Genomic DNA, 71310 nt, shown 5'->3' with positions numbered 1-71310 from the left:
CTCATAGCGAGCAGCTGTTTTGTGTCAAGCTCAGTACTTGGCTGTAGGAATACTGTGACTGGCATGTTTCTGTCCCTGTAGTCCTGGATGAGATAGAAATGAGGTTGATCCATAAAAACACACCAATAATAAAATGTTGGTTGTTTCTTGTTTTTTTTTTTTTTTTTTTGAAACAGGGTCTCACCATGCCGGCTAGGCTGATCTCAAACTTTAGATCCTCCTGCTTCAGGCTTTTGAGTGCTGAGATCACAAACACTCAGGCTTCCACAGGGCAGGGAGAAGGAGGTAAGCTTTGCAGAGGTGGCAGGAGGCTTGGCTTGCCCGGACAACTGCGAGAGACGAAGTGAGACAGGATCGTGGTGAATGCAGAAGACACAGGGACAGAGCTGAGCCTAGGCTGTCCATCTTCGTGAGCTTAAACTTCATTTTATTTCGCTCAGTGTGTGTTCACACGCATACATGCACAAGCATTCATATCTATGTTCATGAGTGTAGGCACCAGTATGTATGTGTGCTTATGGTATGCAGAGGTCAACGTCGGGCGTCTCTTTAAATTGGTTCTCCACCTTATATTTTGAAACAGAGTCTCTCACTGAACCCAGAGTAAGACAAGCCAGCCGGAAAGCCCCAAGGGCCTTTCATTTGTCTTCCCCGTGCTGGGATTATACACTCATAACTGCCTGGCTTTCTATGTGGGTACCGGGGTTCAGAACTCAGGCTTTCACAACACGGCACGTTAATGAATGACCCATCTCCTCAGCCCCTATTATGGCTTTTGGTGGCTGTAGCCCAGGTGGGCCTCACATGCACCTCTTGTCAAGGGCTGACATTACCTACCATGCCCAGCCTTGGATTTTAACTTCAGGGATTTGACCCATCTCACCGGTGCCCTGGGATGGAGGCTGGGGCTTCAGGGAATTGCGTGGTGAGTGCGTGGAGGTGGCTCAGGTATGGAATCTGGGAGGTCTGAAGGGGTCTGTGGTCTTCACTGTGGGAAGTGGTGATGGACGTGGATTGCCAAATGGAGTGGAAACAGGGAGAAGGGAGGAGCTGTGGTGCCAGTGGCAGATTCTCTGTGACCTGGGAGGGTATTCGGGTATGTCAGTGGGCGTTTAGCTAAAATAACAGAACCCTCAGAAGGTATTTTGAAGAGAAGGAACTGATCACAAGGAACCAGTCATAAAGATGCTAGACGATTGGAGGATCTTGAAGGCCCAGCTGTAGTAACCTAGGGATAAATATCTTCAGGAAATCACTGTTACTTCTACAGTTGGAGGAAAAAATGAAGGCATGATGCTATCAGGACCCTGACAATGTGGGAAGCCACTGGCACAGTTGGAGCTGGCCTGGCCGTGATGTCCTTGGAGCTGCTAAAAAGCCACAGGAACCCGACTACTACCAGTGTCGCCTACCCTAGCCACTTCCAGAAGTTTAAGGTAAGGGGGAAACTGCTCCCGCATTTCATGCAGTTTCCGACCACTGGCAGCAGCGTGCCCAGCTAGCTGGTGAAGGCCTCTGGGAAATGCAGTTTGCAGGATTTTAGGCCCTGTCAACACAGCAGTGCAGTCAGGAAAGGACTCTTAGTGCAGAGAGGCCCAGGGCCAGCACAGGAGAAGTAAGACTGTTTTTAAGCAGGACAAAGGAATCCTTAATTTTATTTCTTTCTAAAATGTACACAAGCCCATCAGAAAAAGAAAAAAAAAAAGGAAGCACGAACAACGGAATATAAGTCTCACCCCAATCCCCCTGCTTCCCCATAATCATTGATAACATCTAGAGTCTGCCTCCCCTCTCCCTCTCCCCTACCTGATATTCTGTCTGTAATCCAGTACACTAAATGCATGCAATAAACCATTTGACAGGCATTTCTTTTGCTCTATCCAGTGTTGAGTGGTATGCACTACCACATTTTCCAACTGCAAATACTTTAAAAAAAAAAAAGAATTATTGCCTAAAAATAAACTTCAATTCAAGAAAACCATTCATGCAGAATACAATCAGAACGTAACCTCCTATTGGACTAGGATTTAGTATTTACTCAGGTAGAAGCAGAAACCGAGTTGTTCTAAACACACAGGAAAGCCAGGTCTTGACTTGTTCTGTTCATTTTCCCGGTGGAGAGAAGTTCTTAGAACTCCCAGGTGGAGAGAAGCATTGTGCAGGTGGGGAGGAACTCTGCCTTTGGCCTGCCTTAGGCCCACCCCAGCCTTGCATTAGACCTGTCCCTGATGCCAGTCTGTCTGGCCTCTCCTCAGTCACATTTCTGCAGAGTATATGAGGCAGAGACTCAAGTGAGGGGGTTCAAGAGTAGATGTTTAGCTGGGCATGGTGGCATATACCTTTAATCTCAGCACTTGGGAGGCAGAGGCAGATAGATTTCTGAGAGTTCAAGGCTAGCCTGGTCTACATAATGAGTTCCAAGCCAGTCAGGGCTACACAGTGAGACCGTGTCTCTAAACAAACAAACAAATAAATAAAATTAATTAAAATAAAAAATAGATACAGTTTGTATATATTTATTCGAGACTGGGTCTCACCACGAAGTCCTGGCTGGCCTGGAACTCGCTCTGTAGACCAGGCTTACAGAAATCCACATGCTTTCTCCCAAGCGCTGGGATTAAAAGCATGCATCACTACACCCACTCTTTAAACTAGACACTGTTTTTTAGGATTACAGGGTGACCATATTTCTCAGTATCTGTTAGGATGATCTTGAAGGCTGCTTGCTGAGAATAGTGACACACATTGACTTAAAGAATGAGGAAGACAGGGCGGTGGTGGCGCACGCCTTTAATCCCAGCACTCTGGAGGCAGAGTCAGGCAGATCTCTGCGAGTTCGAGGCCAGCCTGGTCTACAGAGCGAGATCCAGGATAGGCACCAAAACTACACAGAGAAACCCTGTCTCAAAAAACCAGAAGAAGAAAGAAGAAGAAGAAGAAGCAGAAGAAGAAGAAGAAGAAGAAGAAGAAGAAGAAGAAGAAGAAGAAGAAGAAGAAGAAGAAGAAGAAGAAGAAGAAGAAGAAGAAACACATTATCTCCCATAACCAGAAGTCCCAAGGCAGAACAGGCTCTAAGAACTGAGGGATGAGCATCTCTGTGATGTCACTGAGTTCTCCCTGTTCCTCAACACTCTGCCTTGCTCTGTGTGGGCTCCATCCTGAGATGAGGCTCCTCTGATGGGACCCGGCTGGCTGCTGGAGGGTTGTGTCCGCTTTTCCCGGATCGCAGAAAAGAACAGATGACCCCCTCCCATGTACATTGTCTTCTCCAGGAGGCTGGTTCTTGCTACCACAAGAAAGCTTTACGATTTGCTTAGTGTCACTGTGTCTATGTAATGACTTACGATATAACATCATTTTTTGAAACTTTTAAAAAGCTGCCCGTCCCCAGCTGAGGTGGAGCTTTAGCATGGGCCATTTCTTTCAAAGCTCTCTGCTGCGTCCTCAGGGCGCTGAGCCGCTGGATTTGGCTGGTGGTGTCACTCGCTCGCCACAGACCAGTAGTGTTCCCTCACTAGGGTGATGGTGTTCTGATTGGATGGGGATGGTGGCTCAAAGCATCATTCCAGACCAGCAGAAGCAGCTTCTGGGAAATGGTCAGAAAGACACGCTGGGAGTCCATTGGCTGAAGCTCCAGGGATGGGGACTGGCAGGGATACCATTGAAGCAAGTTTGCCAAGGACTCTGAGGGACGCTCAAGTTTGAGACTCTGCCGTAGACCATGAAATGCTTTCTCTGTACAAGGGAAAGGAAACAGGACAAGCAAGGAAAGGGTCTGGTAGTAAAGCTAAGGGCTGCTGGCCTGTCACACTGCTCCCAATGCCGGGCCAGGGGAAAGAAGGGCAAAGTCAGCCACCTGAGTCCCAGAGGTCCCTGGGTGTGCAGCAGAGACCTTCCAACAGCCCTGCTAACTCCCAGCCACGCAAGGGAGCACACAGGAAGGAAACAGGCATGTCTTATGGCCATCTCTCACTGCTCCCCACCCCAGGGCTCTTCGGACTGGTTTATACAGGAGTTCCAGGGCTGGGGGATGTGCGGGACTTCTTTAGCCCTTACACAGTGTCAACAGGATCCTGGGAGAGACAATGGTCACTGCATGAAAGTAAAGAAAATCTGGGCGAAATTAGGACTTTAGCTGTTAAAAATATGCCAGTACCATTCATAAGTCACCACAACTCTACCAAGCAACGCAAGATGTTAACTGTGGGGGAACAGCTTGTGAGGTGTTTGGAGACTCCGCATAAGTCTTCACAGCTTTCCTGTACATCTAAGATTATTTTAGGATACGCGTATTTTTGAAAATATACAGCATGGTGTAAAATTCTAATGAATAGAAGCACTTTTGGAAAACCTTTCGTGAAATTAGGCAAAAAGGTTCTTTAAAGTGCTCCATCTTAAAATTTGACACAGCTGTATTTTTGTGACTAATGCAAAAAGCTTTTTAGACACTTAAAGCCTAAACAAGAGAACACTGGAAAATAGTAATTTTTTAATGTCACATTTCTCAGAACTAGACCCTGACAGAATAGCCAGAGAACAAATGAGATGGACTGAATGAAATGTGCCTGTGTGCTGAGAAGTAATTATGGATTGACACAAGGTCACTTTTCTAGACCTGGTAAAGACCAGGAGGGCTTGGGTCCACAGGGAAAAACGATGTAATCAAACACTCCCTTCTTTGAACCCAATTTATACCCATGAGCTTACAACCGTAAATTCACTTTGGTCTTGTTTCACTAGCCGCATTGAAATGAACTCACTTCCTGTGTCCTGTGAACACACACGCCGTGCGTGGACTGAAACAGAGCTCATGACTAGGGATTGTTCTCAACAGGCCAACACATCACTGAAATTTACAGTTTGCATCCTGGAACCCTGGGCTATAATTAGGATGGAGCAAGAAGCAGGTCCTAATTTGCGGTTTGAAAAGTGACTGTCCTCGAAACAGTGTATGGTATAGTTTGCTTATGTCGCATTGGCAGAAAGTATTAGTTAAGGAAGCAAAAACTTAAAATGTCATCTCATGCAAAAGCATCCCAACTAAGAACAACAGAAAAAAACCGTGCTCAGGAATAAGGCATTGCTACGCCCTGCACGTGGAAGGCCCTACATGGTCACGTTTTCAGTGGAAACTTCAGTGAATTATTTACCCGCTCTTTTGTTTGTATTCACAATGGGGACTCACAACAGAAGTCAAGTCTTAATGTTATAAATATGAACTGAAGTAGTGGCTGTAAAACCTATGACACCATATCAAATGTTAGGAGAGTATCTTAGTCATTAGATACCATTTGTGCAAAAGTCACTCAGTATAAAGTCATTCAATTTGATGATAAACCTTAGTGACATATCACACACACACACACACACACACACACACACACACACACACACACACAATTCAGGCACCTCCTAGAATGGAAGGAAACTCAGACACGGCGGGACTTTGATAGGAGATGATAGATTACCCGAAGATTAAAAAAGAATTTGAGGGACTATGGCTACAGCTCAGCAGTTAAGAGTGGACCAAAAGGACCTACCCAGCACCCACACAGGGGCCCACAACAGTCTGTAACTCCAGTTCCAGGATCTCCAACTCCCTCTTCTGACCTCTGCGGGCAACCGAAACACACAGGTCGCGCAGAAATACAGGCAGGCCAAACCCTGCTGCTACACAAACAATAGAACAAGGAACTGGAGGTGAGCATGGTGGCCTGTACCTGTGATTCCAGCACTCGAGAGGCAGACAGATCTCTATTTGCAAACAGTGTGGTCTTCTAATGAGTTCCAGACCAGCCAGGACTGTAAAGTGAGACCCTTCCTTGGGGAAAAAAAAAATCGATAGAGCCCTTCCGTATTAGTGGTGGGAATGCAAATGCAGAATGGTAAGCTGTTGCAGAAAACAGTTTGGTGGCTCTTCGAAACGTGACTCCAACATTTCACTTCTAGGTACATACCCTCACCGCCCAAATTGAAAATGGATACTCAAGCCGGGCGATGGTGGCGCACGCCTTTAATCCCAGCACTCGGGAGGCAGAGCCAGGCGGATCTCTGTGAGTTCGAGGCCAGCCTGGACTACCAAGTGAGTCCCAGGAAAGGCGCAAAGCTACACAGAGAAACCCTGTCTCGAAAAACCAAAAAAAAAAAAAAAAAAGAAAATGGATACTCAAATTCTTAGGCACGTGTGTTCACAACAGTACTACTAACCGTGGTTCAAAGATGGGAAGAACCTAATACCCATTGTACTGGCTTGTCTTGTATCAACTTAACACCCACACTAGAGTTATCCGAAAAAGGGGAACCTCAATCGAGAAAATGTCTCCATAAGATCAGGCTGTAGGGCATTTTCTTAATTAGTAATTGATGGGGGAGGGCCTAACTCATGGTGGGTGGTGCCATCTCTGGGCTGGTGGTCCTGGGTTCTATAAGAAAGCAGGCTGAGCAAGCCAGGGGAAGCAAGCCAGTAAGCAGCACCCCTCCATGGCCTCTGCATCAGCTCCTGTGTCCAGGTTCCTGCCCTGCTTGAGTTCCTGTTCCAACTTCTTCCAGTGATGAACAGCAATGTGGAAGTGTAAGCCAAATAAATCCTTTCCTCCCCAACATGCTTTTTGGTCATGGTGTTTTGTCGCAGCAATAGACACCCATCAACTGATAAGTAGACAGATTATGGTATATCTACAATGGATTATTAGTCAGCTGTAAAAAAGGAAGCACTGATACGTGATACAATGTGGGTGAGCCTGAAAAACAACCTTATGTGGAATGAAAGAAGCCAGTTGGAAGAAGTCTCAGACAGTATGACCCACCTACAGGAAATGTCTGGTGTAAGTAAATCCATGGGAACAGAATTAGATCAGTGGTTTCCAGGGACTGGGGAAAGGTGGGGACAGAAAACTACTGCTCAAAGGGGTTTAGAATTTTCTTTTGAGGCAGTGAAAATGTTTTTGCACTAGAGAGAGGTGGTGATTGTAACACACTATGGATGTGCTAAATGCCACTCAAGTTTTCACTTTGAAGTAGTGTGATGGCTAGTTTTGCTAACTTGACAAACTCTAAAATCACCTGGGAAGAGAATCTCAGTGAGGAATCACCTATATTTCATTTATTTATCATTTTACATAACTGGGTGTTTTGCCTGCATTTATATCTATGTACTACATATGTGACTGGTTATCTTATGGATCAGAAAAAGGGTGTTGGATTCCTGGGAATTGGAGTTACAGATGGTTGTGAGTCACCATGTGGGTCCTGGGAACGGAATCCTGGTCCTCTGGAAGAGAAGCAAGTGTTCTTAATCGCTGTTCCATCTCTCTAGTCCCTTGGTGATGAATCATATAGGCAGGTTGGCCTGTGAGGAGTCTGTGTGTGTGTGTGGGGGGGTATTATAATGATTAAATTAACTGAGTGGAAAAGACCTGCTCACTCTGGGTGGCACCATTCCCTGTGCAGGGGATCCTGCGTGTGTAAGAGCGGAGATGGTGAAGCACACGTGTATCTACTCATTGCTACATCTACCTGTGGATGTAACGTGACCCGCTGCTTTACATCCCTGACACCTCGACTTCCCTGCAGTGATGGACTGTGACTTCTGAGCTAAAACAAGCCTTTTCTCCTCTGTGTTGATTTTGTCAGGGTATTTTATCACAACAGAATAAAAAAAAAAGAAAGTTGGTTTTATGTTTTTTGAAAAGTTGTTTTGATGCTTGCTGTGCTTTGGCTCTTAAATATCTGCTGTAGGCTCGTGTGTGAGGATTTGATTGGCAGCCCACGGCACCACTGGGAAACAGTAGAACCTCGAGGAGAGTGGTCTAGAAGAAAGAAGTTAGGTGACTGAAGGTGTGCTCTGTATCCTATCCCAGAAACCTGGCCTCCATTGCTCTTCCTGGCTCTCCCTGATGTGATAGGCCTTGCCACAGTCCCTAAAGACTGGGGAGTGACACCTCAAAAACTCTGAACCCCAATACACCTTTGTTCCTTTTTAATGATTGCTTCAGGTACTTTGTCCTATCTGTGGAAAGCTGAGTAACATAACAATGATTTTTTAAAACGATACAAGTTAACGGACAAATGTCTGAAAGAAATGTACTTAAAAGGTAACCTGGGTATAGCCTGACTGAGGTTCAGCCTCAGAGCCTGTTTGGCTCCTGCTTGTCTGTGCCCTCTACGTAATCACGAACTTTGATATCTACCAGCTACGGTATCTCAGACTCCCTTCCTATACTCAGGGCTGAAGGCCCTGAGTTGATGGGCCGGTCTGCGGTTGGTGAGTAAACGCCCTTGTCGAGCAGGGATGGTGCTCCAGGGCTGACTCCCTACCTTAACAGCCCACGTTTTGGAACCAAAGTAAAATCTAGAACAGCTTCAGGCTTGAATCTGTGTGGGCCATTGTTCTAGTTGTGACTACACTAGAAAACACTGGGCTCTGAAATTATGGGAATATTATTTGAACACTAAGTTAAATGAGTTAGCCCTGGGATTTAAAATTATAGGCAAACACGGTCACCCCAGGATGTGGATGTATAATTTTCTGTGTCTTATTAACCAACCCCTCCACAAAGACTGTAGGTTTTCAGGCCTTTGTAAATCCCCTTCTATCAGCCCCAGGCATATGGGTACTGTGGGATAATCCTTTTGGACACTGGGAAGATGTGTTGTTCTCGTTGTTCATAAAGAGCTGACTGGTCAATAGCTGGGCAGGAAGAGGTTAGGCAGGAGAGCCCAACCGAGAGAATGCTGGGAAGAAGGAGGGCAGAGTCGCCAGCAAAGCGTAGAGGAAGCAGGAGATGAATATGACATGCTGGAAAAAGGTACTGTCACATGGTAGAGTGTAGATTAAAAAAATAGGTTAATTTAAGTTGTAAGAGTTAGTTAGTAATAAGGCTAAGCTATTGGCCGAGCATTTATAATTAATAAAAATTTCCCGCCATGCGGTGGTGGCGCATGCCTTTAATCCCAGCACTTGTGAGGCAGAGGCAGGCAGATCTTTGTGAGTTTGAGGCCAGCCTGGTCTACAGAGCGAGATTCAGGAAAGGCACAAAGCTACACAGAGAAACCCTGTCTCGAAAAACAAAACAAAACAAAACAAAACAAAACAAAACAAAATTTCCATGTCAGTTATTGGGGAGATGGCAGACCTGACGAAACAGTCTGCCTACATATGGGTTGGACCTAAAAGGAACCACAGGCTAGAAGAATTTTGGCCAGCTTCCAAGAACTGTCTGTTACTCTGACCCTTCTTCAGTGCTGTCTACTCTGAGGTCTACTATGGTCTCCAAGCTGCAAAAGCCCCAGGGCACTCCCTACCCCACCTGGCTACCCCAGGGTGTCCCTGCAGAAGAGCACAGGAGGTCTCAGAGTGGCTCATAGAGACGGGGGTTCAGACAACAGCAGAAAGATGGCCCTACCTCCTCTTTGGAATTCGTTTCCATCCTGCTCCCAATGGAGATACATAACCCTCTAGCTTTTGCTTTATTTGCCACAACTGGGACGGGATAGGGCCAGCTGGTGAGACAAATGTCCTGCAGAAGTTCTCACTGTCCCCCTCCAGTGGCCGCTGAGGTCTGGTTCCTCATAATCGGTCCCAGTGAATGCCCTGAGAGGCTTCCCAGGTCCCTCTTGCAAAAGGACCTGTCCTGGTGTCTTCCTGTTTAAAATCCCAAGTGGAGGTTGCAGGGCCCAGGTTCAGGGTCTCAAGAAACTATTTTCCAACCGTCTATCACGTGCTGGCATCATCGTTGCAAGGACAGGGGCTCCCTTCACCCTAGGGCTGCTGTGGACTTTTTGTTGACAACTTCTTGAGCTCAGGGCAATTTGAACCTTCTCCCTAAGGATGGACACCTGCTCCTGGGCAGACATATCCAAGAGGCCAACGGAGCACTGACAGGGTCCCTGTTCCCCACAGGGCTAGCTAGCTTTCATCAAAGCTGCCCGGACCCTCCACCGTGGACTGCACTCCCCAGGGGCTGCTTGCCCTCACCTGCCTCAGGCTTCGTCCCTCCCGTGAGCACCCTTTCTTCTTCTGCTTCTCTTTCTAGGCATGAACTGCACGGACCCCACTTCTCTCCTGGGAAGAGGAGAGGAGAGGGGTGATTGGGAAGAGAAAAAAACAAAACAAAACAGAAAGGCTGTAGAGACTTTATGTCCAAAATAAATGATGCCCAAAAGACCGGCGCAGTTTCTCCTTCAACTTAAATGAAAATCTAAATGTACAAAGATGTGAAATTCAGAAAATGGAAATGGCTTTGCATGCTGGCTTCAGTCCCTCCCTTTCTCCTGATCTCTAGTGTTTGGAAGGAAAGGGCGTCAGATATCTATCTATACAGCCACCAGCTTATTGGTAGATATTTAAAGTCTTTTAGGTAGGGTCTTGCACTCCCTCGGGAGTCTAGTTGGTTTTGGCAAAAGTCAGAGAGACCTAGAACACAGAGTTTCTTTGGGGGAGCATGTAAGTGATTTGAGGTAGACTTTCAGAGCCTTTTAGTAAGAAGCTTGGGTAGTAAGTGGGGCATGAACATCTCCTGCAGGGCAAAATGCAAAAATTTGCAGGGTTTGGCAACGCCCCTCCCTTCCCGTAATGCCTCTCCCTTCCCCTCAGCTGTGTACACCAGCCTAGCCCACAGGGGGGTCAAGGGGAACATTTGTTAATGTATCAGTTTCAGTTAAAACTGGATTCATCTCACTCTCTCAGGGGTTGGAACTGCCAGACCCGAGTCAAACAGAAGAGGAAAAGGGAGGACGGAAAGTCACCAGGTAAAGCTAGCTAGCGCGAGGTCAACGATTAAGAAATATATAGTCACCAGAGAGGTGCCTCTCCCAGAAAAGTGCCTGTAAACTACGCGGCTAAGTTCATGTGTATCTCAGATGTGGGATCCAGGTTTTCAAGTTTGTTAGGGGATTTTATGCAAAACAATATGCAAATCGAGAGCCCTGGTCTTGGGTCACGCACAGGTTAGCGTAAAGCTCGCCCGGATGCTCCGCAGCACCAGTCCAGGAGGAAGGGCCCGGAGGAGGGCTGTGCCGGGGGCGGGACCATGACGTCGAGGTCAAGGCGGGGCCTCCTCCCGTTCCTCCCCCGGCTGCAGTCGCCGTGGCGGTGGCTTTGCATCTCCAAAAGGGGCCCTCTGACTTCTCACTGGGCCAGTCCGGCGCTGGGTGGCGGAGTCCCACACTGCTCCCGCCGGTCTCAGAGCGGGACTCCCTTCTCTCCAGAGTTGCGAGCAACTTTCCCCGCCCCTGGCGCTAAAGTGGCTCGGAGACCGTGGCCGCCGCCGCAGGTGGGTGAGCCCCGGGCCCGGCTCTCCGCATCTCGGCTGTGCGCTCGCGCAGGTCAAGCCCTCGGCGCGTGCACCGTGGGGGTCCCCGGCGTCGGCTCTGCAGGCGAGATGCCTCTGGGACACATCATGAGGCTGGATCTGGAGAAGATCGCCTTGGAGTACATCGTGCCCTGTCTGCACGAGGTCGGCTTCTGCTACCTGGACAACTTCCTAGGCGAGGTGGTGGGCGACTGCGTGCTGGAGCGGGTCAAGCAGCTGCACTACAACGGGGCCCTACGTGACGGCCAGCTGGCGGGGCCGCGCGCCGGCGTCTCCAAGCGGCACCTGCGGGGCGACCAGATCACGTGGATCGGGGGCAATGAGGAGGGCTGCGAGGCCATCAACTTCCTCCTGTCCCTCATCGACAGGCTGGTCCTGTACTGCGGGAGCCGGCTGGGCAAATACTATGTCAAGGAGAGGTCCAAGGTAGGATGCGTGCGGGCGCCCAGCCTCAGCTACCGTTGCCGGGGATGGGAAACCTTCACTCCGAGTGTTGTGCCTCCTTCGCTGGGCTGCAGCGAACTTTGGTTTTTTAACCGAGAAGTCAGCTTGCCTTATCTGCTCCCTTGCGTCCCCTCCACCTCCCGGCCCATTTCCTTAGGCAAAAAAAGTCCATGTTAAGGGGCTCAGGTGTGGCATGATGATGAGCTTCTGCTGACTCGGAGAGAAATGCCCTGGTTTTGGTGATGAACGCAGGACAACTGGCTTGTGGAGGGAAAAGATATTCCCAACACTGCGGCACACATGTCCATGATCCCAAGCACCTGCGTTAAAGCCACACTGACCTTCACTGTAGCGGGGCACTCTTAACCCTACTAGAGGCAAGTGTAATTTTTGCCTTGTGCTAGTTGGCTTGTAGAGTCCGGTAGGGTGGGAAGGAAGAGTTTGATATGTGAAAAGGTAAGACTCCACTTCTGCGTGCAGCCTTTGACCCCTGGCGCCCAGGATTCCCTTAGACCCATCAACCCAAACTGAAAATTCTCACCTGGTGCCGAGCCCGACGTCGGTTGCGTTTCGTTTCCTATACACTCATGGCAAAGTCTACTCAAACTACCTGATAAGGTCCGGGGAGAGAGTTGGTGAAGTACCTCTCGGTAGAAACCTCGTTTCTGTTCACAGAGCCGGAAATGGTGCAGTGGGTGGTGATGATTTACCTTGGAAACGTTTCCAGGTATAGATTGGCAGGCCGGCCAGTGGGAGGTGGAGAAGCTGAGACGGTGCATAGACATTGCTTTGGATTAGTCTTGGCTGACTTGGCCTCTTCTCGCTTTAATGATAGTCAAACCCTCTTCCAGGAGCGATTCAGAGTGATTTGCCCTTATGTTACTGTCTGATCAAGGGACTCTCAGAAACATTAAAACTTCTTAAGTGCAGCCAGACAGAGCCTACCAGCAGCTGAGGGACCCTGAGCATTCACGAATGTGCCACTCTTTGATAATAAATGTACGGTTTCTCAGTGTAGGCGTGGTCTGGGGATAAACTCTTGTCGTCTTCTTTGTCCCTAAAGCTGGAAAGAGCATGCTTATAAAAAAGCAAGTGGTCAACTAGAAATGTCTGGAAGTGAGGGGCTGAGATGGATGAGTAGCGTGGGGAGCTGCAGACTGCTATCCAGTCAGGAGGGTGTGCGCTGACTGCCTGACAAGGGTCCTCATGGACACTTGGACCCAAAGTGAAGCTTAGAAGAAAGTGCCCGATTCTACATTTTCGTTTGATTTGGGATTGGTTCAGGTAGCTGCACTCTGCTGGAGCATGATGGTAGAGTATTTTTTTTTTTCTTCCATCAGTTCAGTGGAAAGAACTCCAATCAAATCAGGTTGTCTGTGTTTTGATCAGAGTTCTTTCTGCATTAAATAACCTTTTGGAGAGCCCTGGGGTTAGCCTCAGTACTGGGAGGTACCTGGAGCTTCAGCCTGAAAGGGCAGGTGGTTCCTTATCAGTTCTGTAAAGTTTCTGACAAGCTTGGCTGTTAAAGAATTTTCCCTCAGTGGTTCAGGGATAAGTTCCCCCCTCTGAGGGAGACTGAAATTAATTGATAAGCCATGTCACTAGCAGAGTTTTAAAATTTATATTCTGATTTAGCTTTGACTTAATGGATGACAGGGGAATCCCAAGCTAGTGTTTAATTCAAAGGGAATGAAACAAACGCCCAGTCACCCAGGGTAAGGAAGCAGGCTCTGTGGTGTTTTCAATCCTAGGTTCTCTTCTGGGCGGACTAACTAACTTTTCAGTTAACTGTGTCAGAAGGTGCCTATGCACTGAAAAGAGAAATCTGTCCTTACCCAGATTCCGGTTCTCTCGGTCTTCCTGGCACAAAGCTCTCCTTCATATTCTGTAGAGAGTCCACCTCTAGATTGGGCTATTCCCTGGCTATTTAGAACACACATAGACACAAAACAAAACAAAAACCCCCCAAAACACAGAAAAACACCAAACAAACAAACACCAAGCTTCAAACTGTAGGTTTTTTCAAACTGTGACACTCTGGTTGACTTCTGTAAAGACAGCAGTCCTCCGGCCCTTACTCTGAGCTGGCTAGTGATGCATTGTCAGACACATCCTGTCTATAGGGGCTCCCTCCGCGCGTTTCCTTTCACTTGGCTGGTTTTCTGCCTTACGTGACTTTCCTCCCTGGGTGTCCTCATTCTGTGCTGCTTCCCACAGTACTGATATAGATAGACCTAGTTTCCTGCTTAGACTTGCAGGGGAAATTTTTTATTTTCATAAGAGAGAATTGGTACAGATTTTAAACTTATTTATAACTTTTGATTGAGGGAATTTCAAACATATACAAATGTAGATAGGCTAATATGAACTCCCGCCAGGCGGTTTTAGCAACTGCCAGTTTGTACATTTAGTTTAGACTTTTTTATTGTTTTAAAATACACTTTAAATTTCTATGCATTGTGCTTATGAATGCATACATCCTCATTACCTTTTTTTTAAAAACTGATTTGTAAAGGCCATTGAGTAATGTGAGTGGAATTGCGAGTATTTACTGGCCCTAAAATTGAAACTGTGGTAGAACTGTTAGATGGTACCTTTCCCTGTCCCCCGCCCCCCAAAAAGTTGTTATTGGTTAGAATTTGTCTGCTTCTCCTTTGTTGTAGCCAAGTGGGTTTTGGGGTCCCCCGGGGAAAGCAGTCCCCGAGGAGTGCGGCATGGCGCCCCCTAGCCTCAAGTGTGGTCATTGCTTTCCAGCTAGTTATCTGTTACCCCCTTCTGGAGATCTAGACCGTATCCAAGATAAATACTGCTTATAATTTGCTCCTTTTTCTTTGGCTGCCTAGAGCTTGCAAATGGCTGTTTTCCAGAGAACGTGTAATTTTATAGAACCGAATGTCCCTTTGCCTGAAGCATTCAGTGTAGACTCAGAGTTGGGAACTCTAGCAATAATAAATACCTTTTAGTGAGCAGTTTGCCCTGCCTGGCCCTCTGCTCAGCCTGTGCTAACGTACCGATTTTACTCACTCTTCTGAGCCTCAATCCTAACGGAACGGAGCACCTAAATAATAGACCGGGAGTCTCTCACAGTCAGGGGCAGAGTGAGGATTGGCATTACTAAGCCTGTGGCCTTTGAGAAGTCATTTAGGTCTTATCCAGTGTAAAATAATAATAATACAAGGGCTTTGGGAGAAAGACTTTATAATCCATGTAACATTCTTAGAATTTCCAGTCTCTGTCTTGTTTAAAGGCTCTGAGTGAGGTTTAAGATTTTGTTCCAGATTTGTCTGGCTCAGTCTGTGTTCTTAACCATTAGGCTTTCCAGTTTGACGCCCCAAATATGCATGTGTGTCTGTGGGTTTCTGCAGGACTCATGTGAGCCATCTTACACTCACAAATACAGGGAAATTGTAGGAGAGTCTAGCTTATAGTTAGCTATGTCTCAAGCTATAAAACACACACACACACACACACACACACACACACACACACACACACACACACATGCACACACTATTGAAGAGGGTCAGTCGAGTGCATTTGAAGGAATGAAGTGCTGGGTTAGTTTTTCCAGTATTGCTTTTAGGAAAGCATTGCTGGGCCGGTTATTAGGACCCTGACCAGAGCCTCTGTGGACAGTGGGGTGACAGGGTTGTACTGTGCACAGACAGGTCAGTCCTTCCCCAACAACACAGAGGACTGACACAACAGCCAGAAGCTGATGAATAAGAGAAAGTGTGTTGTGCAGTGGTGGGCTTGCTCCCCGTTGGGGAGCAGCTGTGTGGCCCAGCCTTCTGGTAGTGTCCAGAATGCCTGTTCCTTAATGGACTTATCCTGGTTGGAAGTGACTCTAAGCAAAAATGGGGTGAGGTGCTGTGCCGATCAGATATCTCTCTGGACACAAGTGCAGGAAATGCAGTCAGGAGTCTCAGAGGACTGGGGCTGAGAACATGCAGCCTTCATAGCCAGCGGGTGCTAGCTCTCTGAGTTTTAGGGCCTTTCTCTCTGCTCCTTTGCTTGTGTTCTGTATTTCGTCCTCTCTTCTAGTCCGGCGTTTGCTGCTGTTCCACACACATGGCGCAAGATGAATCCTTCCAGTGGCTGCTTCAGGCTTTAGGTCATGATGGACGGAGGCTTGAACACCAGCCTAGAATCTGAGTTTCCACTGCCCTGGATAAAGCCCGGTTGACTTCACCTTAGCTAGCTTTGGGGCCCTGTGAGCCCTGGTTTGGGGTGCTGGAAGCATTTCGAATCCTATGTCACAAATATGGTTGCCAGGGCCCATGACAGGTGTGATCCTTAGGGAGCAGAGGTTTGTCCGTAGTGTTTCTGCAGTTCAAGTCTTCAACTGCTGGAGGAAATCATTTCTAGAACACAGCCTGAGTATGAGGGAAGTCTGTCTTCGGTGAGGGAGAGTTCGTGGTCTATGAAGAAACATGCTGTGTAGCTGTTCAGGAGTCTTCCCTGCTCATGGTGAAGCTAGAAATCAGTGGGCATTAGGTTAGTTTTTCCTTCGGAGGGAAGCTGGTGTCTGGTTGCTCTGTGGCAGACCTTAGTATGGACGGGTAGAGGAAGGAAGAGTGGCGTGTTCATAAGGCCCAAGGAGTGAGGTGAGCGTGGATGGGGTAGTCAGCACCAGAGTGGTTGATGTCTCCCCCGACCCCCTTTAGTTTGGTTTTTCTGATTGAAAAGCCCTCCCTGGCATTCTTCGGTCATCGTTTTCTTTGGGTTGTTCTCCGGGCACTCAGGAGGCAGAGGCAGGTGGATCTCGGTGAATTTAAGGCCAGCCTGGTCTACACAGTGAGTTCCAGAATAGCTAGGGCTGCCCAGTGAGATGTCTCAAAAATATTTTTCATTATGTGTATGTGTGTGTCACTGTGTGGGTGTGTGCAGATGCCTGTAGGTCAGGGGTGTCGTGATCTCCTGGAGCTGGAGTTACAGGTAGTTGTAAGCTGTCGTATGTGGCTGATGGAAACTGATCTTGGGTCCTCTACAAGAGCAGTGTATGCTCATAATAGCTGTGTGTGTGTGTGTGTGTGTGTGTGTGTGTGTGTGTGTGTGTGCAAGAAAGGTTTCTTCTAGGAGAGGACACATTGAGCAGCTCCTTGACAAGGGGCTTGGGGGGACACAAGGTGCCTCACAGAGAGGCCTTAGCTGGCTGGGGCTGGGTTATGTGGCCTAGGATGAGCTGGTGAATTCTGCCACGTGAATTCAGTATTTAATGTGGGATTTTTCAATACAGTTCAGACTGAAAACGATAAGCCCCCAGAAGGTGGAATTATGTTGCTTATCTCTGTGACTGGCTTTTGGATGTCAGGAGCAGTTTTTCTTTCCGACAGCTTAAGCAAAGTTGGTAAATTCTCTGCAGATTCCTGACTCTGGTTAGGAGAACTAGTTTTTTTTTTCAGAATAACAAAGAGAGTTCTGCATCCTAGAATGGTATCCCGTGAGCACACCGTATATGGGAGACACTGCCGTGAGGTTTGGAGACTTGCCCCGAGCAGAGCTGTCTGGTGAGCATCTTGACGCCCCTCAGGAGAAGGCTGCTCAGCTCGGCAGATCTGCTTTTGTCTGAACTATCTAGGGCTGGGTAAACAAATGACATTTGACTTATGCCTCTTGAAGACCGAAGCATCGTGAACGGGATTAGTGCTGTGGGCAAGGCTATTCGTGTTTTTAAAGTTATCTTAGCCACAGACGTGATGGTCCCCTTGTAGCGGTACTTGGTGGCTGTTAACTAATGCTGCTCTGCGAGATCCGTGTCTCTTCAGTCTGGTGTTTGCCAAATGCACATGTTCTGACAGTAATGATGGTTCTGATGTCTTCTGCTGGGTATCTGCCAGGGGTGCCCAGTGGGTGGCTGCATCCAGAAGCACTGGAATTGTAAATACAACAGACAGATCATTTGATGATGCCAGACTAAAGAATTCAGGGCTGGCAGATGGCCAGGAGCCATTGATTTGGGCTCGGATTCGCAGCTCTGTGGGTGTTTGCCAAGTAAGATTAGTGAGCTCGGTTAATTATACATAGGATTTGTACCCCCTTTCTCTCAGTTATTTCTGTCTTAAGCTGGGATAGCACTTTCTTGAATTTGCCTCCTCTTGTGATACTGATGTGTGGATGAGTTCCTGCCCGCGGTTTTGGTGAACAGGGAGTCACTTCTGTGCGTCTCTTTTACCCCCGCCCCACCTCAGCCTTACCGACCCGCCGTGCTACACTGTAAAACGTAGCCCCTTGGGTTTTGAATTGGGATTTATTTGGCACCTTGCCCCACATTCCCTACGTTCAGAACAGTGTTGATACATCCTTGTTAAGTCAAGCCAAGTTTTGATTCTTTAGAAGGCACATTGGTAGCATTTGGAGTAAACGTGTGGTGTGGCTTTGCGAACTGGGGGCCCCTCTGTGGGTGCAGCTGTTTGAGCACTCGGTCCTGAGTTGGCACTGTTTTGTGAAGCAGAGCCTTTAGGAAGGGGAGCCTTGCTGGAGGGAGGGGGTCACTGGAGGAGGGTCTTGGGAGTTGGTAGCGTAGCCTCATAGCCTATGTGCTCCCAGCCTCCTGGCTGCGGGCAGTGGAGCAGCAGCCTCACACGCAGGCCATCCCTGGCCAGGCTGGACCAAATCCCCTCAAATTTTAATCCAAAAGAAACACTTCCTACCTTAAGTTGCTTCCAGTCAGGTACTGGGTCACATCAACAAGAAAAATAACTAAATCAGTGCATCTTTCTCATGAAATGTTTTTGCCTTTCAAAACAAAAATAATCCCCAAATATGTATAACTGAAGGATGGGATCGTTGTCTTGATTACTTGCCAGTTGGAAGACAAAATGGAAAACTCAGTTCTGAGTGTCACTACAATCCGGTTTTGATTTTCACAGGCAAACTTGAGGGTTTTCAGGAGGCTGCTTGGAAATGTAGTTTGCATATGGTCCTAAGCTTGCCTCTGCTATCCGCTAGTGAACAATAGCACCCCTGTTCATCTCCCCTGCCTTACACATCCTCCAAACCTCAGGGACTGTGTGCAAAACCAACCCCTCCCCTTGACAATCGGATGGCTTTTTAAAAAACACACAAACCAACGCCCCCCCCCCCACTTTCATATTCATGCTGTTTTACGGGATAATTTGAGTGATTTGAATGGACCATCACACTCCTTTTTAACCACGTAGGCAGGGACACACAAGATCAAAACTGGGCCCATTGCGTCTCTTTTATTTCTCAGCTTCACGGAGGAACCTCAAGTTCTGTGAATTCCTTTCCAACTAGAATTCTCTTTCTTCATTAAGGAAGAAAATCAGGCTGCCTTGGGGTCTCACCTTCTCTGTAAACCCTCTTCCTCGTTTTTGCTAGAAGCTGGTTGTGCGGCCCCCCACTAATCATGTCCTCTCCATTCTTAGAAGCATGGTAGTAACCAGCGCTGTTCACCTTCCTCTCCCCCCTCCCCCTGTCCACTGTAATAACCCTTTGAACCTCTTGCTGAGACACACAGGCCTTTTCTGTCTGACCTCATCTGACCTTTTCACACTTAATCTCCCGGCTGCCTTCATTCCTACACCCTGACAAAGGGGTTTGCCGGGCACAGCCAGCTAGCCTCTGCATTGACTTACACTCCTTACCGCCCGCCCATGTCCGGTAGCGCCTGTCTTGGGAGGTCAGTTCTCTGTCCCCTGGAACTCAATGGGTGGCACAGTCTAGATCGCCCAGGACGTTTATTTGGTTGCCTCTCTTCCATTTAGAAGTTCCTGAATTCAGAGGCCACTGCACTTTGTATATACAGTTCCTTAGGGTTCTAGGTGGTTGGCTCATTTCATCTTCGAAAGGAATTTTGAATTCAATGAATGCCAGAGTGTTTAAAAAAAAAAAAAAGAAGCACATATATTTGCTAGGAGAAGAAGGAGTTTGCATCACAGTCTCTCATTGGATGAGCTATGCAGGGCCATTCCAAAGGAGGACCTTAGCTTTGCGAGTTATTTTCTCTCATTGGGAAATTCTGTGCCACACCTAGATCCTGGCAGCTTCTCCACAGATCTGCCTCAGAGGAGTGAGACACCAAAACCCGAGACATAGATTCCACAAGTTCTGGTCCTAGCTCGGCTCCTGGCAAGGCCGTCTCTCAGAACATCTCCCACTCCTTTATGAGTGTGTTAGGTATTTGTACATTTTTAATTAAATTTGGGTGCTATCTGTCAATAGACACCATAATGGAAACCTTCCACTTTATTTCATCTCACCATGCTCTTGGGCAAGCCAATTCTCTGAGCCCATTCTGTACATCCGTAAAATGGGTACACTATTACATCTGCTCCCGAGTATAAGGAGTCAGATGAAAACAGAGTCTAGATTTCCCATGGAGAAGGAAAATAGTTGATTCCTGAGGTCAGACCACTTGTTCCTAGAGTCAGACACCAGGCCAGTTGTCCTCAGAGGCAGAGCCCAGGCCCGGCCTGACAGTTGTCCTCAGAGGCAGAGCCCAGCACAAGACAGCATGCTGGAGAGAAACAACTAGGTGTTTCCTGCCTGCTGTAGGACTGACAGAGCAGAGCCTGTGCAGAGACACCCTAGGAGTCCTCTCACTTCCTGCTCTCCACCCTGGCTCCCTAAATTGACCAGTTCACAGCTGACTCCCTTTCACCTTTGAACACTTAAGAGTGAGACTTTACACACTCAAGGTTCTGGCACAGAATAGTTATGGCTCTCAGAGGTTCCGGGCTGGGAGTGCCATTGGCTCTAAGCACACATTCTTGGTTTCTCTAAACCTACTGGATCAGAAATGCCACGCTCTCTGGGTGATTGATGTGCAGAACTTTAAGAGCTACCGTGGGAAGTTTATGAGGCATGGGTGTTGGGATTTTCCTAGTTCCATTGTTAGCAAGAAAATTAGAGTTCCGCTGATGAAATACAAGCATATTTATTTGTTGCTAAAGCTGATAGGGACCAAGCGTTTTTAATTTACTTGTGAGATTTTTGGGGGGAACAACCATGCCTTACACGTCTCTAGCTTTTCTATGACTTGTGCCGATAAACTTCATTTTCCGGAACTATAGTGGGGGTGAAGCTTGGAGCTGATGGTTTCCTCCTTTTCTAGTGAGTCAAGGGGAAAGTAAATCTTCGTGACCACAGGTTAGGAGAACTGAGCAAGAAGAAAGATTCATGGTCACTTGGATGATTGCATGTCTGAAATAGCGTCTTTTAAGATGTTGAGTCTCCGAAAAATGAGCATCTATATAGTCCAACTTTGGACACCACTTAGGAGCCTGGGATCCCCCCTCCGCCCCTCCCCTCCACCACCCCAGTAAGATGCCTAGCTATAGAGGACAGGAGAAAGCCAAAGTTTGGGACTCTCTACCCCGAAATCTCTTGGCTGGAGTCGAAGGTACAATTCAGTAGAAATTGGGGTGTGGCTGCCATTTTTCTCCTTCCTGCTTAGGTATAGAGGTCCTCAATTTTTCCTTTTGGGGGTTGGAGGCTGTGTTTGGTGATTCTGAAGAACTGGGAATCCTTTTCTTTAATTGCTTCTTTGTTTGTTTTGTTTGTTTGGGGACAGTCTGGTTGCCTAGGCTGCCTTGAACTCTCTATTAGCTAGGGAGGCTGCCGCTGAGCCCCTGATCCTCTCCACTTCTCAAGAGCTAAGATAACAGGTTTGGCCCACCATACCCTGCTTCTTCACTGCTTGTCTTGGAGTGGAAGGAGGGCACCTAGTTCAGATAACACTTTTCCCAGTGTTTTGGAAGCAGTGTTGAGTGGCGGAGAGACCATGCTTTGGAACACTGGCTCACCTACTAAGCTTTGACATACTCAGTACCACTGGCTCACCTACTAAGCTCAGACACTTTCAGTACCTTCCTGCACTGTCTCTGACTCTCCTCAGTTCTCACATTTGTGTTGGTTTTTGCCGTTTTAAAACGTTTTAAAATCTTGCTATGACGCCCAGGTTGACCTTGACTGTGGATCTCAGGCTTCTGCTAAATACCAGGATTGCAAGTGTGTGGGGTCATGCCTGGCAGTTCCCCACACTGGTCCGATGGAGCCCAGAGTCGGCTCTGAGGAGCTTCAGGACAATTGAATTAACTGCTTGATGCGGAGCCAGGCACACTTATCTCTAGTTCCCTCACTCAAAACCGTTGAGGCATCTCTCCTCCCCTTACTACCCCTGCCTGCCACAGAGCCTCTGGATGTCCATCTCTCTCCGAAACCCCCGCCGCCCCCTTCCTACCCCAGTTGGACATCTTCTGGATGTCCGCCCTCCTTTAAGCCAGCAGTCTGCATTGAGTGAATTCTAATTAACGTGACTGTAGACGGTCTGCATCTTGTGAATTCTAATTAGTGTACTAGTAGCAGAGTTCAGATGTCTCCCGAACTAGCTTTGTGCCTGAGTAGGGAAAATTGATCTCTTCTCTGGGATTCTTTTACCAGGTGTTTCTCATTTTCTTTCCAGGGGGGAAATGAACTTTTATATTTCCTTAAACTTTTTTTTTCTTTTTTTCTGAATTGGCCATTTATTATCTGACTTGGAAGCTGGTCTAGGAATCATAGCTTGTACTGACATGACCTGATAAAGGTGCTAGAAAGAAAGCCCCAACCTTACAGAACGTGGAAGGAAGGCTAGCTGGCTGTGGACTGGCCCTCGGCTAAGATGAGTGCCGGGGCATTCTGAGAGGAGGGGGGGCGTGTGGGGGGCTGGCATGGAGGAGGCTGAGGGGCAGCAGCGACCCGACGACGGTGAGGTTGGCTCTGCCGGAAGGGTGACACAAGCCAAGACAGCAGCGTGGCCAGTGTTGCTCTGCCACAGGATTTAGGCAATTCCCTTTGCCTCAGACTCTGTCCTCAGCTTGCAGTTCACGGACAACTTCAAGCACACTCGTTTCTTGGTATCTTCTGTAAATTTTTTTTTTTTTATTGTTTGGATGTTGCCTCTTATGACTTTCTATCTCTGTGGAAAAGGATATAAAGAGTATAGTCAGCTCCTCGGTATCTTTGGATTGGAAATACTTGGAAAAGATCGGTTCTGCACTAAACATGTCTAGCTCTTTCTGTCCTGTCCTACGCCATACTGTCGTCAGCTCTTGGCATAGCATTTACGTTCTTCCAGGGGTATGCGAGGGTTTGGGTCGGCCATGTGCAAACACGCCACCATTTTACATGGAGGACTTCAGGGTCCTGAGACTCTAAGGGAGGACGCCTGCACTTTATATAGAACCGAAGACTTTCGTTCTCTTCAAGAGCGTGGGGACGGGCTAGTCAGTCCTTGGCCTTCGAGAGGATTCTCGTTCAGCTTTGGATCCCAGCTTCACTTTACAGCCAGACGGACCTGGTTCAAACCCAAGGTACTCAACTCCCGTGTGCCTCCGTTTCTTCTTCTGTGAGGGTGAGTACCCTCCCGGTGGGTTCCCAGCGAGAAGGCAGCCACACTTGGGCCACGCCCGCTGCTGGCAGGGACCTGGTGAGCACTGTATGAGCATTTGTGTCGTGACTGAAAGTGAGCACTGAGCTTCCTGATTGGACTGCCTTTCGGTGGGTGGTGTCCTTAACTTAGCAGATGCGTTTTCCTAAGCGCTGACATGCAAATGTAGGTCTCTCCTGTCTAATGTTGCTTCAAGGCGTTTTTGATTGGTGGTTGTGCTTTTCTGTGTTAGCTGTTAATAAAGTCTTTTCTTACAGGTTGCATTTAAATCACCGTGAATTCCTTCACATACATTGGGATTAGTATAAGACAGAAGCATAAAGAGACCCACACACAATTTTCTGGGCAGTCGGCTGTCACTGGTCCCCCTATTGTGTGTGGTCTTTGGGGTCTCGACGTTGGCTTTTTTCTGATAAGTCTGTTTTCTCACGTTAAGGAAGTTGAATGCTGTGAGTTCCGCGCCCCACCCCCACCCCCACCCCCACGTTGCCTTAAGGATGACTAATGTATTTGTTCTCCAGGGGTACGTGGTAACCTCTGGGTCCGTATGATAACCAGGGTTAATGACTCCCTCTGAGAACGCGTGAGCAGCGTGACTGAGACACAGCTTCTGCTCACCTTCCCAGGAACCAGGCAGTGAAACAGGTTCTGTGGACATGTCACCTGGAAGTGGCAGCTGCTAACATCTGACCAAAGGCCTTGGGAAGGAGATGGTTAGCTGCCCGTCATATTGTCCTCCAAGCCTGCCTGTGAGACTGGCCGGGTTTTGTCATTGCCAGGAGGAAGCCCCTGCTGAAAGCCTCTGGGTGGCTGGAGCACGATGGGGGAGGAGCCAGGGCTCCCCAGAGTCTGTTCCCTCCTCTGGCTGCCTGGCGGTGTGCTCTGGGGTGTGGGCTGGCTGCCACCCTCACGAAGTGCACGTAGCCCTGTCACTCAGTCATCTCCCAGCTGGCCTGGCGCCAGGCCTCCACGGGAAGGGCTGCGTTCCCAAACCCAAACAGCCTGCACTGATATGTGGATGTTGCCAGGCCTGTTTATGGTGCCTAATTGCAGGACTTAGATGAATCCCCTTCAAGCCAAGGAATTAGCCACAACTGAGAAAGGAATGATAATTGTCTCCTAAAGTCCTGGTCTTCTGAGAAGTTTCATTGGCTTCTTGGGAGAGTGACTCCCTCAAAACGTCGTGCATGACTTGGGGACACCCCCCCCCCCCCCCCGCCTGAATGAAATCTTGACCAAACACTGTTAGCTTTTACAGTCCTGTGGTCTTCTGTGGTTTTGTGCAAACTTGTGGGCATATGTATGTTGTGTGGTGGGTGTCTAATGCTCCTGTGAATGGTTTCTCTCAGGGCATGGGATGGGAGTCTATCTCTTTACCATAAAGATCTCAAAAGACTATGGTCTCTGGTCCCTGGTCCTCTATCATCAGTAACTCAGAACAACTGAACAGACGGTTACCCGGTTACCTTCCGCATAATTGCTGGTGTTTGTTCGTATGATCTGGAAGCGGGGGCCTCGTTCACTGAGGGGTGAGTGGCCGGAAAGTGAAGATGGTGGTGGATTATCCGCCTTATCCAGAACAGGAAGGGCAGGCAGACCCACTTCGCCGATGTGACTCCGCCATTTGGAAATCCCATTTGCAGAAGTCCTGAAGTTGTTTCTTCTTGGTTGTGCAATTCACGTGTAAGGGCACGCACACCATCACGCTGCGTCGGCAGTGAGGTTAAGGTGTAGCACAGTGCCCTGGGTGTGTGAATGCAGGGATGGCGTTGGTTTTAGTGTGAACTTCGGGCCTGTGCGTGAGGAAGGCAGACGTGGATTTTCCCCCATGAAACTAGACCGGTAGGAAACTCGAGGGTTTGGAGTGTGTTGGAAGGATTATAAACCTGACGTGCAATGGACTCTGTCATCTTGAAACTTTGGGAGGGAAAGTGGAGGCGTGGGAACCATGCTGCTGCCCACCAAAACCACACCTTTTTCTCCCCTCGTTCTGGCACGTTGGTCTCTAACCAGAGGCACCTGAAGGGAGGACACAGAAGGGCTTGATCTCAACATCGCTACGGATAACAGGCGAGATGCTGAGGTAACTCAGGACGGTTCGAGCCTTTGCCCGCCTTTGTTCTCTGAGTGCTTGAATTGGTCGCCTACAGCACCTTTCCTTGCCCGTTAGGTGGTTGGAATAAATGTGTAAAGATCCGGAAGCTGGCCCAGGGAGACATCCTCACCGGGTAAAGGCGCTTGCTGCCGCCTTGCTTGACCGGGGAACCCCCACGGTGGAAGGGGAGAGACAATTTGCACAGGTCGTCCTCTGGCCTGGGTGTGTAGATGCAGGGAATGGCATGTGTCTACACACACACACACACACACACACACACACACATTATAAATAAAATATTTCTAAAACCTGTTGGCTGCTCTTTCTTCTTCACACCCAGACCTTGCTTTCCCATTCAGTGTCATATGCTGGCTCAGCTGGCAGGTGTGGTGGACTTTGTGCTGGTGACATTTTCCTGAACTCAGGACAAGTTTTGCGTGACTGTCGACATCTTATGAAGAAGCATTTACCCCCCCCCACCTCTGGTGTGCGTGTGGGCCCATTCAGGCCGTGGTGTACATTGTGGAGGTCAGAGGACAACTTCCGAGATTTTGACCTCTCTGTTCTCCGTGTGAGCCCCAAGGATAGAGAGCTTGGGTCGCCTGGCTTGGTGGCGGGCTCCTCTTCCCACCGCCTCCTCTCCTTGCTCCATGGAGCAGTCTTGAGCCATTTATGTTGTGGGAACTTAATCCTGGTCTTCTTGAAGAACGCAAACCCTTGATGGAGGAGGAAGGGGACCGGGGGGCTAGAGCTCGGTTCCAGTCAGCTTTGTCATGCCTCTGCATTTAATTTGCGACGGTATTTGGAGTTCTACTCATTGTCAGAGCCAAGTAGAGAGTGTAATTTGACGTGCTGGCTTCAGTTGTCTTTACCTTAAAGAGATATATTTAAGAAGAGAACTTGTAGAAGACTGTGGCTCTCCTGGTTGGCTTTTCTTCCCCCTTACTCTGGTCTTTGTGGCGGGATGCTTGCAGAAGGCATTTGGATAGCTAGAGATTTTAATTTTCCTTTTCTAATGGGAGAACGTCCAGCCTGGAGCTGTTGCTAGGCCATGTAGGCCTCTACGCAGTCACTCGTCACCCTCCCCCTGCCTCCGTGTGTCACCTCAAGGGCCCTGCCTAAGCCGGGTGCCTTTACCAGCGTGGGATACGAAGTGTTCAAAGGGTAGCTGGCCCTGCTCACTGTCCACATTCGTTGTGGGAGTTAAAAACATGCTGAACATAAACCACTCCGAACCGTTCTCCCCAAGTATTGACTTCCATTCCTCCACCCAGAGACCCTACAAACACTGTCACCTCATGTCACCTAGGCCCTTGCCGCCTGAATGCCAATGAGATTGTTTCAAGCCAGGAAACTCAGCTGTGACTTCCACCCTTTGGGCCTTTTTTCCAGGCTCATGAAGGTGTGTGCTCGCCTGTATTTTCTCCTGACTTTTGATACATCTAATTTTCTGTGTGGCTGTGCCTTAACACAGAGACGGAAAGAGAGAAAGGGTCTCCGTTGCCCTCAATGCACATGAAAGCGATCCCAGATCTTGCGCTATGAATTTTACAGGGTTTGTTTACTTTAGTCTGCTTAAACCGTTTTTACAGATGCGATAGCCGAGGTGCAAAGAGATTTCAGCACTGGTTGACCCTGTACCTGGCTGTGCTGCATCCATCCCCAGTATTCTGTGTGCAGAATCTCTTTTCTTCTCTCTCCCCGAGTTGTTGCCCTCCTCTTCTCCTTCTCCTTCTTTCAGGCAAGGTCTCCTTAACAAAACCACTAAACAAATCCTAGGGCCAGAGAGATGGTGCTCAGGGGTTAAGGGTGTGTGGTCCTCTTACAGGGGACCTGCGTCTGATTGCTAGCACCCAGATCAAGCTGCCCGCAGCAGCCTGTAAGTCCAGCTTCAGTGGGATCCGATGCCTCCTGGCCTCCACAAACTCTGGTCCCTTCACACCCATGTATACATAATTAAACAATAATATTAAATCCCCCAGAGAGGAGAATTTAAAAAAAAAACCAAATTCTTAAAAAGTTTTCTAATATTTCTGTTTAGCAGCTAAGAGATCTAATTTGCTAACACGCTAAGGGCTGCAAACAGCTATTGTTAAAGTTCTACTGTCCTTGGCTTGACCTCTTGTTCTTAAGATCGTATCTCCTTTTGTTGTCCAGGCTAATCTAAAATTTGTGATCCTCCTGCTTCAGCCTCCTTAGAAACGGAGTAGCAAGTGTGAGATACCATGTCAGGCTTCTTGACTAATTGAAAACAAAATCTGTGCCCTGATTATAAATTTTATAAATGAAATGATCGATTTTTTAAAATTTGCATAAGACACCACTTTGCATTTGGTAAAGATCAAGCTATACTAAGGAGTCTGGCTCCAAAGTCCTCAGCAATAAACTACGTTTTCCTAAAATACATGCTATGGCTTCTTTTGTTTTCTTTTTGAGGGGCTGGGCATCAGTCCTAGGCTGTCATGCCTCCTGGGCGTGGTTCTACTGCCTGGCTGCACCCCCGGTCTGTGGTATGATCTACAGAAAAATGCTAAGTTTTCTGTCTGAAAAAATCTTCAATAGACAGGCTGTTGATGCTGGTTATAACACTGGCTTGTATCTACAGTCAGGTTGTAGTCAGGCTTAGAGCATCCAGTTGGCGCCTCGGAGTGGAACTCCCAGGCTTGACCTCTAACCTTGGTCTCTTGTTTGTTTTTATAGTTGCCCTGCAGCCCCGAACACCAGCACGATTTTCTTTTCTGCTAGTGGCATTTATAAAGTAAATTTCATACTTGGACTCTGCTATAGTTTTTCTCTGTTTGTTCGCTTCTTCTTGCTTGAACGTGACCACGGAGGGGTCTGAAGCACATATCTCTGGTGCAGAGCCAGCTCGGGAACACCTGGTTCGTTCCTCTCATTTCCTGTTGCTACAGAGCTATGGAGAGGCCTCTGGGGATGGGGGTTTGTGCAGGGGGCCAGAGCAGGGAACAGTGATACATCAGAGAACGTGCAGAATCAGAGGGCGTGCTGATTCATCTGCGAAGGCTCATAGGCTACAGTGACTGTGCCACCGAAGGGACACGGATGTGCTATGAAACTGCTGTAGATTTCAAGGATTGGTCAAGTCAGGAAGTTTTTGCCAATAAAAAGCCTATAATAAGTGAGATACCTTCCTGGTGAATGTCAGTGTTGATCATCATTAAAATGCTCCAGCTCTGTTCCCATAAAACAATAAAGTGTTGCAGCGTTTCCCTCCGCTCTGCGCTCTGGATCCTTCTCCAGACTTGATGAGGCTAAGATAACAGATCCGATAAACCCATTAGTTTCCGGAGTCTGTTGCTGCCCCGTGCACAAATTGGCACAGACTTGATGACTCATCACTGAGGATCGCCTCTCAGCGCATCCTTAGCTTCAGAATTTGAGATCCTGGCGAGGACCAGCAGACTGTTGGGAATGTGTCCGAGCCCAAACCCGGCTCCTGTCTCCTCTGGCACTCAGCCAGAAACCTCAGTGGTACAATTGGTTAGCAAGGTTGCAGCGGGACCTTTGAGCTTCCTGGGGTTTCCTTCCATTGTTCCAAACATGATTCACGTGACTTCTGGAATCAGAGAGAGGGTGACTTTCACTCTGGCCAGAAAAATGATCTCTTCCTTCCCTGAACCACACGTATGCTCACAGTCAAAGGGGCGTCCTAATGGCAAGTCCTTAAGGGTTTGTGCCAGCATGTTCTCTCCGTGTGTTTCATACCTGTAGCAATTAGTGGAGGGTGCGTTCATGGGAACTGTCATTATTTCCTGCTTGTACTTTAATTCAGGCTGAGCTTTGAAGCGGGTTAGTGCTTCTCAGTGCTCTGGAAGACACTGCTGTTCTGGGTGTTGAGCTCAGATCTAGTCTTCGCTCTTCTCGGACGTCGGAGGACTGTGTTAATCACTTGTCTCACTGCTGTGACAAAATGCCCGACGAAGGCAGCTCAAGGAAGGAAGGATTTATTTTGGCTCAAGTCCCAGGGCACAGTCCATCGTGGCAGGAAGTCGTGGCAGCAGTAGCTCAAAGCAGCTGGTCCCATTGCATCCACAGGCAGGAAGCAGAGGGAGAAGAATGCTGATGCTCAGCTCCTTTGCGCCTTCTTAGTTCGTCTGGCAGTTCAGACAGGTCTTCCCACCTCAATTAACCTAATCTACAAAATCCATCACAGACATGCCCGGAGATTTGTCTCCGAGGTGATCCTGCATCCTGTCAAATCGACAGTCAATATAAACCGTGGGACCCGTGCTCCTCCTCACAGGAAGGCGCCTGGGATCACACAGTCGGTTGCAGATGAAGTAGATGGCAGGCATCCAGAGCCCTGACCTTTGCTGGGAGCAGAGCTGTTGCGGAATATAAAGCTGTATCAGGGACTGACAGCAAGCTTTCTGTTCTTTCTTTTTTCTTTTTCTTTTCTTTTCTTTTTTTTTTTTTTTAAGGTCCTCTCAGGACGGGGAGGCTGGGATGGTGGGGAAATCAGCAAGTAATTGTGCCTGAATGACTTTCATTGTTGGCCTTTACACTTCTGACAGCTGCTTCCGGGAATAGGTAATTCCCGTTGTGTTGTAGGTGAGTTCATTTGTCTCCTTCTCTCCAGCCGGACCAGTCACTCCTGTCTGCTCCCAATCAGCCTTCCTCAAGCCACCATCTATCTGGTGCTGCCATCATTTGTCAGATCCTTATTACGGTCACCTCAAAATTCCCCTTTCGGGGAGATGCCCAGGCTAACAGACTAACTTCATCAGCTCTGCACATGACATCACAGTGGTACTTTCAAGTTTCACAGGCAGGCTGTTGGACTGCTAGCTGCGCGGAAAAGTAAAGTGTGGGACAACTTCTGATTTCAACTTCAAGTTCATTGCAGAGCCAGACCACTTCTCAGCCGTCCAGCACGCAGTGTGTGAGGCCCGGCTCTGCTCTGTGCTTTCTGTTGGGAATCAGCTCACCCACTGAACCATCCGTGGCTCAGTTTGGGGCTGTCCTTGACTAGTGATCATTTTACTCATTGAGGTAACCTTGCTATTTATCAGGGAATATTAAACCAGATCCCCCCAAGCATGTCTGAAGGTAGGCTTTCAAAGAGGAAGAAAGAGCTATTTATCTAGGTAGTAGGGGATCTGCTTTCAACAAAGAACCATTCATAAGTTCATTGATATACTTGTCCACGTTTCAGTGGACAACGTCTGTGTGCCGGGTACTCCTTAGGCAAAAAGATCACGCTGGTAAACAAAATAAGGAAAAGCTTTCGGCCCTCATTTTCTATTACCGGTTCCTATATTTTCCCTAGATATCCTGAGTCCCTATAAAATATTTTTAAATGATAATGGTGTCTTGTAATGAGAACAGTTTTATATATTGTATTTCCCCCTGTAATTGTAATTCTCAGTAGGATTTTTCTTCGTGGCTTTCCACTTTCTTCTTTCACCTTGTGGGTATACAGGCAGTGCTCAGACAAAGGAGGAGGACCTCAGATTATCACCTGGTCTGATCATCATCAAGAAGAGCATAAGAGGGGGCTGGAGAGATGGCTCAGTGGTCAAGAGCATTGGCTGCTCTTCCAGAGGTCCTGAGTTCAATTCCCAACAACCACATGGTAGCCCATCTCTAGTGGGATCTGATGCCCTCTTTTGGTATAAAGGCGTACATGCAGATGGAGCACTCATAAATAAATCTTTTTTTCTCTCTCTCTTTTTCTTTTTTTGGTTTTTCAACACAGGGTTTCTCTGTGTAGTTTTGATGCCTGTCCTGGATCTCGCCCTGTAGACCAGGCTGGCCTTGAACTCACAGAGATCCACCTGGCTCTGCCTCCCAAGTGCTGGGATTAAATGCGTGTGCCAGCACTGCCCAGCAAATAAATCAGTCTTTAGCAACAGAAAAAGAGCATAAGAATTGAGGAATACACTTAATATTTGTGTGTGTCCTTCCCCCTCAAAGAGGTCTCCCTGTGTCATCTGTGCTGACTGGTCAAGGTCTAGCTTCCCACTGACCCTTTACTCCCTTTGGAATTAGACATGCTCTTTTTGTAAGAGAACAAGCATGATTCCACAATTGAGGGTACCGCTAAACAAGCGCAGTGCCTAAGTCCCACACTGAAGAGTCTTTCTCTTATCTTTCCCCTCTCTCCCCACTCTCTTCTGTCCTTCCTTCTAGAAGTTTCCCTGTGTAGGCCAGACCCCTCCCACTTCCCACTTTCCTGCTTCAGCTTCTGAGTGCTGAGATCATATGCATGTGTCCGCTATGCGTCTCCCTCCGTCCATCTCAAGATGCTGATCTTGTGGGGCTCGGATGGGAGCCTGGAACCTGCTTTTTCAAAAAGGAGTGTGAAAGAAAGGCAGGCATCTTGTTGATGACGTGGATGGGTTTCTGTAGAAGGTTCTCAATGTTCTGGAACGTGGGAATATTAATGGACCACTTACCCTGCACCAAGCCCTAAGGCATGGCCTGCCTGTTAAGCTTTCATACCAAAATGTGGTGGTATTGTGTTCCCCAAAATATTGTGCACCCTAATAAACTTATCTGGGGTCAGAGAACAGAACAGCCACTAGATACAGAGGCTAGAAAATGGTGGCGCTCACGCCTTTAATCCTAGCATTCCAGAGACAGAAATCTGTCTGGATCTCTGTGAGTTCAAGGCCACATTGGAAACAGCCAGGCATGGTGACACACACCTTTAATCCCAGAAAGTGAGCCTTTAATCCCAGGAAGTGAGGGCAGAAAGCAGAAAGGTATTTAAGACGTGAAAACCAGGAACTAGAGGCTGGTTAAGCTTTCAGGCTTTCGAGCAGCAGTTCAGCTGAGATCCATTCGGTTGAGGACACAGAGGCTTCCAATCTGAGGAAACAGGATCAGCTGAGGAACTGGTGAGGCGAGGTAGCTGTGGCTTGTTCTGCTTCTCTGATCTTCCAGCATTCACCCCAATACCTGGCTCCAGGTTTGTTTTTATTAATAAGACCTTCTAAGATTCGTGCTACACCCAAGGTTACCTCACGCTGATTTTATGCTCTGATAGTAAACTGAATGTGTGTACTGTGTGTGTCTGCTGCAGGATGAGGCTCTCTAAGCTTTTTCTAAACAGCATCCTTGGGATGTCTCCACAGGCAATGGTGGCTTGCTATCCCGGAAATGGAACAGGTTACGTCCGCCATGTGGACAACCCCAATGGTGACGGCCGCTGTATCACCTGTATCTACTACCTGAATAAGAATTGGGACGCCAAGGTACTGTGGAATAATGGGTTGGAGTGGGTTATATAAGCCATAAAAAATGCAAATAGGGGTGCACTGAGAGGAGCATGCCATTTCCAATTAGATGAAACGTTCAGGCAACTTTAGGAGAGTTACAGTTTCTAATAGCCCGTCTCCACTGTTTTATTTCTTACCTTTCCCCCATTTGTGGAATTAGGACCAGAGTTGATGAGATTAAAGGCAGTGACTATAACGTTAATTTGGCGGGGGTGGGGTGGGGGAGGGTGATTGTGAAGGTCGGGGGCTAATGAGGGAGGTAATTCAGCATTGGGAGGCAGAGCTGATGTGATTCTCAGCTCAGCATGTAATGTACACCTTTCCCTCCCAGCAACAACATTGAGAGAATTCCATAAAAATAGAACTGTGGGACACCAAACTGTCCCTGAGAAGGAATTCCCACATAGTCCTCTTTCTCAGGATGATATGTCCCATAGGGAGCCATTTGTCATTTAGCCTGTGAATGGCAGAGGTTGTGTGGCTAATTTGTGGATGGTAGATGGTAGAGATGGAATGGATAGAGATGTGAAGTTTGTGTAACACGCTTTGACCCTTGTATACTGTCTGAAAGTTCAGAATGATTTAGGGGTCTGGGAAATCAGAGAACTTTAGAAGCTTGTTTAGCTTGTGGATTCTGTGCATCTCTGTTAGCCATTCATTAGTGTAGGCTCTGGCAGGGTGATGTAATATTGTATCTCTCCTCTCTATTTGGTAGTAAGACTGGAACAGTTCCTTTAGGGCTTAAAAGTATCTTTTGAGATGCTATGTGAGCAGAGTTATTGGGCCAACAATAATAAAGGAGGAAGAATGAAATCAACAAATATTTGAGTTTCTGCCAGTGTTAGACGAGTGTTGTATAGAAACATTGATGTGTGAAGCCTGATTTCTACCCAGATGATTGTTCTAGTAAGACAAGTAGGTTGTACATATGAAAAAGAAAAAGCAAGTGAAGAGAGCAATAGGTGTCCTAAAAGGTGTAGACAGTGTGGTGTAAGAGTTCATGGAAGTGTCCAGCCAAGGAGGTCAGATGGACATTTGAAGAACTCAGAGGAATTGTTATTGCAGGGGCAGCTAGATGTGGTGAGTGCTTAGACTTATGAAATTGCTCAGGATTTGTCTGCTTGCTTTTTTGGGTTGAAGCATTCTGACCTGGACAGTTTTGTGTGACGCCCTCTGACTGTGCGCTGTTTTGTGTCTGTGGCCTTCACGGCTGTGGGAGTGGGCAGATGCTGGTCTGAAGTGGGTGAGGAGTGTATAAAGCTAAGTCTGAGATAAGTTTAACTGCAAAGTATGAGGAGAGTAAATATTTAAATCCACTTAAAGTTGAGGTAGAGGTGGCATTTCTCTTCGATGGAGCTAACACATTCTTGCAGATAAACTTCATGTGAGACCAGGAAATAACTAATTCTCTTCTTGGTCTTCAGTTACATGGAGGAGTTCTGCGGATATTTCCGGAAGGGAAATCATTCGTAGCAGATGTGGAGCCCATTTTTGATAGACTCCTATTCTTCTGGTCAGACCGCAGGAACCCACATGAAGTTCAGCCCTCCTATGCGACCAGGTAAGAGCTGGGGCCACAGTTCCTCTTTCAGAACATGTATGAATCCTAGTTCCCTGAGAACTCTTAGAACTCATGTCCTATACTTGGAAGTGCTGGTTGTACCCCCAAACTGATAGGTAAACTTGTTTGGAGTAATAGAAATTGAAGGGGCTCTTTAGGATTCGGTAATGGACAAACCTAACTTCAGTTTAAAGTAACTATTAACTGATTTTCTGTGAGTTGTGCATACTGGACTTAGTTACTTAGAATGCTTTTTTCCCCTTTACTTCTGTCCCTTCCTCCTTCCCCTTAAGGGGAAAAAAAAAAAAGCTAACGTTGCTTGGGTGCTCTCTTGTAATACCAGCAGTCGGGGGGGTGTGAGCAGGAAGATTGAGAGTTCAAGGTAACACGAGCTAAGTGAGACCTAGGGTCAGAACCGTCGAGGAGCAGACAGCAGCAGCAAGACCTAATGGTGAACTAGCCCTGGCTATCACCTATCAGAAGTTCTGCTTCTTCCAGTGGATTTGCAGTTTGTCAGTTTAAGCAAATGAAGAACCTTGGGAAAGGAAAGAATAATTTGTTCTGAATTCATTTCCTTTTTACTCTTTCTGTTTGCCTGGGCTAACTTTATCCATGCCATAACAGTTGGATGTTATAGTTTTGCTTGCTCCATCTGTCCATCCATTCATTCATTTGTGAGACAGAGTTTCGCATCAGGCTGGCCTGGAACTCACTATGTAGCAGAGGATGACCTTGAGTATCTGACCCTGACCTCCTGCCTCCACCTTCTGAGTGCTGAGATTATAGGCATGTGCCGTTGCACACAGTTTTTATGATGCCAGGGCATTATGTACACTACGCAAGCACTCTAGGCTACAATTGAATGTTTTAAAACCCTTTTCTTCTTTTCTTCCTTCCTTCCTTTCTCTCCTCCTCCTTAGCACGTGGATGTACAGATTTTTAGAGTCAGCGAACATCTTAGAATTGTCTTGTCTTAATCTGGAAAGCTCTGATAAAAAAAATTATGTTTGCTTCTTCCTCCACATCTCCGGGATCTCCCAGCAAGCACTGTGGACCAGGCAGAGCATGGAGTGATGTAGACTGGGGCTTGTCCTGGGAGATCGGAGAAGGGCAGTGCTAAACCTTAACAAGCTTAACTCAAAGCCATATACACGGCCCTCTAGACATCTCCAATCCCCAGAGACCCAGATTTGGTCACACTGTAATGGGCTCTGCACAAACGGGCCGTTAGCTCTTACCACTGAAGTCTGTTTGTGGCTCGTTTTGTGGAGTTCAATAATAGGACCTCGTTTTGTGGCAGGATTCTCTTATTATTTCCTGGACCCACTGTGACCCACGTCATAGGGAAAATATCAGCAAAAGTGGTTAGACGCTCTCTTGGGGTTTTTCCTGAAAATTTTAATGGAAATTATTATGGCTAACAATAAATATAAAAGTTTTAAAAATCCAAGCATGAGATAGCTCCAGTTACCATCTGTCCTGTGGATAGGATAAAGCAAGTAACGGGATGGTGGAAAGCGCAAAGACATCAGTACTGAACTGTGTCTTTTCACCAGTGTCTAAAACGAAAGAGAGCAGGCCTCGAGTTAGAAAGATTCTGTGACTTGTCACCCCCTTCTCTGTCCCCTTCCTGTGTCTTCAGCCTCCGTTCTTTAGCAGGACCAGTCTGCTGGGCAGATGGCGTTTCCCCACTGCGTCCTTCCCCACAGAATCACCCGCTGGAGCCTGAGAGCTTTGAGAGCAGGTTCTAGTGAGAACCTCACTGAAGTTCCAACGCCTGGCACGTGCCTGGAACTGTAACGTGTGTTACAGGCCGTTGGTACAGACTTGAACCCAAAGGAAATGATTTTAAGTGAAAGTGGGAGTGGACTTCTGATAAGAGCTGGTTTTACAAAGGATTCTAATGTGAGCTTCACAGAGTAAACGTAAAGACCTCGGTGTTCTCTAACAGCATGTGCTTGTCTCTCACAGGTACGCTATGACTGTCTGGTACTTTGATGCTGAAGAGAGGGCGGAAGCCAAAAAGAAATTCAGGAATTTAACTAGTATGTGTCTGATCATTTTCTGTGACTTTAGTGTTTTATATATTACAATACACTGTTTAACCTCAGTTCTAATTCAGCTTCATATATAATGATATCTGAAACCTTGGCTTTTATGCTCTTAAAAAAATCAGAAGGAAATGCAAGGGGCATTCCCCCTCAGGATGCCCACTGATCATGTGATGGTTTATAATAGATGGAAATAGCTTATTGCGAATGTTAATCAGTCATGTGCAATATAAAATTTTGTCCCTGAATTTGGCATTTATACAGAATATATAGTGGATCCTAGTTCCAGTAGCTAATTTACATTGATGTGGGATTTGACTCAGTATAAATATAAGTATATATAAAGCATGCTCTTTCCAAACCAATGTAACAACATCAATCCTGACGCCTCCAGCCAGCATTTATAAACCACCCTTCTCAGAGTCGGTTGCACTAAGCTGAGCATGGTGGAACTAGCACTTTAGAGGCTGAGGCAGGAGGATCATGAGTTTGAGGTCAGCCTGATCTCTGTACTAAGACCAGGTCTCTGACTCCCCTATGTCCTGCCTCCCCAAAAAGTATGTTTGCATGAAGAAATGGGTGTAACTTTGCCTAACTCATGACCTGTTTGACCTCTATACCTATCAAATGCCAAGGAAGACACCTTTGCAAAATTCTATCAGGAATCTCAATTTGCTTTATAAGTTAGGATGTTGTTTAATAGAGGAGTGTGTGTGTGTGTGTGTGTGTGTGTGTGTGTGTGTGTGAGAGAGAGAGAGAGAGAGAGAGAGAGAGAGAGAGAGAGAGAGAGAGAGAGAGAGTGAGAGAGAGAGAGTATGTGTGTGTGAGAGAGACTTGGTGACATAATTCATCAAATTTGACTTCCCTTCCTAACTTTTTTTTTTTTCTTTCTTTCTTCTCTTTCCTGTCACCAACCCAGGGAAAACCGAAGACTGACTGGTGTGAAATCCGCTGGCCCCATTCATTTAGTAATGGTTCCTGAAATTCTAAGAGTCAAGAGCCAAAGAGTCTGTAAAATCCCCCTACTGCCTCCATCATTCACATCCCTGTCTTGTTTGTGGTACTTCATGTTTTCTTGCCAGGACTGCGTTGACCTTCAGACACTCTCTTTGCCAGATGAACTCATCAGCTAACTCTAGAAATACCTGCCGACATCCTTATTGGCCAGCGGTTTAACTGATAGATTTGGGGGTACGGCTGTTGAGACAAGACCCTGGGAGCCAAGGAGTGACTCTTATTTGCACTTTATGTTTACTTCTTGATTTGAAAGGAGGAGGTTTGCAAAACCCATTGGTGACAGATGCCATAAAGAGGTACCCTGAAACCCTAGCAGCAAGAAACAGAGATACACATCATCTCAACAATTTCCAGATGTTAACCCAAGACTGGACAGTTACCTAATGATAACCTAATGACATTATTACCTCTAGAAAGGGCTGCTGTCATCGTGATCAGGGTAGAAGTGTCCCATGGTGGACACACCTTTTTCCTGGCCCTAACACCTGGACTTTCTAAATCAATGACTTTCTTGTTGAAGATGACACCACAATTATTCTCTGTTTTTTACTTCTTACTTGGAGAACCTAATTATACAGAGAATAAAAACTGGCCATGTAGTTTGGGTTGTTTTTCTGGCATTGAAATTGGAAGTTAAATCAAAGGACAGAACTCTTCCTGGTAATTCGGCATTAGCTTCTGCTAACTGTGTGGGCAGAGCAAAGTCTAGCGCTGTGCAATACCCATGTGTGTGGTGAACAGGTTGAGAAAAGAGACGTGATGGGAAGCTCGGGCAATCCCTTCCCTCAGTGTTCCTTTTAACCGTTCATGATTAGCAACGACAAAGAGCAGCATGCTGTATTCTTGAAAGAGATTGGAAATGAAAAGATCTCAAAGCTGTTAGAGTTCTGCCACGTTGTCTGCCCCCGCCAGCCTTCCTTTAGCCACCCGGACCCTTGAGAGCAACTGGTTGGTAGTGCGGCTGGACTTGTGGAATTTGCTAGAACTGTGGAAGGTTCTACTGCCGCAGGATGCAGATGCCACTTCCTCCGGAACTCTGCACTTAGCGCCTATTTTGTAAAAGTTACCTGTCCTAGTTTTTGCTTCTACCTCCCTGTCTTTCAAACCTCTTTAATTTCTTGCTAAAATCCCACAAGCATCACCGACCCGGAAATGTTTTGTTTCATCGTGTTCAGATGTACAGACTTTCCAAGAAAGAAGTTGATATTTTTCCCTTAATCATTTTGGAAAGTGTCCAGAAAGACCTGCCATTCCCTCCCACCATGGCTCTGTTTTATTTTATTTAGTATTTTCCACCTCTTCTAACTTACAATGTCATTTCCTTATTTATTATGTTTATTGTCTTGTAGCCTATGATGTCTAGAGTGTTAAGTACAACGAAGACAGGGATTTTGTACATTTTTGATCAATGCAACATATTCCCAGCACCTAACCCAATGCCTGGCACATAGCAAGGACTTAGTAAATACATGTCCAATAAACTCAGTCTCCTCTATAATGGTTTGAGTTTTTTTTTTTGTCTTTAGCAAAAAAAGGTTTATTGGATTTTATATCTGTGTTTCTAGCATTTAGACTGTTGGCATTTCTTTCTTTCTTGGATCTAGGACAACCTGTGGGTCATGAGCCCTTTGGGGGTCAAACTACCATTTCACAGGGGTTGCATATCAGATATTTGCATTACAATTCATAGCAGCAGCAAAGTAACAGTTATGAAGGAACAATGAAAATTATTGTGTGGTTTGGGGGTCACCACAACATGAGGAACTGTGTTAAGGGGTCGCAGCGTTAGGAAGCTTGAGAACCGCTCCTCTAGGGCCTTGTCCCGCCCTGGCAAGCACTCTTCCCGAGTGGTACCATCACGGCCCCTGCCATTACTATAAACTTAGGCTGACAGCTTTAGAGAACTCTGGTTGGTCCCAGTGTCGTTTCTCACCTGTCTGCCAGTGAGTAGGTCGTTCACAAGTGCCACACAGCTGGGACTTGATCCGACTGGGATCGGAAAGAGAAAACGGGACAGACAGACATACAGACTGGGATCAGGTGGGCTGGGCTCACGCTGACAGAGCAGTACTACCTACACAGCCGAGGAACCTTATTATGTACAGCACGGGAGGGGTTAGCTGGTCTCAGGAGGAGACTTCAGAAGGGGCGCTGTCTCGGGCTGCAGTCCTCTGAGAAGAAGCTGTGCATACTGTCGACATGAGGGCTTTCGCATCCTCCGGAGCGTCACCCATCCAGGGCAGGCTTTGCCATCCTGTGGGTCTGAGGCAATGGGTCCTTGACGTGGCCGTGTTCATATCAACAATACACCTTCACTCAGGACTTCACCCTCGCTATACACATGTACCCAGGGATGCCTCCCACCCCACCCCACCACGCCCTGCTACCTGGAGCAGTGTTTGCTTTGCAGTTTAGTGGCTGTGAAATACCTGCAGAGACAGTTTTTAAAAATTCAGTGGTGGAGGAAGGTAGATAGGTTATGCATCAAGCATTTCAGGCTCTATAAAATCGCTAATAGCTTCTCAGGGTTACTAACACCTTAGAGTGATAGTGACAGTATTCTGAAGGAAGGTCACACCATCTAATCCCACACTATGAACTGCTGACCCTCCTGTCTGTACTCAGCCCTGAGGAGCACATAAACTGATCATTACCATGTCCTCTCCTTTACCAGATACCGCCTCACCTTCTTTGACTTCCTGCCTACTGTGCAGCCGAACTCGAAAGACTAGGGGGAGCCAGCTCTAGCTTGTACGATCCAGTGTGAGCATGTGTCTCTCGAGATCCCTGTTGAAACTTCAACCCCAATGCAGCAGTACTAAGAGGAGGGCTGTCTAGGTGATAAGGCCTTGGGGTTCACAGTCATGGTGAAAGGTGTTGCCTTTAGAGAAGAGCTCTAGGGACTGGGTTCAGTCCTTCCCTCGGACATGTCAGAGAAACAGGGTGCGTGTTAGAGAGAGACGGCAGCCTTCCACCCCGCAGCTCTTGGCACCTTAGCCTTAACTGGCCAAGTTCCTTTAGTACAAGAAGTCAATTTCTGAGGTTTATAAACGACGCAAAACAAGGCATCTTGTTGGAGAACAAGAAGATGGACTCTATCTCCAGTGGCCACAGGAAGGACGTCTCTTGTGTCTGTGGGTCTCTGGACTCACAGGTTTTTCTTGATCCTTTTGAGCACACCAACACTGTCTTTAGGAATCCAGGTTTCTGATGAGGGTCTCAGGGAAGTTGTGATGCATTTGTCTCCCTCTGGGGCTGATACATGCTCATCACATGCTCAGGATATCTTGGAAACAGCATTTTGTTAGGCACCCACAGTATCAGTGAGAGGCCCTCCTCCTTTATTCACAGCTTAAAGCAAAGGGATTTGAATACTCTAATGTACACATGGTGAAGTCTGTAAAAGTCAAATGTTACAAGATTTTAGGGTCTAAGTCATAAGGGCACTGAAGCATAGGTCCCCTTCCCAGCAGGTGCCCGTGTGTATCATCCACGGAAGCACAAAGCCTCCAGACACTTATTATCACTGTTATGGTTGCTCTCATTATTATAAAGTGGGAAAGGTCTTTGTTATGGAGTGAATATGAAATATCCTACATTATCTCATGAACCTTTGCTCCCTGTGCTGGATAGTTTGATGTCAAGCTAGAGTCATCTGAGAGAAGGAGCCTCAATTAAAAAAATGCCTCCATAAGATCAAGCTATTGGCAAGCATGTCTTAGTTAGTGATTAATGGGGGAGGGTCCAGCCTATGTGGGTGATAGCCTCCCCCCCCCCCAGGCTGGTGGTCCTGGGTGCTGTAATATAAGAAAGCAGGCTGAGCAAGCCAGTCAGCAGCACTCCTCCACGGCCTCTGCTTCAGATCCTATTCCAGGTTCCTGCCCTGCTTGAGTTCCTGCCCTTACTCCTTTCAGTAAGGGAAGTGCAATAGAAATCAACCCTTTCCTCCCCAAGTTGCTTTTGATCATGGTGTTTTACCGTAGCAATAGAACCCTAACTCAGACGGTCTGCTTAGGCAGCAGAGTTTGGGGAACCCTGGAGGTGTTTGGTCCCTGGGAGGCCCAGGAAATTGTCCATACAGTGAAAGCAGTTCCTCACACCCCTGCTGAGCCCTCCGCCAGGTCCTCTCCATCTTCTGAAAGCCCAGGCCCAAATCAACCCTTTTTAAGTTGCTTCTTCTCCCGGGTTAGGGAACAGCCACAAGAAAAGAGCTAGAAAGTCATTATGGGTTGTGACCAGCTGTGGTTAATGGCTGTCATGTGACCATGTGTGACCTCACAAGGGGCCATTGTCAGGACTGGGCTGTCCACCCATGTCAGGCGCGGGCTGGGGTGGAGCTGGTCCTTACACTGAGGAGAAGCTGTTGGGTGGTGGGCAAGCGGCTGGACTTTCTCCAGTTCTGACAGAGGTGGGTTTTGTTAATCTTCTGAAAGACACTGCTGTTCTGTTTTGAACTGAATGAACATGGTGAGTGTTCCCCGATTCACTGATTTGAGTTTGTGAGGTTTGATTTATGTTTTGAGTTATAGAATTTGGCCTGAAGTTTAATTTGTGCTTTTACTTCAGTTTAGTTTTTTTTTTAATTACACATTTTTCTGTTCTTAACTATTGATTTCCTTTCATATTTTAATTTTTTTCCTATCTTAAAACTTCTGTTTGTAGCCGGATGATGACAGCACACACTTTTAATCCCAGCACTGGGGAGGCAGAGGCAGGCAGATCTCTGTGAGTTCAAGGCCAGCCTGGTCTACAGAGTGAGTTCTAGAATGACCAGGGCTGCTACACAGAGAAACCCTGTCTCGAAACACAAAGCAACAACAACAACAACAAACCCTTTCACTAGTTAATATTAAGTGTACAGTATAAGGCATTTCATTACAGCATACACCTTGATCATATCCACTTTTAATTTGTTCCCTCCCCTCCGTCTTCTCATTGGCTTAAAAGTTTCCCCATCATGTTAAGCATCTCCTCCTTCTACCATGTCACTTATAAGACAAAAAAAAAATGCCCTGGGGACTAAAGGGATAGCACAATTTGTCACAGCATCACAGTGTTTGGGAGGAGCTACCGTCCTTTTGATGCCCACAAGTAGGAGTTTAAGAAAAAAAACATTATGTGGACAGATGATGAGGTCTGTAGTAATCAAAGTTATTAGAGAATTTTAGGGTCCAGTTTAAAGGTCCCTCGAAGCCGCCAATGCATTCACTCTCCAACTAGTCAGTGCCCGTGTCTCCAACCGAGGGAAGCCTGAAGCTTCTCGTGCCTGTCTTCATTGTTCCTACTGCTCTTATTAAAGTCAAAATGTCCTTAGGTTTGAATGTGAAAGGCTCCATACCACCTCATGGGTTTGAATGCGGGTCAGTCAGAGGGAATGGGGGCCTGCCCAAACCATGTAGCCAGCTGCTTCAGACCCATCCCCTGAGCCAGGAGTTCCTCCACCTACCATACTCTGCCCATCGTCTGAAAGCCCAAGCCAAAGCAAATCCTCCCTCCCGCGGCTTCTTGTCGGAACTGAGCACCGCCATGAGAAAAGTAACTAATGCCGTCCTTGGGGACAGATGGTGAGAGAAACCACTTTGGGTTCTTCCCTGCTCCTCTTGGTCCACCCCTTGCTGTGACAGAACCACTGAGAGGAACATAGACACCAGTCAAGGGTTGAAAACCAGCTTTGTGGTGGTTGAACCACAAGAGGGAGCCAGGCCAGAACTCCAGGCAGCTGTGGGCCAGAACACCTGTTGCCTGTCGGGACACCAACTGGAAACAGGGCAAACTTCCCCCAAGAGCAGAGTGGGAGGCTGCAGGGCACAGCCAGTCATGAGGAGAAGAGGGCCTGTTCCCCATAGGCGCTGACTTGTGCCAGGTGCACAAGGGAGCTGTGCCTCAAGCCATCTCCCAGGGCGTGAGCCAACACACAGCCAACAACGCCGCTGCTCCTCTGTATGTGGTACCCACATCAGGGCCAAGAATAGCAGGAAGCCATGATGGCCACGGGGGGGGGGGGGGGGGAGGAGGGAATGCAGCTCTCAGCAGTAGGGTCTTTGATGGGCCCTGCTAAGGGAGGTGTCCATAGTGTTCTCCTGGGCACCCTTCCAGGTTGAGAGCAGCTCCCTGGAAGGAGCCGCCCTTACACCTTGTGCTGAATAGACAGGGCTGATCTCTGGCTGCACTGCTGAGGGTGACATTGAATCCACTAAGCATGGCTTGTGGGTAGAAGAAAGTCTCTGATGCCTCACAACGGTCTGAGTTGAAAGAAGAGGCACATAAGGCAGCTGGAACGAGCCTTCCAAACCCCCAGGTGTCACTGCTGAAGGTCAAAGGGTGCTTGAGAGACCACAGAGGTGTGACTCGGGAGGGCTCCTGGTCTCTGTTTTAATGGATAGCAGGTCTGCACCCCGACATTCTGTCCCCAGACCGTTGTGGAGCACCAGGTCTTAGTGACCAAATAATGGGAGTGGCCAAATCATCTTCTACCAGCATAACATCAAGTCCCTGCTGTCACAGGCCCGCCGCCGCACCACATCATGCTCCCAAACGGTGACCACCAGGTGCGTGGTACCACATGGGAAACAGGGCCAGAGACACCAAGCCACTGGCTTGTAGAGCCAGAGCAAGTGTGGGCAAGCAGGTGACCACTGAGCCAGTCCTTTGTTTTGTAAAGCCAGCATGTCCGGGGAAGGGGTTTGAATTGTCAGGGAGGGAGTCAGTAGGGAGAAGCCGAGCAAATCAGTAGATCTAACTGGTTGTGGCGGTCTGAGAGACCCTGAGTCTTCGGGAGGCATAGACAGAGGTCTAACCCAGAGGCTGCTGGCTTTCCTGTGGGGGGATGTTGGGGAATATTATTTTAAGGTGTGTTACTTTTGTTTATGTTGCATTTGTTTAACTCTGTGAAGCTGTGTTACTGTGCCTGTCTAAAACACCTGATGGTCTAATGAAGAATTGAACAGCCAATAGCGAGGCAGGAGAAAGGGGTGAGGCTGGCAGGCAGAGAGGATATATAGGAGGACTCTGGGAGAAAGAAGAAAAACAAGCAGCCAGAGAAAGAGGAGAACAACAGGGCCCAGCCACCCAGCTACACAGCAAAGCCACAGAGTAAGAAATATGAAAGGTATACAGGAATAGAAAAAGTAAAAGCCCAAAGGCAAACGCTAGATGGGATAAGTTAAGAAAAGCTGGCAAGAAACAAGCCAAGCTAAGGCCGGGCATTCATAATTAAGAATAAGCCTTTGTGTGTGATTTACTTGGGAGCTGGGTAGCAGGCCCCCCAAAAGAGTAAAGACCCCCAACACAGAGAGAGGGCCACATCCATGCTGTTCAGGAGACACTGCCTATTCCTTTGGACTCTTACCCAAGAGAAGTGGGTGTCAAGCTGACGAAGCCAGCCTGCTCACCCATTGCTTGCCTAAACTGTCCCTTACCTTTTCAGTGGGGAGAAGATTCTGTTGCTAGGAGCTATAGGCTTTTAACACATTTTTGTAGCTGGAGTTATCTCCAATCCCTGGGCCTGCAGCCACTCAGACTCAAATAAACACATAGATGCTTATATTACTTAAACTGTTTGGCCTAATGGCTCAGGCTTCTTGCTATCTAGTTCTTATATCTTAAATTAACCCATTTCTATTAATCTATACCTTGCCACGTGGCTTGTGACTTACTGGTACTTTACATCCTGCTCCTCATGGTGGCGGCTGGCAGTGTCTCCTTTTGCCTCTGCCTTCCACTTCCCATTCTCCTCTCTCCTTGTCCTGTCTATACTTCCTGCCTGGCTACTGGCCAATCATCACTTTATTTATCAATCAATCATCCACAGCACATTTTCATGCAGCCCACAGACATTGACCGCAGAGGATACTTTGTGGATTTTCTAAGAGATGCTAAGTAGCTGTTGTTGGGCACAGAAAGTTTGGTCGAGGAATCTTAACGCTTCATAGTCAGACTTTTGTTTCCAGGCTTGACGTCCTTTGTGGCCAGAGGCTGGGAACTTAGAGTTCAGAGGTCAAGTCCAGAACTCTCAGGAGCCATCTTTTCTTTCCTTGATTCTGTGGAGCCATGTGTTCTGAGTGGAGGAGGCTTCTCCTGAGAGAAGAAGGGAGATGGAGGGCAGAGTATGCAGGACCAGTCATGTTGGTGAGGAGCTGTTTAGGCAGTGTGTGCCCAGAGCTGCAGAGCAGCTAACTCATCCCTGCAAACAAAGTCCACTGAGTAGGCCCTGCTGCTCTCTACCTGGGCACATCACAGGGGAAGGAGACGGGTATTATAACACTGTCTCGTTAGTCCCGGAACTGCAGCCAAAAGGAAGGTGGTGTTCTCTGCAGAGCTGTAGGCCTTGGACATAGGGAATAGGAAATTTGTACCTGATTATCCACTTAACTAGAATGCTCTTCCTCTCTCCTCATCTAAGTGGATGGTCTCTCCTTCATTCAGCCTGAAGGGCTTTCTCTCCCGAGAGGAGTCATAGCCAGGTCAGGTCTCCCATCTGAAATGAGTTGTTAATGATCAGAATGTATTGCTCATGTGTTTAGAAGACACTGGAGGTAAACATCAAGGGTTGTCATGTTGGAGAGTACAAAGTCAAAATAAACAGAGATGGGACATAAAGAGTGGAGACTATGTAATACTTGCAGCAGGTTAGGAGAGCATGGTCTTCATTCTGAAGGCAACGTCCTCCTTGAATATAGAAAGCATGGGGGTTTTATTCACAGAGCTTCAGTGTATCCATGGATGAGGAGGTCCATTCTTGAGCATGCTCAGTGAAAGGATATACTACAGACAGCCCTAAGCATGCTCAGTGGAGGAGGCCATCACATTCTTGAGCATGCTCAGTTTAAGGTCATGAAGCTCAAACCAGCATGCGAAGATGGTGGTGGTCCATAGAACAGGGCCTGTAGAACAGCAGGTAGCATTGGTTGGTGAGCTGGAGCAGTTTCAACTCTCTTCCATGACTTGCAGCCAGGGGATCATGGGAAGAATGCGGCTACTGTTTTCTCATGGAAACTATTGAACTTTGGGGGTGCTTAATCACTATCTGTAGCTGGATGTGGTGACACCCGCCTTTAATCCCAGCACCCAGAAGGCAGAGGCAGGTGGATGTCTGTTAGCTCAAGGCCAACCTGTCAATAATCAGGCAGCTCCACAGTTCTAATATCGTTCTTTCTACAGTTTGACTGGCCAGCATGGCCACACCCAGCAATGTTTACTCCTCTGTAAAAGGCTGGGTGAAGTCCCACAAGAATCAAGTTTCTGTTCTCCTGGACATGTGACCTTTCATCACAGTTGCATTGGATGGAACCTCAAGGGCAGGACAGTGAAATTAAGCATCAAGAAGTTCCTGAGGGCTGGAAGATGGCTCAGCCGTTAAAGGCTAGGCTCACAACCAAGAAGCTCCTGAGCCCATTTCCAGGTGGCTGAGAACATGCCAGTCTATACAGCCTAGAAGAGACAGGACAGGGACCTGAGATCAAGAGGGGCCGTATTTCCTCAACCTATGTTGGTGAGGATGAAATCTCTTATCCACTGTGTAAGGGTTGCTAACTGCTACACACACGCACGCACGAACAAACACACGAACGCACGCACGCACGCACACACTCCCTTTTGATTCAGCAATTGTATCCATGGACTTCTATGAAGTCAAACGTAAAAGACAGTGGCAGAGAGCTAAATCCAAAACTGCTAAGCACTGCTTCTCATAACACCTCCAGCAACATCAGATGCCTACCAAACACGGAACTGACTTGGGGAAGTCAGTCTGTACAACAGCGTGCTACAAGCCAATGTTCACCACAGGGTAGGGGATCTCACAAAGGTACAGGCTGGAGAGACGCATCAGGGCATAAAGTGTGAGAGCGTGAGTATGTGCGTTCATATGCAGTATACCCACTTATAAAAGCTAGTCACAGTAGGAGAGATGGGAGAATGTCAGGCCCTCTGCCAGCTAGTTTATCTAAAATGATAATCTCTAGGCTGGAGAGATGGCTCAGCAGTTAAGAGCTCTGACTGCTCTCCTGAAGGACCCGGGTTTAATTCCCAGCAACCACATGGCCGCTCACACCTGTCTGTAGCTCCAGTTCCGAGGGATCCAACACCCTCACACAGACACACATACAGGCAAAACACCAATGCACACAAAAGTGAATAATTAAAATCTTCCTCCTTCTCCTTCTCAAGTCAAATTTATCAAGTTTTTCATGTTTTTTTATTTCACATTTAAGAGTTTCATAAAGATTTTTTTGTGCATTTTCTTTGAGAATTTCATCTTACAGCTACCAACAATTGAACTTAAGACCCCATGCCTGACAGTACCATGCTCTACCACTGACATGCAGCCCCAGCCATTTTTTGAAAAAGTTTAAGGCTCTTACATTCAGGTATATAATTAACTATGCATTCGTGTTTAAAAAGCATTGAATAAGTTAACTGATTTTTATTATGTGTGTACATTTGTCTTAGCATCATTTATTGGTGAAAATAAAAGCAATGAAGACAGAAGGTGGGGGAGAGGTTGGGGGAGGAAATTAGCCTTTCTGGAGTTAGGTCGGCACTTTGTTTAAAACAAATGGACAATGGTATAGGGCTTTATTTTGGATATTTTTTTCACGTACTGTCCAATGCCTAGACCTATTAATGCAAAAGGCACAACTTCTGAGGAGAATGGGAGACGAAATGTGTAAAATTCAGGAATTTTAGAGAGCCCAAATGTCAAAAAAACTGGTGGACAGACGGACATGAACTCTAGAAAGTGCCTCTGAGCCTGAGCCCTTGAATCTAAGAGGTCTTCAGAGACAGGCGCCGGGGGATGACTGTGCTGCTGTGGTTAGGCGTCAAGTCACTGGAGCTGGCAGTAGCCAAGCTTCCCAGCAAGGGCTGGAGCCCAGTGAGTGGCCTCAGGTAGAGAGCTGTCTGGGAAAAGGCTGTCCTGGTGCCTCGTCCTGGTCCCGGCCTGAAGGTTTTCTACTCATTCAGGCCAAAGGCTTTCCTTACACAGGTACTGAGCCAGCATGGAGCCCTCACTCTCTAAGTAGGGGACCACCCACTGCTCTGCTGGTCCAGAGAGGAGGGTAATTGCAAACATCATCTTAGGGCTCTCCTTGGAGAACCTGGTTTCCAAGTCAGTCATGTAAGAGGCGTCTTGGATCAGGAGATTTGGAAGCAACATGGGGTCGCAGTCAAAAGCTTTGGGGGAGTCACCAGACAGCCTGGTACGTGAGCCAGGAGAGCTTGCTAGCCTTGCACAACAGGTGTTCCATCCGGTCCATGAGCTCATGGCTCTCCCTGCACAGGGCATGGTTCTGTTTCGGGAGTTCCTTCATTATCCTGACCAGCGCATCAGTCCTTGGTACTGCACCCTGAGCTGCGATCCCCAACCCCACCCCGCCCGGCTGAGTTAGTTCATTTTAGTTGTTGACTGGATTAGGGATGTAGAGAAGTTGAAAAGCACTGTTTGAGGTATGTCTATTGAGGATGATTCTACAGGTTATCATGGGACTGAGTGGATAAGCACAATTTGGTCAGGTATGTGAACATAAGGTAGGACACAGAACAAACACAGAAAGTGACTTAAGTCCCACCAAGCATCCCCAAGCAGAGTAACTAAAATGGCTAGGATGCAATAAAATCCACTAGTCAGTCATATCAGGAAATCACACATTTGATGAGAGAAAAAAACAAAACAAAAAAATGTAGCTTGAGTTTTCCTGTCTGGCCTACAGTCAGGGCAAATCTCTCTCACCTGCTAGTCCCACAGCCGCTCAGACCCGACCAAGTAAACACAGAGACTTAAATTGCTTACAAACTGTATGGCCGTGGCAGGCTTCTTGCTAACTGTTTTTACAGCTTAAATTAATCCTTTTCTATAAATCTATACCTTGTCACATGGCTCGTGGCTTACCGGCATCTTCTGGTGTATGTACTGAAATGTATACTGTATGTACACATGTACACACTGTATGTACACATGCCTGGTGTAAGTACTGAAATGAATCCTATTGACATTATTTCACAAGGGTTAAAATGTTTACAACAAGAATCCTTCAACAGATTCCCTTGAAACAATGAAAAATAATCCCAGCAAAGAAACAGATGCTGTAAAATATGGAAATTGTAGAACAGAAAAATGCAAGTAAGATTAAAAAGCTCAGTGGACAGGGGCCGAGGAGATGCTCAGTGGTTAACAGTCCTTATTGCTCTTGCAGAGAACTCAGGCTCAGTTTCCAGCACCCACAGGATAGCTTACAACTGTCCATAATTTCAGTCCCATAGCATTTGGTACCTTCTGGTTTCCTCAGGTAATGCACAAATTTCCTCAAGCATGCATACATTGCACATACATACATGCCAGCAAAACACTCATACACATAAAATTAAAAAAAAAATCTTAAGGAAAAACCAAAACCAAAAGCAAAATAACAAAAAAAAAAAACAAAAACAAAAACACCCTCATTGGACAGACTCAGAACTACAGCGCAGACTACAGAACCTGAGAATGTAAAGACATCGGGGTTCATCAACCTGAAAACCAGAGGTAAATAAACTGAAAACAAACAGAACACCCAGAGCCTTAGTAACCTGTGAGAAATACTCACCTGAACACCCAAGTAGCTAAGATTCCTATCATCTGTGTTCCAGAAGTTAACGGGAAAGAGAGCGGGGGTCCCCAAAGTCCTCAAATAGTACCTGTCAATCTCCCCAATCTAGCCAGAGACAAACAAAACAAAACAAAACAAAACAAAAAAACTCTCAAAATCCTAAAGGTAACTGTAGCTAAAGGTTAAACCAAAGCAAATTAATAGTAAAACACATAGTAATTAAACTTCCAAAAAAGTAAAGAGAAAAAAAGTATCTTAAAATTGCTGAGACGAAAACAGTACCTGTTCAGAAGACAGGAAGTGGCCTCAGATCTGAAGTCAAGACCAGAAATTAGTGGCACATCTTTCAAGTGATAATGGAGGATGAGGAGTCGGGGGAGGGGAAGGAGGAGAAGGAGGAGAAGGAAGGAGAGGAAGAAGGATCTATCCATGAGTCCAAAATCTGAGAAAATGATCCTGCAGAGATGGAGGGGTGTGCAGTGAGGTGGCTTAGTGGATTAAGGAGCTGACTGTCAAACCTGATGTTCTGGATTTGATCCTCAGATCCTCCATGGTAGAAGGAGAGACAGATCTTCTTCTCCTCTTTTTTCTTTTTTTCTTTCTTTTTTTTTTTTTTTTTTGACAGGGTTTCTCTGTGTAGTTTTGATGTCTGTCCTGGAACTCACTCTGTAGACCAGGCTGACCTTGAACCCAGAGATCCTCCTGGCTCAGAGAGAGAGAGAGTTGTCCTCTGTCCTCCACACACCAATGCGATGACAAGTGTGCCCACAGAGAATAAATAAATCTAATAAAAACGAAAGTAGAGGACTGGAGAGATGGCTCAATGGGTAAAGCACTTGCTGTGCAAGTTTGAAGACCCAAGTTCAAATCCCCGGGACCCCTGTAAAGCCAGATACAGTGGAATGCATGTATAGTCTCAGGGTCTCTATAGAGACACGGGAGGTGGAGAGGGTAGACCCTTAGAAGCGTGCTGACCAGGTAGGCTGTTTGATAAAGACATTCTACCGTGATCAAGGGGCAAGTCAGGGACCTAAGGGCGTCCTCTGCTCCCCCTCACCAGCGCCCACATCACACACATACAAAGGAGGTGCATAAGGCACTCTCCGAAGAAAGAAAACTAAGAATGCGCTGTTCAGTCACCCCCCCCCCCTTAAAGACTGGTCTCTGGGCCTAGTGGGCAAGTGGGATACAGATGCCTCATTTGTAGCTGAGCACTCCTTAGACACTTATTCCCCGTGCTTTGACCAGTTCTGAATTAGAAAATTAAATTTTCACACATACGAAGGTAAATGACTATCAGTACACACCTTGTAACCCTAACAACTATAAAGGGGGTAAAGAGGGGCTGAGACGGCTCAGCCCTCCAAGTGGCGGCTGTGCCGGCAGAATGACCGGTTTTCCAAGCCCCGGACCCAGGTGAAAGCAAACCAACCTGGGAGCCTGAGGCAGGGTTGTCTTGGAGGCCCCTCTGGAGAGAGGAGTCAGGGGTCTGGGGATTAAACTCCGGTGGCCATGGCTTGCAGCAAACACCTTACCCCCGGATCATCTCCCAGTCCCTATTTGGATGTTTCAAGAGAACACACATCTCTTGTGTAATTAAAAAAATTGTAAAGAAAAATATAAGGCCGCTCATGCCCAGGGAAGACAAGGACCTTGCAGGTCGGATGGCCACACGTAGGTACCAGGCGATAAGACAGATGGAGGAATGGCAGCCTGGTTACAAGTCCTTCACCTAATGTCAGTTCTAGAGCAGTCAAGGGTTCGTCTTCTCTGGAACAGAAGAGACAGGTGATGGCCACTACCCCGGGGTCCCGAACCTTGGGAGCTTGGGTGCTGTTGTAACTCAGAGTCACTCAGTGGTGTCCCAGGATGCCTGCTTGGAGAGGACTTTCTTGTAGGCCCTACGTGGAGGCCATGCCTCAAACTTCACTGCAGTGTCCTGGGCTGAGGCACCAATGTAACCCTGATGTTTCTGGAAGAAGTTGGAGCCTGGGCCTGCCTCCCACTTCCTCAGGGGCCAGGGGGTCACGCCTACAGAAGATGCTGTTGGAAATTTTCTCAGAACTGGGTCTCAGAAGGTGACTCCCATCAGCTGGCACCTGGAGTCCATTCTAGTTCAGCTCCTCTAGGTGGGGACTGTTGGAAGGCACGGCCAGAGCATCTGGGCTTCTCAGCGCAGCTCCCAGGAAGCTGCCGAGGCTGGTGCAGAAGGTCAGCCCTTCCCTGGGAGGACCCAACTGTTTGTGGGTTCTGCAAGACAGCCCTGGTAGGAGTCAGGTTTGGATTTCACTCAGTCTCCAGGCCCTGCTGGAGCAGAGAAACAGCCTGTGGCTCAAGGGGGAAGTAGGCCTGTGCTCTGGCCCTGGGCCTGTTGTCTGTATAACAGCATCCACACACTTATGGCCTGCCCGGTGCAGTTTCAAGTGTATACACCTCGCCTAATTCTCCCAGCAGCCCTGGGAGGGAGGGCTAAACAACTGTTTATGACTCTCTCATCTCTGGATTTTGTCGTTTTCATTTTAGCATTATTTTGAACCTGCAAGGGACATGACTCTTTGGCCTTTGTGTGTTCTTTCCAGACAAAGGTCCCCTAAACTAATGAACCGTACAACAAATCTCTTTTCATGCACACTAATTTTTTCCTGGCTGATCCGAGGCCTGCAAGATCACACTGGAAAATGCGATTCTCAGTGTCTGCTCTCTGGTCCCTTGCTTTCACAGCCCACTTAGGGGAGGACTTGGTCCTGCTGAGGGAACATTATTTGGCAAATAATCTGATCAATTTCATTTATATTCCTGGCAATGAAATGTTAAGAGCCTACCTCACCGTTACATCATCTAGAGAGAGCGGAGTCCGCAGGAGGAGATTAAATTTTGGAGCAAAGATCCAATTTCATGGAAATAAAACGCCTTACCTAAGTACATTTTAAAACTCTTTAGTAGAGTAGTTAATATCAATTAAATTGTGGGCTGTCTAAATCATGAATTATCAATTCAGACATGATTTTGTTTCATTTCTGTAAGTAACTCAGGATTTTTTTTCTTTCTTTCTTTTCTTCTTTTTTTTTTCCACCCGGATTCAGCCATTCAGTCTTGAAGTTTCCTGTGTTGCTTAGAAAGCAGTGATGGGAAATGCCACGCCAGGTCAATGCTTTGTGTAAGACAGGAGTTGGCATGCAGGTACATCTAGGCTTGGTCAAGTGCAAGGGTTATTATACTCAACAAAGCTATTTCAAATAAAAAGAACAAAAATGCATTTGACTTCTGCCCTGAAGTTTTTGAGTGGCGTGGAAACAACACTGGCCAGTGGCGTGGTTAGAGACCTAACAGACGGAGCGGAAACCGAGAGTTCCCTTCAAGCTGAAGCTGTCTACCCTTGAACTCAGTTGAGTAATAATGCACTGGTCTGCATTCAAGAGCCAGGCTAGTCTTGTCCCATCCAAGCACGACTTTTAATGCGTTGCTTCTCACTGCATCCGTGGGTGGGTCCTCTGAAAGGCACCCTTTACCACGAAGGTCATCGCCTTTACATTTGTAACGCCAAAGACAGAGGTAGAGAGTCGTGGACGGAAGCCTACAACAATGGGCAAGCTGGAGTCCTCAGAGGACACCTGTGCATGCGGGGCCTGCGCTACGTGCACACACTGGTGTTCTTTGCAACCACAGTGAGGCAGCTCTTCCTCTTTCCCAGCTGAGGAAACTACTCAGAACAGTTAGGTGGCTTTGCCAAGGTCACCGTGATGGAGCCGCGCAGCAGGATTGGACCCCAGACCTCCAAGTCCTTGGCGTTTCTTTTCCTTCCTGCAGGACAGATGGCAAACAAAGCAGGAGGGAATGGAGCTGGGGGAGGCGGGCTTTAAATGCTCAACGCCTTTTCTTTTTTTTCTCTCCCCATAATGGGTTATTCACGAGTGTTCCCGGCCAAGCCTCCTAAAGGAGTGCTTATTCAGTAAAAAGCACGCACACAGAAGCTTCATTCTTGAATTCTTCTTGCTTCTTAAATAAGATCTCCTTTGCCTGCCTCATAAGACAATGGGGGGTGGGGTGGGGCTTTGGGTTTCTAGCCAACACTGGCCTCTTGGGCATGAGCTGTTTGGGGTCCATCCTCACCTGTAAGATAGAGTTAAGCAACACTGGTCATTTGGAGTGGAGAACACTAGGGTGCAGTTTGGAGCATCTGCTCAGTGTGCCTGGGGCCTCTCTTATGTTCCTATGTCAGATACGTTTTCCAGGGATGAAAGGAAGCATTACCTTTTCTTCTTGACACACTTAGATTCCTGCCTTGTGACCCATGGCCTTCAGTCCACTTAAATAGTATGAAAGACTATTGAAATAAGACTAAAATAAAAATTATTTGGGGGGACTTTGATCCTTGGTAATTTCCCACTTAAGACAGACTTTCTGGAAAGAGCTGCTTCTTACATTCCTGAGTGCCAACTCTTTTGGGAAATCTCATTATCTCTCTCTCTTTCTTTCTTTTAGACAGGGTCTCTCTATGTAGCTCTGACTGTCCCAGAACTCACTTTGTAGACCAGGCTAGACTAGAACTCACAGAGATAACCCTGCCTCTGCCTCCCAAATGCGGTGATTAAAGGTGTGTGCCACTACACCTGGCTCTTTATGGGAAATTTATAGAGTTAGTTTTTGTGGCTCTTCTTAAAAAGACATCTCAGATATTTAGGAAATGCTGCTGGATTTTATTGGTAACATTTTATCAACACATAAAAGCGGTTGAGAGAGATTGCTTTAGGAGTGGATAAATACTGAGTTGATTAAGACACTCCATGTGTCAGGATGTCTCAGTTTTGTGTCTGTTTCTTGAGGGGAACCTTGTGACTGATGTGTGTGTAGACATCAAAAGGTGACTTGGGACTAAGGAGTAGAAGGCCCTTTTGTCTCTTGAGGACTTCTGAGAGACAGGACTTAAGAGGTGAGCATCTGGACTTGGTGTGCTGGTATTTCAGCGCGTTGGAGTAGCCGCCTGGTGGCTTGGAAACCTCTTGTCTTCCGAGCTGGGGGTGGCCAAGACAGGAGCAGGGGCTTGGGGGAAGGACCTGAGGATTCACCAACTATCTGGATTCTGGAAATTTTACTGGCTGTGTGCCATAAAATGCTGGACGTAGGAATTTCCCAAGAAACCGTCTCCGAAGACTTTTCTTTTTGCAAACAGAGGGCATGCCACAATTCTGAAAAGGCGGGGGACAAATTGTTTCCCTCCCCCCCTCCCCCCCGCCCCAGTGTCTGCCAGTATATCGCTTATGGGGGAGTTCTGCCTCAGCGAATTCTCTGATTCCGGGCTTCTGAGTGTGCTGTCTCAGCCAGCACTCCAGCGGCCAGCACTCCAGCAGCCAGCACTCCAGCGGCCAGCACTCCAGCGGCCAGCACTCCAGCGGCCAGCACTCCAGCGGCCAGCACTCCAGCGGCCAGCACTCCAGCGGCCAGCACTCCAGCGGCCCTCCAGCACGCTCGCCCCGAGTGTTTGCATGGTCATTTCCTCCTATTTTTTCTGCTTATTCATCCTGTGGCCTGTGTGCCTCTTGACAGGCCCCCTCCCCCTCCTGTGGTGAGAGATAACATTCTCAGTACTTAAATCCATCTGATAAGTTCTAATTTTAGCCAAGCCCCACGGCCTTTCCTCCTGGCTTCTTACTTTCTTAGGCCCACTCACTTCTCGGCCCTGTGTGGCTTTCTCCAGTGTTGGCTGACAACCTCATGCCAGGGTTTTCCTAACTGGCTGTGTTGAGCATGACCTGGGAAGGTGGCATGACTTCCAGGGTGGGGACACTTTCTTCTGGGTGTGGGGTGCTGTTTTTAGCAGGGCCATTCACTCTTACCTCCTGCTTCCCCTGCACAGTGTCTGCGAATTTCCTTCTGTCAGTAAATTTATGTTATCTTGATGAAGGACACCCGCTTAAAGAAAAAAAAAGTCAACACATCTGTGACTTCTGATGATTAGCAAGGCCATCTGGCAGCAACAATGCCCTGTAGCCACTAAGACTTCCACAGTATGACAACTTACCCTTCAGTCTTTGAATAGAGATTTAATCAAAGCAGCCCGCTGTTCCCCCAAATGAAGGGAGCAGGTTCGGTTTTGGGTTTGGCATTACATGATGTCTGTCTATTGCTCTCCCAGATAGTATGTGGGAAATAAACTTATCTCAGCACTTAATATACGCACGTTCTTTTTCTCCTTTTAAGCCTTTGGCCCAGCGTGCCCCTTCCTCAAATATAACCAAATATGGGTCCAACCAAAGCTCTTCCAACAAGACTGCCGTAAGGAGTTGGGAAAGGAGGACAGGGCCTGCCTGGCAGCATTCCCTGGAGGGGTGTGTGCATGGGAATGCTGCTGCCCAGAGACTTGAACTTTGGGGCCTCTGACTTCATTTAGCTCTCAATGGACCAGTTTTCTCACTCAGCTCTGTCATCCACCATGCATGTGATCACTATAGCACTGTAAGGGGCATTGGGGCATGGGGTAGCTTCGTAAGGTGGAACACTCTTACCAAATGACTTACTACTGATAAAAATCTGTGTAGCTTATGGTGTGATGGACTCAATGGCATGGTTTAGGCTGTTCGGTTGTTTCAGTGGGGGCTGTGGGCGGATTAAGCGATCGGAGCTACTCCTTTCCTAGAGCTAGACCATGGCGGAACAGATATGTAAGAATTCTCGGGTTTGGGGATTTAGGTTAGTGGTAGAGTGCTTGCCTAGCAAGCACAAGGCCCTGGGTTCGGTCCTCAGCTCTCAAAAAAAAAAAGAAATTTCTGGGTGAGAGAATATACCTCAGAGTATGCAGAAGGCCCTGGGTTGCAGCCTCAATTCTGCTGGGGGTGTAGAGGTAGATTCCTCTGTTTGCCCACAGTCTCTAGAGTTATTAGTCATTCAGGGTTCAGATCAAGATTTAGTATGTCAGCCTATCTTACCCACCTAGATCCCACAGAGGTACTGTCTTAGCCCATTTTTCATTCTTATAATAAAATGCCTGAAGCAGGGTAACTTTATAAAGCAAGGAGGTTGATGTAGCTCCCAGTCCAAGATCAGATGGCTCTATGGGTTCTGCCTAATGATGAAAACCATTGTGGTGGGAGTGAGGGTGAGAGCCAGTGAGTGACTCAGGAGCCATGGCTACTCACCCTCCAGCAGATCAGCACGTGTTTCAGAGCAGAGCTCACTGACCTCAGGCACTCCTACCACCTCGGCATGGCCACACAGAGAACAAGCTTCGACCAAGCAGATCACAGCGGGCACTTTCACTGTTTGATAGCAAGGACAGAAGCATGTCCCAGTGGCCTGCCTCCTGAGACAGACGGCCTGCTCCGCGAAAAATATGCTCCTTGTCTTACGAGTGTTGCACACTTTGCTGAAGACTCGGTCTGTCACAGAAGCTTGTGGAGGCTCAAGGGTCAGAGTCCTTCAATCCCTTCTTGCCACTGCGCTCTAAAGCTGGCTGAGCTGTGGCCGCAGAATGCAGAGAGGAAAATGTCTTAGTCAGGGTTTCCATCTGTGTGACACCGTGACCACAGCAACTCTTACCAAGGAAAACATTTAATTGGGGCTGGCTTACAGTTCAGAGGTTTAGTCCATTGTCATCATGGCGGGAAGCATGGCAGCATGCAGGCAGACACGGTGCTGGAGAAGTAGTTAGGAGTTCTACATCCAGATCTGAAGGCAGAGGGAAGGGAGAAATTCACACTGGGTCCGGGTTAAGCATCTGTAACCTTGAAGCCTGCCCCCTGTGACACACTTCCACCAACAAGGCCACACCTATGCAAACAAGGCCACACCTCCTAATAGTGCCACTTCCTATGAGCCTATGTGGACCATTTTGATTCAAACCATCACAGAAAAGGATCCCAGGGAGCAGGGCTCTGGCTGCGAGGCCGGGCAGGCCCACAGACCAGAGCCTACAACACTTCCATCTCATCTCACTTCCAATCAGGTCTCTCACTGGAGCTGGGAGGATAACAGTGTTAGACACTGTCCCTTTCATCTTGCTTGTTGGCAGCAGCAGGAGGAGGTGGTGACATCCACGGTGGCTGGCTTTGGAAGAGTCTCAGATTGGTTTCTGTCATTGCTACTTTGGAACAAGAACAAGAGAATAGAAAGGCCTTTGGCTGGTGAGATGGCCCACTGGGTAAACACCCAATCCTGAGGACCCGAACCCAGGTTTAAAAGGCCAGATGTGGTAGTTGGTGTCTGTAATTTCAGTACTACCACTTCTTATGGGGAGATGGGAGGTAGAGACAAGAGAATCAGGCAGAGACAGGAGAATGGGTCTGAAGTGGGGGTATACAACACAGTACTAGAAATAACAAGAGAGACCCTGCCTCAGAAACAAGGCGGAAGGAGAGACCCAACTCCCCAGATGATGTTCTCTGACCTATACATACAAGTCATGGCACATACACCTGCACACACACATACACATCTGCATACACATAAACATCTGCACACATGTACACATCTGCACACACATACACATCTGCACACACACAGAATAAGAAAGGACTTCCAATAAGGACAACACTTAACTGGTTTCTGATCGCTCTTGTGATGGCAATATGGACCTTTTCCCTATTTTTTATTATTATTATTATTATTATTATTATTATTATTATTATTTGATAGGGAGAGTAGGAGTAAGAAGACAAAGTCTTACTCTGTACCCAAGCTGACCTCAGACTTGCAGAAAGACTCCTGCTTCCACCTCCCAAGTGCTGGAATTACAGGTGTAATTAAAGGCACACTGCTGTTTTCTCTAATTCCAAATACACAGTTGGCATGTCATTCTGAGTACCTGGCTATATGGACATGGGTAAAAACCATGAGCCTTTGAAATAGGCATTATGGGCTGTGTGACCTTGAGCAAGCTCTATCCTCTGTGTGCATCTTTTTCTTCACCTATAAAATGAAGCACTTTCCCCAGAGGCTTCTATAAAGGCTTATTCAGTGAATATTTGTAGAGTCTTAATGTAAGAGCCATTATGGTCAAGACTCCATAGTGTCTGTCAAATTGCCACGTCCATGGGTGCTAGATTCACGTCTGATAAACCGGTATAGAGGGAGATAGTAACTTGCTGCCAAACACAGGAGTGGTAGACACTGCCTTCCTGCTTCTCTGTACAACTGCAGGTCTGTGACTCCAAATCTCCAGGGACTGGGACATTGGGAGCAGAAAATCCATGCCAAGCATAAGAATGGCATCAGGCTCTGACCTTGGGAGCTTGTACGGAGGAGCGTGGCAGAGGGTGCAGCCTGCTGGGTGGTGGCCACAGCATTGTTCCTTCCGCAGCTCTCCTGACTTGGTGGTGAGTGGCCTAAGCACATGAAGAAGACCTGACCCACATGAGCACTTAGATCCACACAAATCCAATCAGGTCCTGGAAACTCCCGAAGAAGCCTGGCCTTGGCGATGACCTATACAAATGAAAGTAACGTTGTTATGAAGTTTCCTCTTCAAGGAGAGTAATTACATCACGGCCACTTCTTATCCTATTAGATTATGGCCAGCTGCCTCTAAAAATAAAAGCACTCTGCATTTACTATAGGTCAAAGTTAATGTTTCCCCCAAATTCCAACCAGAGTCGTGAAGGTAGAGACAATCACAAAAAACAACTTCAAGGCCACGAAGGGTGGACATTGGTGACATTTAACCACCTGTGAGTGCTATGCTCTTTCAGAGTCGCAGACCTGAAGGGTCCTGCAAATGTCAGCCAGAGTCTCCTTCCCAATACCAGGGGCACTTTTTTCTACATAACCACTCTCGTCACGGTTAAGGCAGATTGTGTGTCTCTGCCACGGGAGAGGACGTGAGGTAATTTAACTGCCAAGGCTCTGGACCTATGAATTAGTCTCTGCTGCAGTATTTTCAGGCTTGAAAAGGTTTGGGCTCTGACAGGAGGGAAGGACACAGGTCCTGCAAGTGAGATAACTTGGGTTGACAAGCTGAGCTAGATGGTTGTGGTTGTGAACTGGCCACAAGGGCAGGGTGTGACTGCATGACCCTGTCTTAGGGTTTCCATTGCTGTGAAGAGACACCATGACTGTAACAACTCTTACAAAGGGAAACATTTAATTGGGGCTAGCTTACAGTTTCAGAGGTTTAGTCCATTATCATCATGGTGGGAAGCACGGCAGTGTGCAGGCAGATACGGTGCTAGAGAAGTAGTTGAGAGTCCTACATCATGCAGGCAACAGGAAGTGGTCTGAGACACTGGGCCATATCTTGAGCATATGTGATACCTCAAAGCCCGCCTCTACATCGACACACTTCCTCCAACAAGACCACACCCACTCTACAAGGCCACACCTCCTAATAGTGCCACTCCCTTTGGGGACCATTTTCTTTCAAACCACCACAGCTCACATGAACTATAGTATAGGTCTCTAAGATTTGGTGATTCTCTTAGCTGCCAAGGACCCCGGGTGCAAGACATTGTCTTCAGTGTGTCACAACAGCTTTATAGACTGTAAGAAGAAACATGTTGTGTGGGAAGCAAGTAGACTTTGGAGGAACTTTATTTCTAAATTCCAGGCCAGCTACTGTAACTCTGCCATCAGAGTTATCCTCTCTTTTCATGACTTATTTTCCTCCTTTGTTTTTTGCTTGTTTGTTCGTTTTTGTTGTTGATGTTTTTGTTGTTTGTTTTTGAGACATTCTCACTCTTTAGCTCTGGCTGATCTAGAACTCACCATGTAGACCAGACTGACCTTGAACTCACGGAGAACCCTCTCTCTGCCTTTGCTTCTGCCTCTGGGATGAGTGTGCGCCACTGCGTCCTGCCCAGTTTTCTCCTTTGTGACCTTGCTTGCCTTTATTCCCTCTAACGATGACTCGATTACTCACTCAAATGGAGTCTGACTTCTTCCAGCTAAAACGGTTTTTGTGCCAAAGGACAAATGTCCCCACCAAGAGGGACAGTCACACAGTCTAGATACAGCTTCAGAAGTCATTGTTAAGTAAATCATCAAAAATGAGTGACAGGAAGACCCAGAGCCATCTGGGTGACTGATGGAATTGTGTGTGTGTGTGTGTGTGTGTGTGTGTGTGTGTGTGTGTGTGTGTTGAGGGCTGTTAGGATTGCTGATGCTTGAGAATTCAAGGGATGTGGGTGGTAGACATCAGGTGATTCCCTGGCCCATCCTGGGCTACTGTATCCCATAATGGCAGTTACAGAGACCTCCAGCCACACTCCCTGGGCAGCACTAGGGCTCAGCCTCATTGGCAGTGGAGGCCTGCTGGCTGCTTGCAGCCCTGGAAGGAAAGGGGCATGAAGTAGCAATACGTGAAATAGGTGCTAATGGACTACTTCTCAGCTCCAGAGCCGTTCTTCCACACTCACGCAGCTTTACCGTATAAACCTTTCTCCTCCGGCTTTCAATAGTGTTAAGCTCTGTCAGTGGAGGGTGCTGGGGGCACACCACAGAGCTTTCCTGCTTCCGTGCACACCCTTTGCTGCTCACACTCTTATCTGCCTTTTTGGTGGCTATCTGTGGCATATACGGTCACAGCCACTGCATCCAGGTGGTACTAATCCTCTAGAAGTTTTGTCATCGTTGTCGCCACTGGCCCATCCTGTGTGCTGTGCTGGTTGCACCCAATGTGTGACAGGCTGCAGCCTGATCCTCTCCAGGAAGTGTGGAAGCTGGTCCCATGCAGGCAGGAGCAGCCCATCCAGCACTGTTCTTTACTCTCCGTCCAGTGGTTTCTCGTCCTCGGCTCCAGAGTGTCCTTACGTTTTAGTGTATACTCCCTCATAGTTTTGCATGTAAAACCTTCCATGCTCAAATCTCCATTCCTGCTTGACAGAGAACTGTCCTCAGGAATAGTTCCAGGAGACAGGCCCCTCCTCCCGAGCGCACATGCACCTACAAATGGCACTTGGGGTGTTTGGGGTTAAGTGCAGCACTCCCCACTGTGGCAGGTAGCCTGGCTCAGTGGACCAAGCTATCACCCATGGACAATTGTGATTGAAATGTCAATGGCTGCACAATCTCTGGCCCCCCCGGGCAGGCACTTGACTGCTGTGATGACTGTGTGGACTCTGACACTGAGTGAACTTTCTGGCCATTACCAGGGTATTTACTGAGTGAAAATGACAAGGTTGGGTCCTTTACCCTCAGTTTGGGTCACTGTCTGAAAGCCTGAGCCCCTATTTCAGCTCTAAAGGAGTTGTTTCTTCTGGCTACAGAGCTGATATTGCTGGGTATAAGCTGTAAAAAGTAATTGTGTGAGCTCTTGAATTATAACACATTAACAGCGTTCCGAATTTCTCACATTAAAATGTAGGGGATTAAATGAGAAAGAATGAAATTCTGCAACGTGGAATGTCAAGTTAGATTCTGATAAAAGTGACAGTCACTACAATTTTTTTTTAATATTTATTTTGTGTGTGCAAACATGTGCAGAAGCATAAAGGCACGTGGGTGCCATGGCATGTGTGTGGTGGTCAGAGGACAACTCGTGGGAGTTGGCTGTCTCCTTCTACTGTGTGGGTCCTGGGGATGGAACTCAGGTCGTCAGGCTAAGTGGTAAGCACCTTTACCTGATGAGCCATCTCACTGGCCCCCAAACTGGCCATCTTGAAACTCTGAGTTACACCCCATGACTCTGAAGAGTGTCTGAAGAGACTATTTTCCTTTGCATGGAAATCTGTGCCTTGAAAGGGAAGTCTCGTCCTCCCCAAGGCTGTCCTTAGCTGACATTTTTCTCCCAGATGCATCAGTTCTCAGCACGCTCCAACGATGTTTACCTGCTCTGATCTGAGAGGCCATCAGTTAGACACTAGGAGAGCTTAGAGACATTGTTAAAATTACAAGTGTAACAGCTCTGAAGGGAAAGGTATCCTAACAGCTGTGAAGGAAGGTATCCTGGATACCTACAGCTGTGAGGAGAAAGGTATCCTGACTTGTTGGGAAGTCAGGATATACCTGAGGCTGGGTTCCCGTGGGGGATGGTCTCCCGCAGGCAGGATGTGGCAATCCAGAGAGGGCATTACAGCTGAGCGCTGCTCCACTCCCCAAGGGAGTTTCCCAGCAGAGGTATCCGTTTCTTCTCAGCCCAGCCCAAGTTGTTACTTCTGCTTCCTTCTGTTAAGGGGAAACCCCTGCAGAAATGTAGCAATCCGCTTCAGCTCTGCGGAAAAGTTACTTCTGCTCGGCTCCCAAGGGAGTTTCCCTGCAGAGGGGTCCTTGCTGCTTCTGCTCTGTTCCCCTAGGGGAGTTTCCCAGCAGAGATTCAACTCTGCACTGGCCAAAGAAGGTCTTCACCCAAAACTCTTTCAAGAGATTTGCTTGGGAAGGAGGAATCCAGGAGAGTGGCTATCTCTGCCAGGGGTGGAGAAGGACAGCTGCTAACCGAACAGGCACAGGGCTTATATAGGGCTTCTTAGGGGCAGAGTTTTTCCAGGAAAAGATTTTCAGGGAGGGAATTGGTCAGATTTTGATCCCCTTGAGATTGGACAAGCTCAGATTGGCTAGACGTTGTGCTCAGGGATTGGTTGGTTTTGTGTTCAGTAGGTCAGGGGCACATTTGGCTCTGGTTCCAGGGCCAAAGTCTGTTTCTCTGGCTCTGGTTTCAGAGTCAGGGTGTGTTTCTTTCATTGGCTCTGGTTTCAGGATCAGGGTGGGTTTCTTTGGCTGGCTCTGGTTTCAGGGCCAGGGTGGGTTTCTTTGGCTGGCTCTGGTTTCAGGGCCAGGGTGGGTTTCTTTGGCTGGCTCTGGTTTCAGGATCAGAGTAGGTTTCTTTGGCTGGCCCTTTTATCCTACAAATATATCAAGACCACCCTAGAGAACACGCATGGATGAAGAGTGCCTGATGGACTTTGAGGCCCTGGGGTTAATGTCCAAGTCATTGTGACTCTTATAGTTCTGTGGGTTGTAATTAAAGCTGTCTCCTTTACTTTCTTTTAGTGACAGCAGACAGCATAGAGTTCAATCAACTATTAATATCATCATAATTAACTCACTATTATCATTATTCTTCATGTGACTATTCTCGGGATAAGAATTTACTCTCATTAAAAAAAATAAATAAATCTGTCTCCAGGGTCTGGGAGACGGCTGAGTCAGTTGAGTGAGGCCTTGAGTTTCGTCACCAGCACCCTCATAAAAAGCCAGGCAGGCCGGCAGCACGTGACTGTAATCCCAGAGCTGGGGAGGTGAAAACAGGACACACTGCCAGTCAGTCCAGCTGAACCATCAGGCTCCAGGTTCATTGAGAACTCCTGTCTCAAAAACTAAGGTAACAAGCCATTAAGAAAGATACATGTGCACACAAGTACTTGCACATATGAACACACACACACAGACACACACACACAGACACACACACACACACACACACACCATTCCAGTGTTTATGTAAATCTTATTTTAGGGCTATCTCTTGGAAACAGCTGTGTTCGTCCCTCTCATGAAAGCTACTCGATGTTATCACCAGTGTTCTGAGTTTGACTCCCTATTTCCTAATTTCCATGTTTCTTTTGTCCCAGTGCTTTGATTTTTTTTTTATTGTGGGGGCGGGGAGGAATGGTTGTTTGCTTTTTACATTTTACTTGACTTATCTCGAGACAGCGCTTCAGCGTGCTGCCGAGGCAGGCCTCCTGCCTCAGTTTCCTGCATGCTAGGATTACAGGCATGTGCTACCACACCCAGCCAGACTGCTTCATTCTCAATCCTGTTTTCATTTTGGGTGTTTTCAAAACAAAACCCTGCCTACATCTTTCTGGTCTTAAATTTTTGATGTACCTAAATATTCTTTTTTCTATCTCCTAGATTTAGTCGATATATAGGTACTTTCCTAAATAAGAATATCCCTACACTTTGAATTTCTTCCTGTAGCCTACCCCTTCTCACATGATGGTTATCTAAGATAATCTCTCACATCCTGTTTTCTGTAATAAAGAATCTCTAAGTTGGGCATGGTGGCTCAGTCTTATAAACCCGGTACTAGAGACAGAGAAGTCGGGAATTCAAGGACAGCCTTAGCTACAAAGCAAGTTCGAGGCTAACCTGGGTTATGTGAGACCCCCGTGTCAACAAAACAAGAAGATAAAATGCAGAAAAGAAGGTCATTGCGCTTTAAGTGCCCTCCCCTACTTCATTATCGAGCCCGGGGTCTCCGGTGTGCCAGGCAAGGCTGCATTCCTAGCCTGAAACTGTATTTCTACTTCCTGTTTTCCTTTTGGATTCGTGTCTTCTTCCTGAGCAAGAGAAGCCCCTGGTCCTGTTTCAGGAGGTGCCTGTGGGTACCTGGCACAGTGGCCCTCTTCTTACTAGAATGTTTCTCTGACATGGTGTGGTCTAAGCATAACCAGGGTTTTCATATATGTGTATATATGTGTGTGTGTGTGTGTGTGTGTGTGTGTGTGTGTGTATGTATATGTATATATCACCATTTTGTCTCCCTCCCACTACCCTCTCCTGTCTCCCTGTCCCCTACTTGCTGACCTCCTTCTTCCTCCCCAGAGTCCCCCTTCCCTTGACTTTTGTGTCTCCTGTATTCCATTTCCCTCTCTTTCTTCCCCTCCCCCACCCTAAGATCTCATCCTCTGTAACAAGCTTTCTAATTGGACTTTCTTTGCACCACCAACCCTCAAATAATGACATGGAGACTTATTATTAATTATGAAAACTTGGCCTTAGCTTCGGCTGGTTCCCAATACCTCTTATAACTTAAATGAACCCGTTTATATTCATCTACATTTTGCCGCGTGACTCTTAACCTCTCCTCCACTCGGTAGGTCTAACTCCCTCCATGTCTGACTGGTGAATCCCACCTCTCTTCTCCCCAGAGTTCCTATCTCTGCCCAGAAGTCCTGCCTATCCTCTCCTGCCTAGGTATTGGCCATTCAATTCTTTATTAAACCAATCAGGTGCCTTAGGCAGGTGAGGCAAAACATAGACACATTTTCATGCAGTGTAAACAAATACCCTGTAACAATCCTCTTTGCTCATAATCCCCTTTATACTCTCTCTCTCTCTCTCTCTCTCTCTCTCTCTCTCTCTCTCTCTCTCACACACACACACACACACACACACACACACACACACACACACACACACCAAACACACATAAATTTAGATGTCACATATCAGCAAGACATATGACATTTGCCATTCTGAGTTTGGCTTGTTTCCTTCACCATAATGACTTCAAATTCAATTCATTTTTTCCCCCCTGCAAATAACACAATTTCCTTTTTTTCCATTTGGATAAAATTCCATTGTGTGTAGGTGCCACATTTTCTTATTTTTCCGTTTATTGATGAGTAGGTTCCGTTTCCTAGTCACTGTGAATAATAACCATAGCAATAAGCATGAATGTGCAAGCATCTCTGTGGTGTGTTGACGTTGGTGTATATCCAGGCATGGCACACCTGGATCACATGGTAGTTCTATTTTAGTTTTTTTTTTTTTGGTTTTTCGAGACAGGGTTTCTCTGTGTAGCTTTGCTCCTTTCCTGGGACTCGCTTGGTAGCCCAGGCTGGCCTCGAACTCACAGAGATCCGCCTGGCTCTGCCTCCGAGTGCTGGGATTAAAGGCGTGTGCCACCACCGCCCGGCCTATTTTAGTTTTTTGAGGAACCTTCTTGCTGACATCCGCAGTGGCCCTCCCGTGTTCTGTTCCCGGAAGCAGTGGCTGTGAACCCCTTTCTCTTGCCCCCCTCCAGAATTTGTTGTCCTCTTCTTGATGGTAGCCAGATGGCTTTGGGGGTGAGACCAATTGTTGTTGTTTTGTTTGTTTGTTTTGTTTTTTTGTTTTTCAAGACAGGGTTTCTCTGTGCAGCTTTGTGCCTTTCCTGGAACTCACTTGGTAGCCCAGGCTGGCCTCGAACTCACAGAGATCTGCCTGCCTCTGCCTCCTGAATGCTGGGATTAAAGGCGTGCGCCACCACCGCCCGGCATGTTCCTGGTAGCCAAGACTGATGAATACCTATTGGCCTTTTCATATTCCTATTGGCCACTTGTATTTCTTCTTTTGAGAACTATTTAATTCATTAGTCCATTTATTGATGATTTTGGTCTTTAATTTTTCCAGTTCTTTATATTCTAACTATTAATCTCTTGTCTTGGCAAAAGCTATGTGGAGGTATGTCTTCACTGTGGTGGGTATTTTTTGTTTGTTTGTTTTCTTTTCTTTAATTATGTAGAAGGCTTTTAGTTTCATGGAATTCCATTTTCCAATTCTTAGAATTATTTCCTGCACTAGAGTCCTTTCTGGGAGTCCTTGCCTACACCCTTACCCTAACAGTTTCAAAGTCTCAGCTCTTACATCACTATCTTTTTGCTCAGGGTGAGAGATCTTGACCTAGCTTGTGTTTCTCCATGTGGGTTTTCGGTTTTTTCGGGCCATTTGTTCAAGAGGCTAACTTGTTGACAGCATTGTCAAAAGTTCGCTCTAGTGAGTGTGTTTCTGGATCCTCTGTTCCACTGGTCTACATGTACAGCTTTGTACCAGCACCATACAGTTTTGTTATTATGGCTCTGTACTGCAGCGTGAGATCAGGTATTTGTGATACAGTCAGCACTGTTTTTCCTGCTGAGGATTGCTTTGCTGTGTGGGATAAAAGTAGGTTTCCAAGTTTTCTCTGTAGTTGTATCTGTTTTGTCTTATATATTAAAGTCATTTTATTAGACATATGCAATTTTAAGGTTTCTTAGTATCTTCTTTGTGAATCAAACTTTTGAAAATCATAAAATTTTTTCTTTTTTTCTCGTAATGCTCTATGTTTAAAATTTCCCTTGTATGCTATCTATAGAGCCATCTGAGCTTGCTCCTTTTAATCTTATTTTTGTATAAAATAAAATAATTAATTGCATGTGTAAATGCCTTGTGAGTATGGTGTGAGCTGTGGTGGTGTGTGTGTGTGTGTGTGTGTGTGTGTGTGTGTGTGTGTGTGTGTGTGTGCAGTGTAAGCATCTGGGCATATGTGTGGCCAGAGGACATGTTGGATGTCTCACTCTATCTCTCTGCCTTGTTTCTTTGAGGCAGGGTCTCTCACTGAACAAGGAGCTAGGCAGCAAACCAGCATACTCTCCTGAACCTCTTGTCTCTGCCCCTTCACACAAACTTCCTTTCAGCACTGGAGGTATAAGCATGTGTGTGGCCAGGCCTGGCTGTTTATGAGGGTGCTGGGATCTGAACTTGGGTCCTCATGCTTGAGCAGCAAGTGCTCTTGCCCACCCAGTCATCTCTCCAGCCTCATTCTCTCTCTCTCTCTCTCTCTCTCTCTCTCTCTCTCTCTCTCTCTCTCTCTCTCTCGACTTGCCTTATTTCAGTTCTGTAATCGGTCTGTTTCTTCTTTGCAGTGAGAAACAGCGTGCAGAAACTGAGATCAGACACGAAGTGTGCCCTTTGGTACAGAGATTTAATTTAATTAGGTCCTGTGGAACTCTAGCCTCCAGTCATGACGGAGTGGTTGTGAAATCAGAGCACCTGTGCTTGGCCACGTGAGATCTTCACAAGACTGGGTCCACAGACACTCCCCTTTGGAGGGTGGGGAAGGGTGCGTGCAGTGACATGAGTCACTCCACCCCGCCTTGAGGATATGTACGCTGTCAATAATTTCTCAGGGAAGACTCTGCTTAGATGATAAGTTGACGGGCTCCTGTAAATAATCCCGATTAGACTCAGTGGTTGCTCAGGTTAGACCTGGGTGGAATAGTTTCTTTTGTCTGTCCCTCTCTGAAGAGAACAGCTATTTGTTTACATCTCCTAGGAAAAGTAACACAAGCATCCTTTTCTGTAGAAAGGAGTAAGAAATCAAATGCATTTATTCTGTTGATGTCTCAACTCCATCACCCACCCTAGGTCCTTCCTCTCCTGGCCACATTGAATCCTTCTCTTTTCTCACAATGAAAGCGTAGGTTCCCAACAATATATTTGCTCAGTTCTGAAAAGAATAAAATGTATTTTCTGGTTGCTGGGCCACCCACAAACATACTAAAGACAGGTTGAAGTTTCTCTGCAGTTTGCTCTTGTCCCTAGATTAAAGTGTATGTCATTAATAGTGGTTTGTGAGAATGTGGCTCAGAAGTTATTGAGGTCTTTTCCTTCCCTGGAGTGGTGTGTGATCAGGCTCTGCCCTGCTCTAAGTTCTTAGATACTGTGTGAGACAACAGCTTTCAAGACGTGCCTTGCCCTGGGTTGATTCCACTTTGGATGCGGAGGCAGAATGGTTTCACATCTACATAGATGCCACTACCTGTCCAGCATGAGACACGGGGCACAAATCCATAAATAACTTATTCATGGCAGTGGAGAGGTGCCACACGTGAACTTTGAGAAGTCGAATAAGAGACTGTGCCTATGGACATATAAAACCATATCAGAAAAACAATGCTAAAAACTTAACAACAAGGGCCCACTGCCTCAGCAGGACCTCACAAAAAGGATACCTAACATCTCCACAGTAACAGCCTTATTGCTGACTCTCCAGCTACTTGCTACACAGGCCAAGGGACCAATAGACAGAGAACTCCCAGCTAAGCACAGTTCGAACAACTTGACATGGTTTACTTGAATTGTTGTGCACCCGTCTGTGAAGACTCGGACCCGTGCTTGCCTGAATGGCCCTACGCCTCTTCAACTTCATTGGACCCTTTGCTGGGCTGTGTGTGCCCCCAGCAGCACTCCAATTCAGTCTTACCTAACCACCAGTGCCAACTGCATCTGTGTTAGCTCTCTGCCTCTCCCTCCAGTGAGGTCTCCTTGAACTCTGTGGCCTCTTTAGCCCCTCTGCTGTTCTGTAACACGTACATGTATATGGTATACACATTGCTGTGCGAAGTGCGGTGTGGGATCTGAGGCGCCCTCCTGAGACGGCATCCAGCTGTGCCTACTTCAGTAGCCTCTAGTGTAGCCTGGCTTCAGCCTGCTCGCTTCTGCACCCCCAGGATCTTGTTCTCCAGCCCCTGTATCACGGCATGCTCTACCCTTCCAGGTCTGGTTCCTCCCTGTTAGTACCCCTCCCTAGGCTTTGTGCCTTGTCCCTGTCAGTTTGACAGTAACCAAAAGCAATCCTGTGCGTTTACCATGACTTTATTTAGAAGTGGATCCCTCTTTGGGTGTCAGCGGTTTCTCTCTGCCGGGCATAGGCACGAACTTCCTTTGCTTATTCTAACTGGGTTTTGAGTTTCCAGAGTGTGATGGCTGTGGAAACTCTCAGATACTCTCTTGTGGTCTCTGGCCCATTCTCCTCTTCTGCAGGAACTCTGTCTGGACGCCCTTGACCTTTCTGGATTACTAGATGTCTTGCTTTTGTTTTTTGTTATCTCTTTAGACTGTATTCAAAATAATTTTAATTCACAAAAGGAATCGCAATCAATGAATGCCCCGATCTGCTGTTAGCTGTCCTTACAACCCTATAGCATAGCATCGCAAGGGGGAAGACTCCCCTGAAAGGGCAGGGGTGTGCCACCATGCCTGCATGGTCATCATATTTTATAATTCCAAGAGTGTATTAGGTTCCTTTTCTCATTTGCTAAATCGCTTTGTAGTGGTCTCCTGATTGCTACAGATGTCTAGAAATGCATCATTTATATTTCTTTAAACACAGCAATCAGTGTTTGCTAATAGTCAGATCCAGTGTGTGTCCCCATGCCCATGTATATGGATGTGTGTGTGTGTGTGTGTGTGTGTGTGTGTGTGTGTGTGTGTGTAAGTACATGCAGGTATGTGTGTGAATGCATGTGGGGTCCTTGGATTCAACAATCTTCCTTGATCACTTGTCCAACTTAATTTCTGAGGCATGTTCTTTTGGTCAAATCCAGATTTCTTTTTTTTTTTTTTTGGTTTTTCGAGACAGGGTTTTTCTGTGTAGCTTTGCGCCTTTCCTGGAACTCACTTGGTAGCCCAGGCTGGCCTCGAACTCACAGAGATCCGCCTGGCTCTGCCTCCCGAGTGCTGGGATTAAAGGCGTGGCCACCACCGCCCGGCCAAATCCAGATTTCTTATTTAGGGTTTCTATTGCTGTGAATCGACACCATGACCATGGCAACTCTTACAAAGGAAAACATTTGATTGGGTCTGGCTTACAGTTCAGAGGTTTAGTCCATTATCATCTTGGTGGGAACATGGAAGTGTATAGGCAGACATGGTGCTGGAGAAGGAGTTGAGAGTTCTACATATCTATGAACACATGACTAACTAGAACATGGCTACAATCCTTTGTGAAGAATTTGTGTCTGTTTCTGTTAGCCACCTGAGGGTAATATGAGCATGTGTCCCTCTTAGCTCTAGTCTCTGAGCCTAGATTCCAGGGCCCAGATCCCTTTGGTCTATCCACCTCCTCTGACGATACCTGTTATTGCCCCCTTCCTTCTTATTGGGCCTGGACTAGGATATGATGTCTCTTTCTGCATCCCTGAGTTACTCACATGCAGAGTCACGAGTAGCAGGAACGGTGAATCCCGTCTAGACAGAAGTGGGTTCTATGCTCGTTTACCTCTGGAGTTCTTCCGTTTGTCTGTTTTGAGGCAGGCCTTACATACTCCAGGCTGACCTTGATGTGTAATGGAGGATGACCTTGAACTGCTCATCCTCTTGTCTCTGTCTCCCAGTTGCTGGCATGGTAGCCTCTCTGTGCTGACCCCCGTGGTTCTGA

At 47.2% G+C, this 71310-nt stretch overlaps 1 protein-coding gene across 1 annotated transcript; it reads left to right on the top strand.

Moving 5' to 3' along the window:
• Positions 1-11015: 11015 nt before the first annotated feature.
• On the top strand, positions 11016-38617 carry Egln3 (egl-9 family hypoxia inducible factor 3). Its single transcript, XM_052738520.1, has 5 exons — positions 11016-11738; positions 32347-32466; positions 33915-34051; positions 36023-36096; positions 37022-38617. Exons 1-5 carry the CDS (start codon positions 11031-11033, stop codon positions 37036-37038), a joined length of 1056 nt encoding a protein of 351 aa, XP_052594480.1. The 5' UTR covers positions 11016-11030; the 3' UTR covers positions 37039-38617.
• Positions 38618-71310: the final 32693 nt, after the last annotated feature.

The sequence above is a fragment of the Peromyscus californicus genome, unplaced genomic scaffold (genome assembly GCF_007827085.1).
Source record: "Peromyscus californicus insignis strain IS unplaced genomic scaffold, ASM782708v3 Scaffold_15__1_contigs__length_86483966, whole genome shotgun sequence".
Lineage (NCBI taxonomy): Eukaryota > Metazoa > Chordata > Mammalia > Rodentia > Cricetidae > Peromyscus > Peromyscus californicus.
This window is presented reverse-complemented; position numbering and strand designations above follow the sequence as displayed.

Bases quoted from the DNA above. Each gene is read 5' to 3' on its own strand.
- Egln3 (XM_052738520.1), top strand. From the start codon at position 11,031: ATGACGTCGAGGTCAAGGCGGGGCCTCCTCCCGTTCCTCCCCCGGCTG. The intron at 32,467-33,914 runs GTACTGTGGAAT...CTTGGTCTTCAG, and splicing joins ATAAGAATTGGGACGCCAAG to TTACATGGAGGAGTTCTGCG. The intron at 34,052-36,022 runs GTAAGAGCTGGG...TGTCTCTCACAG, and splicing joins CAGCCCTCCTATGCGACCAG to GTACGCTATGACTGTCTGGT.